Source organism: Neolamprologus brichardi, chromosome 20 (assembly GCF_056152115.1).
Source record: "Neolamprologus brichardi isolate AB-2024 chromosome 20, ASM5615211v1, whole genome shotgun sequence".
Taxonomy (NCBI): Eukaryota; Metazoa; Chordata; class Actinopteri; order Cichliformes; family Cichlidae; genus Neolamprologus; species Neolamprologus brichardi.
The window spans coordinates 15,789,637-15,851,238 of record NC_142123.1 but is presented as its reverse complement, the minus strand read 5'-3'; the positions used below and the strand labels follow the sequence as shown (position 1 = coordinate 15,851,238).

The following is a 61,602-nucleotide window of genomic DNA, read 5'->3' as shown; positions in this document are numbered from 1 at the left end:
AATATATAATTATATGTCTTCATAATATATATGAAACTCATTTGCTTGCAAGACAAGAACTAAATACTGAACTGCTAGGTTGGCGAACCAACATTTGTACATGCTAGTCTTTGTCAAGCTTTCTGGGTTTACACCCTTTTCACCTTTATCTTCTAAGAAATAGAAATTATTTTATTTAATAGACTTTAATTGAGAAGGATAAAAAGAAAACATTACCTGTTTGTTAAAGCATGCTGCATGCCTGGTGGTCTTTACTTCTGTCTGAACGTTTCTGTTTTTGCTGCTGTTATCTGCTTTCTTTGAAGTGGATCTAACATTGTTACACTCAGACAACATATACTTGCTCAGTGTGAGAATGTAATGAACTGTTTATCAGAGGGAAAGTGGGACTTTTAGGACACTCGAGCCTGACATCAGCTGGCATAATGTTAGCTTATAAGCGGCTGTTGTTGTTTAGTTGACTTAATGTCAACTGTCTGGAGATAACATGTTTTATCTGCTCACAACTGTGATAACTGTAACACACTGTAACACATAACCATGTTTATGCATGTTTCCTGACTTCATTTCAGGAAGAGAAGATGAGGAGCAGGTGGAAATGAGGGAGTAGACAGAGCAGTGGTAGAGATGATGGAAATGTACATGTAAAAATGTTAAATGGTCATATACAGTTTGAAAGAGCTATTTGTGATCTTTAAATTTAATGTAACTCAGTAAGTACCTATGTGGCCAGTCTCTAGCCAGACACAGAAAACGTCAATGTCTGTCTCAGCCACTGTATTCACAACTGTGGGCAACATGGATGTATCAGTTTGTCAAAGAAAGTCAGTCTACTCTAGATATATGTTTTCAAGTTGTTATGGTCTCGATTGCTAAATTTGAACAGTATCATAAATAGCATATGTTAGACATTTGCCACTTCTGTTTAAATGGTGACTTCCTCCTGTGTCTATGTATGAGTTACATTAGCAAAGCCTTCAGTGGATGCTATCTTGAAATCTACCCTCTTATATCAAGCACCTTACATTAGTGCAAATGTGAACAGCTACACTCAGTTGTTCATGTAAACTAATGACTGCTTTGGTAGCACGGGATGTTTCCAAAGTGTGAAAACTAACAACATTCAATTCAATTTATCTCAATTCAGTTTTATTTATATGGCGCTAAATCACAACAACATGAAGCCTGCCGTGACCAGTTAGGGGTGAGGGGTGTGAAAAAAACACACATTAATAATAACTAATGATCAAATGCAAAGTGGTGTATAAACACATAGTGAGTGAAGAAGAAACAATACACCATGGGAGCCCCCAGCAACCAACTGTCAGCAAACAATTCCCCTCTCAAGTAGCACTCTATTAAGAGTCTATTTTGACTTGAGACACACCAGTGTCAAAGCAACTTAATGTTGATCAATGTGAAATTTCAACCAAAGTTTACCAAATTTAAGAAAGGACATGATAAATTCACATGACTTTGCCCCTGTAGCCAATCCACTGCTGCCAGTAGTTTCACTAGACTGTATCTATTTTGTCATCAGATGATATAATACTGGTCATAAAGAATATGCAATCTCAAGACACAAATTTAATGTCAGCTTTGTACAGGATTTGATAATCAACTACTTATTTAAGTTTGACTAAATCATCTGATAATTCAAGTAAGTTTAAACAAAGAATTACTTAAGAATTATTTGCCATTCCTGTTTGACTCGGTTTCATCCAGGCACTCCTCAAACTGATAAACAGCTCCTTTTTCAGTGATCTCCACGAGGAGTTCCTCCCTTTGCTTCTGTTCTCTCACTCTTGCGGGCACAGTGAAAGAATGGAGATTCATAAACTGTTTGACGTCTCCATATTTCTGCCGTGGGACTTAAATGAACTGTTTACTCAAGTGGCTAATTTGTTACAAAAACGAAACGTCTCTCTGTATACCAAAATGCACTCCGTGGTTGCAGAGGGTCTGTATCATCAGTGTGACAGCCACTAAAAGCCAAGCAAAGTGTGATGATAATAAATGGACAGTTCATCATTCTGAGGCCTTGGAGCTCATACTTGCAGGCAGTGATGTCATCCTTTTGGTTTTCCAATTGTTTTCAAAGCAACTGTCCACAAAGCAGTAGTGTAAGTCATCAAATAAATAAATAAAAACATGACTTTAAGTCTCAAGTGAAACCCCTGTCTGGATCTCAAACTGGGACAAAGGTTCATCTTCCAACAGGACAATAACTCTGAACCCACAGCGAAGATATCAAAGGAGTGGCTTTGGGACAACTCTGTGAACGTCTTTGAGTGCCCCAGCCAGAGCCCAGTCTTGAACCACACTGAATATTGCAGGACAGATCTGAAAATGGCTGTGCACAGATGCTCCACATTCAACCTGATGTTCTGGAAAGAAGAATGGGACAAAGTGCCCTAAGATAGGTCGTACTCAAAAAGACTTGAGGTTGTAATTGTAGTCAAAGGTGCATCAACAAAGTACTGAGCAAAGTCTGTGAATACCTGTGTACATGTTACATTTTTGCTTTTACATTTATTACCATTTAATAAATTGGTAAAAATTTCAAGTAAGCTTTTTCACGTTGTCACTATAGGGTATTATGTAGAATATTGAGGTGAAAAAATTAATGGCAGCAATGTGGAGAGAAAACAAACATTTGATGGGTATCATCAGGTCATGATACACTTTATGAACCCATTTGGTATTACATTTTCTATACTGAAATTATGATAGGAAAAGTACATAATTAATGTTACAATGTGTGTTTATATTATTTTAATATGTTCTTCATTTAACACATTTACAAAATATGTATCACTTTTTTAGTCATTAAACAAGTGCTGCAGACATAGTTTATACACTGCTCAAAAAATTAAATCTACACTTTTATTCAAAGTATAGCATCATGTCAGTTAAACTTCTGGTATATTGATGTGCTGTTCTGTCTCTTCCAGCACAGTTTCAAGAGCATGGAGGAGGTTTCAGGAGACAGATAGGGAGTGAACTCAAACCATCAGTACTACCAATGTCTGCTCCTTTGTGGAAGGTTGAACAGGACCACCACTGCCACTGCACTATAAAATGATCTCCACGGATGTGAATATGTCTGATGAAACAAACAGAAACAGGCCCGTGCTCACTGCCCAGCAGCATGGAACCCAACTGGCATTTGTCATAGAATACTAGAATTGGCAGATCCACCACTGGTCCCCTGTACTTCACAGATGGGAGCAAGTTCATCCTGAGCACATGTGACACACGTGAAAGGGTCTAGAGAGGTTGTGAAGAATGTTATGCTGCCCGTAAGATTGTTCAGCATGATGGATTTGGTGGTGCGTCAGGGATGGTCCGGGGAGGTACATCCATAGAGGGAACAGGGAATAGCACCCTGACTGCCATTAGGTATTAGGATGAAATTCTTCGGCCCACTGTCAGCGCCTACACTTGTGCAGTGGGTCCTGGGTTCCTCATGGTGTACGACAATACATCAATAATACCATTGACTGAGCCCACGCTCGCCTGACCCAAATCCAGCAGACCACTTCTGGGACATTATGCTTCGGTATATCCTTTGTTGCCAAGTCTGAAGGACCACCTGTCCAGGAGTTCAGTGATGTCCTGATCCAGGTCTGGGAGGCGATCCCCCAGGACACCACCTGTTGTCTCATTTCGATCATTCCCTTATGTTGTCAAGAATGCATACAAGCTCACAAACTCCTGAGTATCATTTTGAATTGGTGCATTTCATTGCTGCAGTCCAGTTTTGGCAAAATGGACAAAGCTGCTGTATATTTTTTTTTTCACTTTGATTTTCAGGGTGTCTTGAATTGAGCCCTCTGTATGGTGATAATTTACTTGTCCATCAAATGATGTGGCACCCTTTTGTTCCAAACACGCCCAGTCTATATCAGTATAGATTTTCAGCATGATTTTTTTACCCAGTGAGATCTGATGTGTTTTCTAAGTGCTCCTCTAATGATTTTGAGCAGTGTTTACACATGAAACATTTTAATATAAATGTTTGTTTTAATATAAAGAATAAAGAGTTGAGGGATGGCTCAAGACTTTTGCACACATATCCTATAGTGTAGGACATTTTCCTCCAATATACTTACAACGCAGATTTAAGTCATCACTAAAAATCAGCTAAAGTCCTTCTTTAAATGTTCAGTGGGTAATTGTTAAGGAAAGGCCCTGAAAGTCAGAAGAGATTAGTCAAAGCTTTAATGTTTTGACTGGTACTGGATATTAGGACTCCTTATCCTGCCTCGGTATTAATGCTGCTTCAAAAAGATGCACAGGGAGTGCTTCTTCTTCTTGGGAGGAACCATTTTGCTGCAGCAGCGAAACACTCCAGGACTAAAAGATTCCCACCACACAATGTTTTGCTGCCATAAACATGAACATTTTATGAACCATTAGCAGAAAGGATGAACAGCTCAGTTATAAAGCTGAAAATTAAATTGTGTTGCTATAAGATGGCATGCTCAGGAATTCAAATGAATATTTTCAGACCCTGAGTTAAACAAAAGTCAGGGACTGTAGGGCAGTAAATCATCCTCCATACCACACTGACATGAAAAATGTTTCAGTGTTTTTAGAATAAAGGGAATGAAATGCCAGAAGAATAACCAGCTTTAAGCTCTATTTTCTTAAAAAAACAAAAAAGGGTGAATGGGTAGATGTCAATAAACTTTCTGTTTGAGGCGATCCTATACACAACAACTAACTGGTTCAACACATCAAAGTTCCAGAATTGATGATCTTCCTCTTCTCTGTAAGCCCATAGCAGCATTGCAGACATTATCAGATAGCTGTGACATAAGGCTGAGCTCTCTCTGCCAACGCTAAAACCCTCACAGTGGGACAAGTGAAGTAGGAATTAGCATTTTGTGTTTGCCAGACATGCAGCACTTTCACCAAGTTCAAAAGTGGAGGTGCTGGCTTATAAGTCGCTGCACGTCAAACGTCAAACACTCACTGCCTGATTTAGTGACTGAAAGGAAAATAGTAATTCCACAAGTCCAATATAAATGTGTGCATGTTAAAGACAGAAAACGAGGGATGGATAATTGTAACAGAATGTATGAAAGCGCATACAGAGAGCAAGTCTGTACGAATGTGTTTGTGTGATGTATTTGGGTCTGGATCCCTCTGGGCAGCGGGGCCTGCTGCCTGTCAGGGTGAGTGGCCTTATCTTCCCCAAACATTTACTTAACCCTTTGTCTTACAGGGCTCAGGACAATAAGCCAGGCATGAGGAATCCCAGCATGAACACACACACACGTCGAGTTGACTCCATGCTGTCGTGTTGTGGTTATATAATATTTTAATCAATTGTCAAACACTAAATCTTATAGTATATATTTATCTTTAACAAGGTTCATGGTTACAATTTCTTTTCACAGACAGTTGACAGAACAAATCACTGAATAATCTAGAGGAAGGTCATACTGAAGTGGAACTGAAGCGCACATCCTTAACTAAATTTGATTTGAACATGATTCTTTCAATGGAACTCCTTCCTCAAAGTTTTTCTCTGCTCCAAAATAAATTCATGCACTATAAACAATGTCTCTTTGTGTAGCAAAACACTGGCACTGAATTCATTTGCTTGTTCAGTGAAATACTCTTTGCTGTCTGTGTTCGCTCAAGAGAGATCAATAAACAGCTGGTTAGTATGCAACAAGTGATAAGTGAACATCCAAAAGCAGGAAATAAATAAATCTTGGAACCTAGTTACTTGTTTTGATAGCATCACAAGAAGATTTGTGGCTAACTGTGATGGGTTTGGTTTAAAGAGTGAGAGGGACACATTTGGTAGAAGGTCTTGGTGGTCCTCACCAGGAAATCTTGTGCATCACACTTCATCTGCTGCATCCTGTTCATTTTTAAAAAAAAAAAATATCATCCATGCTGAGTCAACATACACACACTTTCTTTTATGTTTCCCCAGCTCCAGGAGTCCAAGTACCAGCTGGCAGTTCTGTCTGATATCAGGCTACTTCAATGTCTTTTGTTTGGGAAGTAACTTGTCTAAATGTGCACTCACTCACTTCGATGATAAATGTAATTTAATTTACAAACTCCTGGACATTATTAGCTCAGCAACAAAATTTCTGTTATGTTCAAAAGTGTATGTACTTACATTGGTCCTCTAGAATACCCATTAAAAATCATGCACATTTAACTAATTTATTAGTTAGAAAAATAGCAAATCAGTCAAGAAACTCCCCCAAAAGACTGGCTCCCAACTTTTTTGAGAATTCCTGCTAGAAAAATATCTTTGCATTCCATTGCAGTTTATTGCTTCAAAGGAGAGGAATAGACAATCTGCTGCAGCTGACTGCGATAACTGCTGTGTGTAAATGTGTATGACAGGAATGCTTTCCACAAACCAGGGACTGGACTCTACCTCTGACTGCACAAAACACTACATTGCTGCAGGTCTTCATGTGGATGATGAACCAACTCTCATAGGCTAAGGACTGGCTAGTAGGTGCCTACCTTCAAACCTCTCACCCCGGCCATGCTGCAGAGTGAGGCCTTTGTAATGGGCTCTACATGGTTGCCTATTGGCAGTGCAGTGGCAGATTATAAAAACAATGTCCACTGCACTCACATGCTGTTTTTTTTCTTCTTAATCTCTGATGCCTTTTTCAGACTTCTCTCAGTAGTAGTTACTTCTGCTGCTGCTAACTTTCCAGTTCCAGCACAATCGTCATCCAGTCAGCATTCACCTATACATAGACAAGCTATGTGCTGTTGGGCTTTTGAGGGGCTGCATAAGACCACATTGAAAAGGTTGGAACCCCCACTCTGTAGAGCGGCAAATACTGTCCAGTGTCAAATACCAGTGCAAACAGATGCCACCATCATAGGATAAAAGAACCATAACTGTCTTACAGAAAAAAGTGTGATTTTTCTTCTTGATAGGGATCTTTAAATCACATTTATACACTTACTCATTGATAGTTTTAGGAGGAAATTCAGGAGAGGCTCTGATTAAACAGCAAAAGTCCTCTACATTAAAAAGAGCTGTCAGAGGGGGTTGAGGCATCTCGCTGCCTCTGTTACCCGTTGCCCAGTTGAGTGGCAGAAAATGGTACCTGTCAATAGCAGATTTATTATATGCATAATGGACTGACTTGCATTTGAATTTATCCTTATAGTTAGAAATGTGACACCACTGTTATTGTTTACTGTTGATTCATGTTTCTGCTTAAGTCTTAAGGATTAGAAGACACCATCTGACAGAACTGTTGCACAGGACTCTTGTTCTGGTCCATTTGACCAGAACTATTTATTTCTTCTTTGAGCCTCTTCTCCAGGCTGCTGTAAAGTCGGCCTGTTATCTGTATGTTTAGCTGATGAATGAAAAGAATGGTGCAATAAGCCTTTGTTTGTGTGTCAGCTGAGAGGAAGAGGAGGAGGTGGTGGTGATTATCTTTCTGAATGTGGTATAAAGAAGATGTATAAAAATGTTCTGTGTATATCTATTAATGGGTCACATTTCTTTGTTGGTGGATGTGTTTAGTAGATTCTGTCCAAGGTGTATTTGAAGCAGAAGAAGAACTGACTGCAAACTTCTGCTGGTTTCCTCTATTTTGTTTTATTCCCCTTCACCTCAGCAAGCTCACCGAGTGGATCATTATCATTGTTTCTTTTTCTGGCTGGCCTCAAGTACTGCAGCACAGCTGAGTAAAGAACCTGGAGTTTTGTGAGTGAAGTCCTAGCATTTTATTAGTGTGTTATGTTAGCATTCATTAGCAGGCACATGTGTTGTTGTACAGTCTAAGTATGTGTTTGCTAACCACATTCACTAGCCTTATGCGATAGCTTATCAAGCCACCTTCTCTAGCTCCCATAAACTGAAGTTTCATAATACAGAGTCCAGAAAGCAATTGGTGACATCATGTTGTGCCCAACCATTTTTTATAAATAGCCTGTGGCTTAAACACAAACAGAAGCTGGAAATCTTAAAAATAAGAAGGCACCAACAACTCAACTCTTTTGGGGTCAACCTGAAAGAAAGGCAGAAATGTAAAAGTGAGATCAGTGGTTAAATGTGAACCATAATGTGATAGGTAGAATCCCAATGTAGCTGTATTATTTCCTAAATATTACCAATACAAACAAAGGAAGCACATTGTAACCATAGTTTAAAAGATAAAAGACCTTTTTATGAAAGTTTGACCTTATTTGACCTGAAGAGGAGGTCAAAGGTCCAAACATGTATGACATTCCCCATATTCCTAAACAAACAATGCCAGTAAGAAACATAATTTTAATAAATACCTCTGTATAGCATTATTATCACTTTGGCCTTCAGTTCCATCTATCTACCTTAAAGGAGAGGTCAGAGACCAAATGTCATATAATATTTCAAATCTTTATATGTTGAAAACACACACCACTCTTATAAGAATTTTTTACCAATAAATCGCGAAGCTGACTTTTAAAACCTTGATGGATATAAGCCAAATTTTAATGGACGTTAACATGACCCTACTATACACCCCTGCAACGTTTTTTAGAACTCATCCAAAACTTTTCCATCTATCGTCTTTGCAGGCAGAAAGAGTGACACGCAAACACATAACCACTACCAAAAATATAACCTTCTCGGCAGAGGTAATAACTGTTACCCAGAGTTGCAAAAATCTGACCTGGGTCTGACAAGCCCTGAGATTTACTCATCATTACCAGAAACAACTCACCCCAAGGACTGATCACCCATTAAAACATTTCTGTGAACTTTTGATCCCAAATGAAGGATGAGCAAACCGAGAAAAGGAGTAGGATCAAAAAACAAAAGCAGGAACTACCACGTCATCTAATCAAACAAATCACGACAAAAACAAGTTAAAAAACACAGGATGTCACAAAAGAGAAGATTCTGGGTCAAATCTCTTGTTCATTTTCTTTCATATTAAACAGATATGACCCAAAACATTTAGAAATGATTGCATAACAAATCTGAAGAGCTAGTTTATAGCATCTCCCTCTCTCTCCCTCCCTGAGTAACCCATCGGCTACACTTGGCTAAACCCACTGCAGACAGTCAGTCGTTGGTCTGCGCATTCTTTCCCTCCTGAAAATCAATGAAATAAATAGCGTGCATCTCGGTGCAGGAAACGGAGGGGAGGCTGCTCTGCGGGTTATCCAGAGTGCACATTCAGAAGCTCAGACAGAAACAGATGAGCCAGAAAGACTGATGAAGGTAGAGACTGAGAAGTTAGAGAGAGAGAGAGAGAGGAGAGAGACGGAGGAAACAAGGCAGCTGTCAAAAGGCGGGGGAGAGAGAAACAGATGAAGGTAAAAGGAATGGAGAAAGAGTGTCCAGGGGATCAAGTTAAAATGACAACAGGGACTTACTTAGTCCAAAATGTGCAGTGAGGAATTGGGGAAAATGAAGATTAAAACAAAAGGAAATCAACAAACACTGGAACAAGACAGATGTGAATTGAATGAGATGCACAGCAAGCAAATCAGAAGATGAAAACATCAACATGAGTGATCTACAAGGAGTCTCATACTCTGAGGTGAACAGAATTTGATTCTGGCAGCTGGCAGAACACAGAGCTGAGGGGAAGGGAGAGATAATAGAGAAGGATGAGAGAGAACCCAACATGCAGCAGTTTACGACAGTCATAATGATCATTATTTAGTGCAGCGCTTAGGTGCAGGGGCAGTGGCAGAGGGGATGACTTCACCAAGTGGAGCTTCGTCAGAAGATCAAACACAGTGCATGTCGAAGCTGCTGGCAGCACACAGTGCTCAGCTTAACTCCACTGATGTATCTTCAAAGCACAAGAGGAGCAGAGAATACACATAAGGTAATACCTCAACCTTGTGTAGCCTGGAGCAGACAAAGGAAAGAGAAAAAAGTGATGAAGCAAGTCAAGAGTTTGCAGCCATGTTTGCAACTCTGACAATGTGTCCGACTTCCACTTCTTCTGTTTGCACACGTTCATGTAGATTTACACAGTGTACTTACTGGTGTACTAGGATACGTTCCCTTGAAGGTGCCTTTTTCCAAACAATAAATAGATGTTAACTGTTTGGTGGTTGGCTCACAACAGAAAACACGAGTGTGTAGGACACAGCAGGTTGAGATGAATGCTATCTGATTGTAACACCCCTTTCAACACTTGGGATACAGATTTAAATGGTTACCTGTGTGTTGGGCCAATAGCTGAGGTTCGACTACTGGAGCAGAGTGGATGACTAATGAAACGCTCTGAGAACTTGGTTTGATCAGTTTGTATTCACAATTAAAGAATCTCACATACATACATTGAAAACAATAACAGTACATGAAAGGAAAAATTGGGCCCAAGTCACGGAAAATAATAAACAAAACACACACACCCCGGGGGATTTGACTCAGTCTCTCTCGTGTCAGCCGACACCCTTAAGTGTGAGTCCAGCAATGAGGATTCTCCTTGCAGGATGTGCAAAGGAGGAATGAAGTGCAAATCTGTCCTACCACTTAAGTAGAGTTTGTACAGTTCACGGTTCGTCCAAAGAATTTAGTTCTGTTCTTAAAACAATCATCTCAAGGATCCTGGAGGGGTGGCTCGCCATCTTTGGACTGGATCATCACTGAACTGTACTCCCAAGTAAAAAAACCTGACCTGTATAACACAGTCAGAATAACATTCAAAAATCTATATTTAGTCATTTACACATACAGTGGGCAAACGTGGCGAAAGTATTCAGGAAAAAACGCCGCGTATATATTGTTTATCATGACTCTGGTTTTACATGAGCTCCAGGTGTTGTGCGAGACAGTGATTGCTGCCCGCGGGAGTGCGTGGAGCTGCTGAAAGCTGTAGCGCCCAGATTACTTACAGCTACTTCCGTGCAACTGATATAAGATGCGGTAAGTTGAAGACAGCTTCAACCATCTGCTTGTTGAAAAATAGTAACGCGACCGCATTTTCTTGTTCGTAACTGTAACGCCGTTGTAACGATAGAAATAGTATTTAGTTAGATTACTCGTTACTGAAAAAAGTAACGGCATTAGTAACCCCGTTACTTGTAACGCCGTTATTCCCATCACTGCTAACAACATTGTGACAACATTGTGACACACCATCGGCTTTAATCCGGACAAACAGCATGCTGACACAAAGCTAGTGAACCAAGACAACCGAGAATGATGTTAAATCTGAGTGTGTGATGACCCCAGCCCAGCAGCCAGACCCTGCAAGCCAGTATCACAGCAAAACACGTAATAGACACGCTGGTCCATCCTCCCTTAGTAATGCTGCAATAGGCATAGGCTGCTTGGGGAGTCCCATGATACATTGAGTATTTCTTCTTCAGTCACCTTTGTCACTCACTATGTGTTAATAGACCTCTCTGCACTGAATCATACTTGTTATTAATCTCTGGTTCTCTTCCACAGCATGTCTTTCATCCTGTCTTCCTTCTCTCTCCCCAGCTGGTTCTGACAGATGGCTGCCACTCCCTGATCCTGGTTTTGCTGGAGGTTCCTTCCTGTTAAAAGGGAGTTTTTTCCTTCTCACTGTTGCCAAAGTGCTTGCTCATGGGTCATATGATTGTTGGGTTTTTCTCTGTATGTATAATTGTAGGGTCTACCTTACAATATAAAGCGCCTTGAGGCGACGGTTGTTGTGATTTGGCACTGTATAAATAAAACTGAATTGAATTGAATTTAATGTCTGTTTCATGCTTTGCCTCTCCAAAGCATGAAATAGACATGCATGAGGAAGTTGCAGTAAATTGCAGTAAGATCATTGCAGTGATAATATATTTAAAGGCAACATGAAAATAATCACGAGAAGTGTTTAAACAGAGATCATTAACTCATTTACATGTAATTACATATTAGCTGCAAAGCTTAATTCTGGTGATTAACGACCCTGGAATGTATTTCATGCGTTTTTTTTGTTCACTACTGATTTCTTGACTTGAAATATATAATATATAATCACCTGGGCCAGGTAACAAGGCAACAAAGGTAACAGGCAGTAATGAGCAGTTATGCTTGCAGCATTGTAGCATTCATTTCCCCCTGTTCATGTTTCTGCAGTAGAGTCGCTGTGGTTTTAAAGTTTCTTTAGACTGTTTTTTTTCTTTGGTTTGTTGGCTTTGTGTTCATACACAAAAAACGTAAAGAAAGATCTATGTATGTCCTCATTAGGACAGGGAGTTGTGCAGGTGAGTGGAACTGTAGCCTCAGGTTTACACTGTTAACAGGTGATTATGTGTCATTCTTAAAAAAAACTATTGCACTGTCACATAATTACCATTAACATAAAGTTTTAAGAAAAGGCTTAAAGTAAGTAAGTAATGCAAAAGTATGCAACAAGTAGTGTAAAAAATTTTTCAAGACATCATTAAATAATGTGCTGCATTACTTTCATGAAAAGTAATGTAATGTGCAATACATTGCTTTTTTTTCTCCTCCCCATCTTGATCTTTCACATGTATGGTGAATAACTTAACCACTATTCATTTCGTGAATCACTTTTTCTCCTGTAAGTATTATATTTGTATAAGTCTCAAAGCCAGGCCCCTGGCATTCTACATACAGCTTTAGAATAACATTATCTTTTTTTTTAAGTTCCATTAGAATCTTTTTGTTTTCAATTTTTTCCTTTTTCAAAGGTGTGGAAAACTAAAGTAGTTATGTTAGCTTCCAAGGCCGAAAACAGCCACAGTGGAGCGTGCTATCAGTAGAAAACCCCCCACAAAACCAGTCCTGGAGATCAGGCAGTACTCCATCTCTGATGAGTCAGTGACCTGCAGGCCAAACAAGAGGTGATAGTATGTGTGTGAGACTGCATCCATGAGTGTCAGCATGTGTGTGTGTGTGAGAGACAGTATTTGTTAAAAATTCCAGCAGACCCTTGGAGCCTCTTTGCTGGCCATCTGTGATCGACTTCGAGGTGGTGCACTGAGAACGCTTGTTATGCCCACTCTACAGGTTTGTACCTGGCACCCATCACTCTGCACCTCTCTCTCTGTCTCCCACTCTCTCTCTCTTTACACTTTACCCTTTCTTTTAAGCTCATCATTGTTGTACCTGTATCTATTTTAAATACCCATTTTTCTATCTTTCACTCCTCTGGTTCAACCCCCAGATTTTACTGTCAATATCTAATATTAACAGTATAATTCTATAAATAAATAAATAAATGAAATAAGCTGAGATCAAAGATACATGAAGAAAAGGACATGAAAGAATTGAAGAAAGTCTAGCATAGCATTTTTATTTTTTTTTAATGTGATAAATAAAATAAAATAAATCTTTAAAGAGACATGACATAAATGTATGGTCTAAATTTTACTTTTTGGCATAGTGGTGGGTGTAATCCCATCATTAAATTGTCATCAATTTAAACTTGAATTGTCTAGATTCTAAAAAATTGTATTCATCTTATACAGTAAGTTTTTCACTTAAAAGGCAGTTAGCCACATCATAAACCACTTACCTAATATTATTCATTATTCTTTCATATGACCAAAAGATCTTTGACCTTTTTGCTCATGGACACAGGACCTCTGGGATCATTCTTTGGTATCTGGGGTGGGACGTTTGCAGTAAATACCATGTCCTGTTGCATACAGTAGACAATCAGTATAATTGGGATCTGGGGTGTTTGGAGGTTGGGCCAACACCTTAGGCTGTGTTGTATTCCTTGAGCCATTCCCGTGACTTTGTGAAGACACAGCTGTCATAGACAGCAATTGCCCAAAAGGTGGAATGCTCAGTCTGAAGCAATGTTTAGGTGGGTAATATAAATATAAATGTGTGTGTGTGTCTACTCAGTGGATAAAATGCGATTTTTATGTTGCCCTGAGAGCTCAAGACACTGCAACTTACAACAAAGTAAAGCTACATGATAGAAACACACTAAAAACTGATGGTCAGTTGTGAAACTCATCAGTGAACTTCACAGTAACTCTAACCTACATGGATTTTATTTACATACACAAATGCTATAGTTTATTTTGACTCACTTTTGGAAGCCAACAAATTCAAATCTCACCTTATCTTTTAGGAATGTTTGATTGAAAACAAAATAAATTGGTTTGTTTTTAGAAATTTAAATCTCCATTATTATGAGCAGTAAAATAACTAGATGAGTTTATCTTTACTATCTCAGATGAATTTGAGGTCAAAAGTAAGAATGGGTGATATAGTCTCAAAATTATAAGATGATATTCCAAGAATATTTGTGACAATGTTTTTTTTGACGACATAGAAGAAAAATACTGAGCAGAATTTTATCAGTGCTTGCAGCTGGGAGGCAGCAGCATTTGTAAGTATAAGTAAATTCCATCCGTCATTGATGACACATTACTTCATTAGAAGTGTGACTGTTATGAAACAAGGTGCCAGCAGAGGCAGCATTATAGAGCAGTGGCAGTGACACAGCATAATGAAGTAGAAGTAGGAAATAGCCTGCACTGTGTTTTCCCTGCCCAAGGCTATTAAAAGTTTAAAACATAACAATTTAGCTTAACAATAAGTAAAGGAGCTGCACAATAGCATCACAAACTAAAACTGAAATATATTTTCTACCTGGGATGTTCTATTTTTGCTCCACCTTATCAGACAGTTGTGTAAAGTGGTTATATGGTTCTTTACCACCAAGTAACCCCATCAGTAACTTCCATCCACTTTTAGCGTCATGTGGAGCACACCTAGCAAGTTCCCCAGTGACACTCAGAATCATTTAACTGCTCCAGCTGCTAGCATCTCCTCCTTTGTACTCTGTTGCATGGTCTGAATCTGAGCACTTGGTGTATCTATATGATGCAGCACCTCCCTAGGTGAAAGCATAGAAATGACCTCAGTATTTTCTCATTTCCTTTCTTCTTTTTCTTCCTTTAATAAATAAAAGATGTTTGTGGTCCTTTTTCATATTGCTTTCCCTTTCTGAATTTTCCTCATCAGTTCTCCAGTCTCCACATCTATTTCCCCACTTCTCTGACTCCATACATCTGTTCCTTTCACCAAGAGTAATCTTCAAACCTATTTCTCAAGACTCCCCTCTCGCTCCTTTTTTATTGCTCCCTCTGTTCATAGATCTCCTCCTGCTTTCAGCTCTTCTCTTCCATTCCATCCCACCTCCCTTCACTCCCCTGTTAACTCAGCCCCCCACCCCCACGTGTTTGTCCCTCATCTGAGAGGTGATGGAGAGAGGAGAGAGGAAAGTGGGAGGAGGGCAGCAGGGATTGTGTAAGCCTGGACTTGACCTCTGCTTTCTGGGCTCGGAGTAGTCTCCTCTCCACCATGGGCTTATAACAGATGGAGAGCCAGCTAGGCACACACACAGATACACAAACAGGGAAAGTGATTTCTCTTTACCCTACTGCACTCCCAAGGGTAAAATACCGATACCAACCATCCTCATCAAGTTTTAAAAACATATAACTTCAGTCTTGCAGGGGTAAAAAAACCCATAATCATGCGCTTACATGTCTGTAAATGCAGATATGTAAGCGCATGCATATTTTCTGTACAACTTCTATACAACTATATATCTTGAATTTTGTGTATATGGGATATTTATAAATACAGTTACTTGTATTTATTAGAACTATTTTGTTATATTTTGCAACTTTGTAATATAGTGTATTATTTAGTTTAGTTTAGTTAGTTACTGTTCTTACTGTCTTGGAGCAGCTGTGACTATGTAATTTCCCCTGGGATTAATAAAGTATTATGATTGTGTATGTATTATTGTAGGGCCTACCTTACAATATAAAGCCCCTTGAGGCGACTGTTGTTGTTATTTGGTGCTGTATAAATAAAATTGAATTGATTCTGATTTATTATTCCTCCTCAGCACATGTCTAAACCATTTCAACCTTGTCTTTCTATCTTTGAAGATCTTAACATCTTCAGCACTTCCATCTCCAATTTGGCCTCCTGCCTTTTTCTTACTGACACCATCTCCAAACAATCATATCAGATCACATGACTTTGTAAATATTCCCTTTCACTATAGCCACAAATTACCCTGGCATTTGGCTCCACCCATTTCACCCTGCCTCCACCCTTACCATCTCATCACTGTTACATCTGTATCCCTCTCATACTCACATATTCTGTATTCCTTTACTGACTCTCTTAGCTTTTTTCTCCAGAACATACTTCCACCTCTCCAGGCTCTCTTTCATCTACCCCTTACTCTCACTAGAGATCACAATGCCATTAGCAAATATCATAATCCATGAAGACTCCTGCCTGACCCCATCTGTCAACACGTCCATTACCATTGCAAATAAGAGGAGGCTCAGAGCTGATCCCTAAAGCATTCTCAGTCTCACCTTAAACCCATCTGTACTCCTATCACACACCTAATCACTGTGCTGTTGTCTCCATACATGTCCTGAACTACCCTCAAATACTTCTCTGCCACTCCTGACTTCCTTGTGCAGTGCCAAAGTTCCTTTCTTGGCACCCTATTAGACGCTTTCTCTAGATCCACAAAGATATTCCTTTCACCTTCTCAGCAAACTTTTTTCATTCATTTCCATTTCCATACTTACTCTATACACTATACTGTCAGAGGCAGAAAGGCAGATACGTGGCAGTGAACCCAAAAGCAGGCAGGCAGGTGAGTCGGATGGGCCAAAGCATGTAGCCTGAGTGGATAAGTGATGATTATGCAGCCTAAACAGGTGGCATTGTAGCACTCTGTGAACATGCATCCAGTGTTCATGTAGGGATTTTTGACACAAAGACAAAAATGTTCAAGAAGTATCTCAACACATTGTTCACAAGTGCTTGGAGGACCTCCCGGGCATTGGTAAGTCCAAAAGGAATCACGGATATTCAAAATGACCCAACGGGATATTAAACACCATCTTCCATTCATCCTCCCCCCTGATGTGTTGCGGAGGTCAAGCTTGGTGAAAATGTTTGCCCTATGGAGAGATTTTAATAGTTGAATTGATGAGAAGTAGGGGGTATTTTAACTGTGATGTCATTTAATCCTCTGCATGCTTGGTCATCTATGCATGGCCATAGTGTCTTATCTTTCTTTATCACAAAAAAGAAACCTGCACCTACACAGAAGCAAATAATGCCAGCTGCCAGTGGCTCTTGAATGTACATCTTCATTGCCTCCCTCTCAGGCCATGACAAGTTGTAGTGGTGGCTCTAGGGTAGTAGGGCTCTGGGAAGGAGGTCAATGGCACAATGGGCCTGTGGGGAAGAAGTAACATAGCTTTATCTTTTCTGAAAGCTTCTATTAGGTTATGTTCCTCTGAAAAGGAGGATAGGTCTGAGGGTTGGTTGACCAGTGGCAATGAGTCAGAGGAGGTAGCAGTGATTGTAAGCAATTTGCCAAACAGAAGAAACTCCAACTTGATTTTTTATTGCAAGTTTATTAATCAATATGTGGATTGTGCTTTTCCAACCATGAATAGCAGAGGATCAGAGGAGTGTCAGGTGAAGCAAATGTGAAAAATGAAATGGATTCCCAGTGAGACTAGATGAACAGACTCAGTTTGGTGCGTAATGTGAGCAAAAACTTAGTGCAGCGTATGGGAGGATCTAGCAGAACGACTGGGAGGCCTAAATGCATGGCTAACAGATCAGTGAGGGGAGACTTCATTGCTGCAGAGGGTGACTGGTAGTAAGAGATGGAGCTGCCCACTGGTATCCCGGAGTCTTTTGGCCGATTTGGGCACGCAAGAAGAATATGGTTCTGATTCCCACAACAGAAACCTTCACTGGCCTGAAAGCGCCTCTCTCTTTTGTCCACAGTGAGCTGAGATTGCTCAATCAGCATGGGTTTAGGAGGAGGATCAGGAAGAGACAGAGAGGAGGTCGTGGCGGATGTTTTTACCGGAGATGGCAAGACAGGAGTGGAAACAGGGAAGGATTTGAACAGTTTTTTAGAAGGTTTATGCTCTTGTTCAGCCTTTCTCTCCCTCTACTACCTCTACCACAAACAAAGCGGACACTACGCTTACCTCGGCACAGATTTAATAATTTCTTAGCTGCACTGCCCTCAGAAACTGGGTGAGCAAAAGCTTTTTATAAAGAAAACTTTAGTCAGGACCAATGCTTTCCTCTTAACAGAACTACTAAGTAGGCAAGTTTTGTACCATCATTGGGAAAAGAGCAAAGCAATCGGCTGAATGCTAAAAAAAACTGTAGCAAAACCCCCTCACGTTGACTCAACTCACCAGAAAGAGGCTTGGGTGCTGGCAATATTGCATTACGAAACACTGGTATCAGCGGCATGTGTAGATATGCTGAGGAATCAAGAGGAATCAGAGTTAAGTGTGTTGGAGGCAAGTGGGCAGTGGTGGTGATCTCAGAACAGAGTTTCTGAACTGCAGGAAGAATCTCCTCCTGCTTGTCACAGATAGTTTTACATTGTTTCTCTAAAAACAGCAGGGCCTGCTCATGCCCACCGATAATGGCTCCTTGTTTGGAGATCACATTCTGCATTGGGTCTGCTGGGTCCCATTCTTTTAGGCCAGTCTGTACTGTTAGAGGCCTAAAGGCCAACACATAGAAGTAGACCTAAAAGCAGAATCAAGGGACAACTGACTAGCAGTTAACAATGCTTTATTGAACACAGGAAAATAAAACTGGAAATGTGGAAAATGTAGTCTCTGATGTGGGAATCACTGAAACAGAGGGAGAGGGAGATTAACTTCTGAATGAAAGGCAGTTTGGCTCAAAATTTGAGCAGTGAGTTAATATAATGGCTTACTTTCCAACCTAGGGGAAATGAGCCCCAGGAAAGGTGACCAAGTCAGTGTCCAGCTGAAAAGCAGGATGAGAGAGATAGTTGAACAAATTCTTTATTTCCAGAGATCCAGAGTGAAGGGGCGGGCAGGCAGGTGAGGCGAATGCGGCCGAAGCGTGTAGCCAGAGTGAATGTGTGGTGGCAGATACTGTATGATGCTGCCTGAGTAGATTTTTCCCTGACACCACCTTGGGGTGTCGTGTTTCTTTCAGACTGCATCTTTTGTACAAGTTATTGATTTTTGTAGAATATAAAATATAGATATAGGTAAATATATAGGTCCCTTGCCTGATAAAGGATTGTGTAAAGGGTTTAGTTCACACCCTTGCAAAACAGCCATGCTCTATTATATTTATTTTTGATTAAATATTGTAATTTTTCTGGGCCTTAATATTCTCACAAAGGCACAAACAAATCTTACACCAGCAGATGAAACTTTAAACATCTACTAGGCCAAGGGAAGAAGCAAAGTTTATGTTCAGAACATGTCCACCCATTTTATTCATCTGCTTGAACACCTTCGAAAAAGGTGTTGAAAAGCACAATGCTAAAATGTTTGAGACTTTAACGGAGAGCAATATCTTGCAGTTTCTGAGGTTTTATTTTAGCCTTTTCTCTTGTTTTATGTTGCAGTGTATGTATGAAAACAGCCAAGCATTCTTAGCTGTGCAGCTATTTACTTGAGATCTTTCTAATGCCTGATACATCACAGAGCAGGCAGCTCCAAACCTTTCAACAACCTTAAAGAGACAGCAAGAATGAAAAGGTCAGCACCGAGGCACACTAGTCTTGTCATCTTCATACATAAAATCCCATTCACCTCTGAAATCTACACAAGGAATCAAAGTTTGCAAAATGACTCCAGCTCATAGACAGTTTTACTCAGAGCTGCTGGTGCCAAATAACAATAAATATCACAGCAGTGTATATAGTTTAGACATAGTTTTCAGCTAGGGATAGATGTCTGTGCCAGGTGCTTTAGTTATGGATGTTAGGAGCTGGTTTGTGCAATGAAGTGATATGGAATGATATGGGGTGCTACAGAGCAATGGTGCTAGGTGTCAGGCAGTTGTTTGGGACCAACTTTAGAGTATTTGCATGAGTGGAAAGCATTAATGTATTATATGTAAGTGCACAAATAGAGGAAGTCTTCTCTACAGATTTCCCCTTCAAGGCTAGATTTTTGTGACCCCTCCTCCCCTCTTCCTGTAACCTTTTTTTTTTCCTCAAGGAAACAATCAAGCCCACAGTCACGGAAGTCATCGTTCTCAGGTGTCTCCGTGTAATCCATCACCCTGTTGTTTTCCTGTCTTATTTTAGGCCCTTCTCGTTCTTGGCTGTTGTCATGTTTTGTGTTTTTCTGCCTAAAAATGGAAGATAATGTCTGTGAATAGGCCCTGTCTGAGTTAAGAGCTAATAATATCAGTAGATTGTGTGATTTATGGTTTTTGCACAGAGAAAATAAATCCATGTGCATGTGTGCCTGCTCAGTAAGGCTTTCTTTCTCACTCAGCTATCCAAGGAACAAGGTCATCAGACACATGATAAAACATTTACCAGTATGTAAGCTCTCTGCTTACAGGTCTGTGCTGTATTCCTGTTGTGCAAGTTGAATGGTGTTGGCTCTAGATAAAAGTGTGAATAAAGCATGTATCGCTGAAGTGGGCTCAATTTGACCCTTGAAATAACTGAACAATTTAGTATTAGCTTGTTAGGGTTGGGCTATTGAGTTATACGTAGGTAGGGCAGGACTACTATGTGGTTAGTGTTTGCTTTCAGTGCTTTCATCACGTGGGCCTTTTGTAGATGTTAATCCAGTTTAAAAGAGCTCTTTTTAATTCTAGTCAAAGCTCATATTTATTTTTTTCTTTTGAGGAATTTGCTCTTATATCCAGGAAATCCACGACATTGCATCTAGGTTGGTACATAATTCCCAAAATGAGGATTGTTCTAATGTCCACAATGTTATATGAGCAAGGTTCTTCACTTACCGTACACTAAATGTTCTTTCTGGGTTATTATTTAAAATGTTATTAATCCCCCGGGATTAATAAAGTATTCTGATTCTGAATCCTATGACCTCATTGCTTTATCTTACCATACCAACCTAACCAACATACAAATGTACAACAATTACTCAACAGTGCTGTGCAGCTGGAATTGGAAGGACTCTAACGTGCAGCATATGCTTGCCACTGCCATCTCTGCAAATGCTGGTGTGCACCAGCACTTATAATATAAACTTTTGGGGCATGCCACCATTTGCTTTGGCATGTTTGTTGTCATTTTGGCAATTTTTGTAACCTCACACATGCATCCGGTGCAGTTTCTTGCCTTGCTATTTTGATTTTGGCTGTTCCTATTCCAGTGTCAGTAATGGGTTAAAGCGTGAGTATATAAATGGTTATGTGTTGACCATAACTGCGGAATAACAATGCAGAGCTAGAGCTTTGTGATATGGTTTTCAGTATTTCAATAGTAATTCAATAGTATTTGCTCATGGGTTAGTAACTGTTGGTGCAAGTGACTACAGTGTGGAAATTCTGTCATTAGTCCCCATGGTTGTGAGTACCTGATTCTGACCTGATTCCTAATGAGGGGGAGGGAGCCACAGAGAGGTGAGGAATGAGGAGCCTTCTGAAAAACAATGCTTCTTTCACCTCCCTCTATAGCAGAGTGGAACAATGGTGACAAATCAGACACATCCATGCTCTCAAAGCACAAGTCATACAGAGCTGAAGTAAATGGTAGTCTCTGCTAAACACCAATTCTTTAAAGGAAGTTTAAATCATAATTTACTAAATTACTTCACTTTGTCTGCCAGCAAATGAAATATAAATCAAGGAGGTGGGATGATTTATTTTTGCACAAGTACATTTGAAGTATGAGTAGAGATTACAATGTTACTTTCAATTGTAAGGAGAAAAAAACAGTGTGTTTTTCTCCTGTGCACCTCTCCCTAGATAACATGTACTTTGGTTTATGGGGCCCTTGTTGTATTATAACCTTTACCCTGCTCATTGTGTGACCTTTAACCACTTGAGGACGTGTTCCTCTGTGAACAATAGTAGTCTTTATTCAGCCTTACACATGCACAATAATTGATATTATGTCAGATAAATACATTTCAATGACTTTGGTTGTAATTAGTTAATATTCATGAATGCTGATCATTGGTTAGTAGAAACAGATGTGACTCTGCTGGGAGCTCATCAGTGAACAGAACAATAAATCACAAAAGAATGGGGGTTTCTGGGGTGAAACAAATCATGCGATGACATGCAGCTAGCCCCCCTCAAACGTTTTCTACCACACCAGCATGACAGTGTAACCTGCCACTTCAGAGACAGAGCCAGAAAACAGGAGGATTTCTTTCTACAACAGCAATTAACAAATCAGCTGTAGAACCTGATAAATACTGTATTCTTACTATAGTCATAGTTTTGTCGTACAGATACACTATCATTTTATCTCTATTTTATCTGGTTTCCTCTGGCTTTTGACTATACAATTATGTTTGTCTATTTAAATGCTCCCTGGGTCAAATTAACTCACAGATTCTCTGCAGAACTTGGCCAAGACACAAACAATACCTATAGCTGGCTTTCCTTCAGGGAGAAAGTACTATTAAGTACAAAAAGGATCTCCACTCCATGTGTTGATCCTTGAACTTGATCAAAGCAGTTTTGATTTGCACATGTTTCAGTAATCTTTATTTACACCATGGACAAAAGTACAGGGCCACCTATACATTTGCTGAGAATAACCTTAACCGTATATTAAATGTCATGTGGCAAGTTTCAAAGTTACCACAAAATATCACCCTATTTATCTTTGTTTTTAATGTAAGCTAAATATAAATGATTTAATATGAACTATACCATGTTGTGTTAAAATTTTCATTAGATGTAAATAATTTAAGTTTGATTTAGCAACTATCAGTCGACCAACATTTAAAAAAAAAATAAAAAGAGAAAGAAGAGGTCCACCAAAACATTATCTATAGCCAGTGTATCCAAAAAGTATTTGTGGCAAGTATTAAGCAACACTGTATTAAAACTTTGTGAAACTGAGTTTGTGGTTTGCTTGTTGTAGATCTGAGACCATTGTGTTTGAGTGACAGGCCTCTTGGCATTACGCTGTCTCTCTTTTGTACTGAGGAAACAGTGGAAAGGGCTCCACAGCCAGTAATTACAGTTATGTGAAAAAACACATCCCACAAGGAGAACGTCAGGCTTTGGCAAGGGGAAAGTTGTAGATTACATGAGATATCCAAGTGAAACACAAATACACATACACGTACAGCTTTTTGGTCCTGTCACAGTGAAGAAAAAATAGGACCTCTGGGCAAACCACTGACAAGACAGCTGGCAGAAATTTTGATTTAAAGGCCGGAAATTAGTTCAATAAATGTGTGTGCTATTCTCAGATTCACTGTCTCGTACACACCCACATACACACACACACACACACACACAAGTAACAAATGGACCTTAAAGTAGTGCAGAAGAGAATATCTCGTTAGTTAAAGACAGCAACTGAACGGTCTGTGGCCATTTCCCCCATGTCTGTCCAGGAACTGAGCTGCAACACACACACACACACACAGACACACTCTTACCTGTCACAGAGCCGACCAGGAAGACAGAACGGTGCCAAGGTGATGAAGGAAGAGGAAACGTAGAACTCTTAAAAGCATCCAAAGAGTTAAAAAAGAAACCGCTGTTTTGAATGATGAGTCAGGTTACGGGGAGCTCTGACACACGAAACCTAAAAATTGTTACAGAAACTGAGCAGTCATCATTGCCTTGACATCACTATGACCCCAGCCTTGATGCTTGCAGTTTCAAATCAAACCCAAGGTTTCTTTGTCAGCACTGGCTGTCAGGTGAAATGAACACATTAGATTATTTAACCTAAAAGCAGTAAATTAGACTACATCTGAGGAAAAAATAAAAAGCAGAAGGAAACACTATTAGAGGCTTTACAAAAATGAATAGTGTGTGGAAGATAGGAAGAATTAGAAGCAAGCTTCTAGCTTTACTAGAATTCTTTTGATATCATAAAAGAAGCCTCTGCATTTTTATTTAAGACTAAAAACTGGATTGCAAAAAAACAACACAAAATTCAAAATTTTCTGGATCAAACTTGCCGTTGCATTTTTGGGGAAAATTCATCCATTTAGGCAGCAGCAGGGAGAATTTCATGGTTTGAATGTAATTCTTGTACAATTAGTTTTAGAAGCATTTGTTCAGAAATATAAGATTCCCACATGACCTCATGATTGTGCAAAAATAAACTTCAGGTAGTACCACAAGACGTACCACAACCACGAAGATTCTTCATGGCAGTCTGAAAAGTATTTGAGAGATGTAAGTATTTTTAGAAGCGTTTTAAAAAATTATTTTGATGTATTCGGATGGAAACACCTGATATTTCCCTGGAACATTGTTGTTCATTGTGTGAGATATTCTGAAAAACACATTTCCTTCTACAGGCATTTATAATTTACAACTCCTCTTTACAGGGAATAAAACAAAAACTTACTAAAACCAAGAGGCATTGCAGTGGCAGGTCAATGTCACAGATGAGGGGTTCCTCAAACATCTTTACCCATCATCCTCCAGTCACACTCCTGTGGTTTTACTCTGATACTGCTGTAATTAAGCCCCTCAATTCACAGACAATTGAGTGTAAACGGGGCTCTAAGGATTGTTTGTAAGTGGTGAAGCTGTCTCTTTAGTACTTAGGTGTCAGTGGAAGAAAGGAGGTGGTGCTGGTAGCACTGTGTGTGTGTTTGTTTTTGGGATTATGTGGGTATGAGGGGAGTCCAAGTATTGACTTTGAGATTATATCTATTTCATTCACACTGCAGTTCGGGAAAAATGAGGTCTTTCAATATAAACCCTCAAATATCCATCCTAAAGATGGAATACCAAGTGTACTGTGTTGTACTAGACAACTTTTAAAAAAGGTTACGTCTTTAGTGTATAATTTCTGATATTATCCTAATATTAATTTAAGATGACCCTATAGTGCTCCAAAAATTATTTTACCATCTTGAACAGAACAGAAGGCTTGCGTATCTTATGGCTGAGTAAATATACTTGAATTTACAAAATGCTGATGACTACATTCCAGTAGTACTATAAGAAAGCCTTTGTTTTACTCCCTAGCAGAGTAGAGGCATTCATTACTTGCAATAAAGTGTAATGCCTGTTGTGCTTCAAAAGCACCATATTATTTAGAGAGTTGTAAATAGACAGCAGTGGTAGTACAGGGTACGAGTTTACAGTTTTACTGCCATGTCATGACAGTCTTGACTTTCCCAGGTTCCAGTTGAAAATTATAATGAATTCCAACTTCAAGAGGAACTCGGCATAATAATGGCAAGTAACTCTCTGTCGTTCACACGATATCTGAAGCTTTAAACGTGAGGCTTGAGGTAATATTCCTGTGCTGGTACTTTCATCAAACAACAGACCATTTGCATACTCTAATGCATTAAATTATACACCAACTTTGACTGAGATGCAAAAAGACTCAGTTTAACAAATTAGTCATCTTGCACAACTCATATTTATTTGCTATCCAGTTCTGTTCATCTGATGTTAAAAGAGCACCTAGATTTTTTAAAAAAAATCTATAAAAATTCTTAAACCTATTAAAATCCTCTTTTAGTACAGAAGCTCGACTGTGCTAAACTAACTCTAGAAATCAATTAGTTTACAGTTTCAGAATGTATTTGGACAACATGAAGTTAAAATGTTATTCAACACTTCTTTAAGGTGAAATTACACAATAATAAATTACATTTTACATATAAGAGAATAAAGTAACAACACTTCAAAACAAGCAAAATTGCCACTTTCTGTGGGTAGAATGCCCTCCTGTTCTCAAAATCTCCTGAAATTCATTTTAAGCACCCAATTTATTCTTCTTCCTCCCACGCTTAGAATTCATGTGTCTGCATCTTCGCATCACACTCTAACAGGCCTCTCCCGGCAACAGATAAGACAGCAAAATCTTGGCCAACAGTCATAAAGCTGGGCATTGCTGGTGGTGCCTGGATGTCGCCACGACAGCAGTAAAGCAGCAGCCTTGTTGCTGACATGTCTGTAATTTCCGAGACTGTGCAGCTAATTCTGACCCAGCTATCATAAAGTGGAGTTGGAATGCAACCTTTGGTCGACAGTGCTGGCTTAAGCAACTAACAGGGGAACACACCCTGCTTATATACACAAAATTAAGTATTAATGCAAGCATATACATGAAAGTATACAGTAAAGCCTAATTACCAAGGCAAGCAGTATTATTAGAAATGCACAATGACAGTGGACCAGGGATCTGAATCAAGAGAAAGTTACCTGATAATTTTAAATTCCATGTATTTAGAAGTTAGCATGGGGCATGAAATGTCAAAAAAATTGAATTGAAAAAGTTAAATAAAAAAATAAATAAAAAGTAATCATAAAACATATGATATGGTTAACAATTATCACCTTTGCCCTTTGGAAGAAAGACTGTTGTGATCCTAGTATGGGAAAAATTTAAAATAAACATTAACCTGACTTTCTGTTGCAAGTCCGTATGAATGAAGTTCACACGAGCTGGCAGAAATAAATAAAGTTATGGATTATTAAAACTAGAGCAATCCACATTTGTGTGTGCATTTATAAAGATCATAAGAAATAATCAAAGCAATATAGCTGTAAACCAACTCTCAGTTTTCTGACACCTTTTATAATGAGCACTGCACTGGTGATCCAGCTTATGTGTTGAATATGGTTCTCTGTTGGCACTGCGTTGGCAGACAGTAGGGAGCTATGGACAGGCTCTTTTACCTGCAGAGAACGTCTCTTGCCAGATGGAGGCAGTGTCTAAAGTATGTGGTACAATTAGTCTTTGGGATGCTGTTCCTCAGGTTGCCGTTGGCCCTTCAGGCAGGCCTGGAGAAGAGCTGAGGGAAAACAGTGTTAAAAACAATGAAGTGTCCACTGAAGCCACTGTCTGTGCTTTTCATGCTGTATTTTTGTGTTTGTTTTTCTTTTTTGTTCTTTCTTCCATTGTTGGTTGGTTCCATCTCTGTTCCAGTCTACTTTCAGCCAATCAGCTTACACACAGTTTCATGATGTTGGGTTTTTAGAGGACTGCACAGGAGCATGTTTGTGTCTGCATAAGCCCACTGTAGACTAATACCTGCACAAATACACACAACTGCCTACAACAAGTATTGCAAGGCAGTAAAACAATTGACATGCATACCTAAAGTGTGGAGTGCTCTTTGCTAAAAGTAAATCTTGCAATGTGGTATAAAATCCCTGGCCATAAAATGCCTCTTGGCAGTTCAGTGGATGGTTAATTGGCAAAATGTTTCAAAATAACTTTTCTTTTGATGGTCATTGTAACAATAAAAGGGAAAAAAATAAAGTCAAATCAGATTAAAGCAGCTTAAACTTCCCAATTTATGCTTCAACTAACACTTACTTTACAAACATTACTTTATTAATATGGACCACAGCCTGAAATACTGACCCAAAAATTTATGTTTATAAAAAAGTAAAAATATCTACAAGTACTGAGATTGACTGTTGAAATAGCTGGAAATAATAATGGTAAGAAATAAAAGTAATGGCTAACAGGCTGAACTGCGACTAAAAATAAAAATAGAGTAGGTTCAATTATTTTAATTAAATGTTTTAGTTGGTGAACAGTTTCGCCAATATGATTGATAGTTAAAAGTGTTGAAAACATTTTCAGAATATTCACCTACATGAATAAAACTGGAGTGATGCTGAGCAGGCAGTTCGCTTGTACAATAAAGATTCATTCAAAAATCATTCCATTCATCAGATTTTTAAAATTTGAATCAGTTTTATTAAATTTAACAGATTCAAAGAGCACTGAAGAAAAAAGACCCAAAACAACTCCTAACAAAATAACAGTTCCTTACATATTAACAAAACACAGATAATAAATTTAGATAATAACGTTTACAACAATTTCACACTTTGTTTTGTCTTCGATTTTTGAAGAAAAAAAATAATTGCACTTTCATTAAGATCAAATTTTAGAGCAGTAAAATGGTAAAAATTCTGATATGTCATCATGTCAGAATTAAAATGACTGCTCCTGGTTTTCAAATAACTCTTGCAGGATGCATTTTATCTCTTCTGTTTCTTGTAAAAATAAATCTACCATAATCTAAGCATCACCACTTAGACACATAGAGCACAAAAGCCATTCTACATGGAGAACAGTGGGTCATAACTGGCTGGTTTTAGTGTCTACAATGACTTTTAACAGTCCTTATCTCAACACAAATAATGTGCCTATAAAAGTTAATTATCTACAAGGGAATGAGACATGTTCAACAGCCATAAAGGCATTTTCTGGATTTCTTTCTTGCAGTGACAACAACATGAAAACATGTTCTTGAAAACCTCATAGAAAACCATGACATTTTATCACATTAGTGACAGTAAGGAACATGAATGAAACTGTTATGAGGAGTCTTTGCAAGTTGCTATGACCCTTAGGTTTTAAACTTTAGTAGCATTAATAGCTATATGAATAACTGCATATTCAATGTGCCACGTGTTTCTTACCTATAGAAGAGGTGGAACTTGGCACCCGAGAAACAAAGTCTGGAGCCTTTTTTAAGCAATAAAAAATATGATCTTGTCCAAAACTAACCAAGTTGTTTTGTGCATAACCATTAACAACAAACTTTGCTTTCCCCTCTGACGATTTCAGACTGAAGCAACGAATGACCCACACGAAGTTAGATGGAAGTCATAAAAAAGGGGGCTAAAGGAGTTAAAGCTCATAAAATCAAACTCAATCATCCTTGCATTGGTTTGCTGTGTAGATTATTGCCAAAAACAGCAATATCTTTTAGCAATAGGTAGTAGTTGTTGTCCCTCTGAGGAAATGAAGTTGCTAGATATGAGTTTAGAAAAGCCAGGGCCAGTCCAGAGTCTTTGGAAAGCTCACATGCATCCTTCAAAAATGCAGTCCAGGAGAGCCGTTTATGCTTCCATTACATAGCCAGTGTGTTACAGTATATAATATAGAAAATACATTAGATGTCCTTAGAATGAAATTGTACAGTCCCTTTTGATAATAGTGGGTCATAACTGTCTGGTTATGACCCACTATGTTGGCCCTCTACAGCTTCAGAGTTGTTAAGGAGAAGTTTCAGGATGGTGGGATAACCTTACTGATCAATCAAGTCGGGTCAGTATTGCCCTTACGGCAGAGCTTGTTCATGCTTGAGACAGCGCACACCAGGAATTCTGTGGAGCCAAGGAGGTCGGAGTAAATGGAAAATCCTCATATTTAATGTCCACGTGTCCTGAGGCTGTGCTGTCCAACTGAGAAGCAGTCTACGGGAATAAAAGACATTCAAAAAATTACTAAACCTTTTTTTTGTTTTTTACAAAATGAGCATCATATTTTGCTCAAAATTACCGGAAACTAGCCATTTCACCCACAAACCTATCAACAAAGTTGTGAGGTCTAATAAGGGCAGTCAGTTTTCCCATAGATTTCTATACAACCAGATGTGTATTTGCATCCAGAGAAGTCGCTCTCTGCTGACCATTGGAATGATTGAAGGTTGAAGGCATTGTGTTCACTTTTCATACCCAGAAATTTCACCTATCTTTATATGCTACTGCATGTCAAAAAATGTCAACATTGTCAAAGTTTCTGTATTTAGAACTTCATTAAAAAAAGGCAAAGTTTCATATATTTATATATTTCAGCCTTTTGTTTTGAATTTTGATGATTAAAGCTATTCAAAAATCAGAAACACAGTATCTCAAATTACCAGAATATTTCAGAAGATCAATCAAAAAAGTATTTACACCAAAAATTACAGAAATATTCAACCTCTGTAACATATGTTCATTTCTGTACCAGTGGTTGGTTGAGGCTCCTTTCCTATGCTTCCTATCAGAGCATTGTGGAAAAGAGGCAATCAACTTGTGGAATTGCTTGGATATTAATTAAGCCCAGACTGCCTTGGGAGCAGCCATCTTTACTTTTGAATTTTACTTTTGGTATTCATCTTCCTCATGACAATACCAGTGATTTGTGGTTAAGGTCAGGGGAGTTGGTTGGCCAATCGAGCACAAGCAAACAAACCATTGGGAAATAGTTTTGGCACTGTGGGCAGGTGCTGATTACTTGTGGAAAAGGAAATTGGAATCTCTATAAAGCTTCTACAGTGTCTGCAGATGGGACATGTTCTAAAGCAAGTGTCTAAAATCGTGTGGCTGTGTCCAATTTCAACTAACAACCACCAACATCAACCAAGAAATCAAGAAAGACTGAAAACTTCACACTGCACTTTAAACACCATCAGTTCTTCGGCATGTCACTCTTTTTATGAGCTGTAAGCGATATTCATCAAAACAAAAAGGATTCATTTATTATACTTCATATAAAATGAATGTGGAATATATAATAAACCTTATATGTTTAAATTACTACTAAACAAACCACCATAATCAACATAATATTATTTTATTAAAGAAAAATACTAATAAATTCTATGGACGTAACTGGCTAGCTGACCGATTGGACTGGGTAGTGCTAGTATCCCCGGAAGTAACGATGTTAGTCAATTGCAGACATGCTCTTTCCACCCCTTTAAATTTATTGATTGAAATCTAATGTATTAATTTAATGTTTCTTTAAGTGGTTCCCAAACTTTTTTTGTTAAGCCCCCCTTTGTTTTACAAAAAAAATCTTCGCGACCCCACAACACCTAATCCCACCCACCTGCCCCCCCAGCACAAACACATCCTCCAGCCACACACACCCATATTTTGTTTTCAAACTCCATTGCGGGTTATTTCACACCTCAAACATTTAGTAAACAATTACATGAATAAAAGTAAACTGCAATAAATTACAGGTAGCAATGAAATAAATTAGCCTACTAACTCTTTTAGACTACGTCCACGGTATTTTTGAAAATGCAGTTTTTTCTATGGGTTTTCGAATCACCAAAAAATGCGATTTTTTTTTTTTAGACTCCCTATTTGCGTTTATGTGTGGACGAGGAATACAGAGTTCGTCACGTAACGTCAAAGGTATGTGCCTTTTTTCACGTCACGCTGTGCGCCACGTTATTGTTTACATGAGATAAATTTCTACAATGGCAGATAGAGACAAAATACTGTTAATCTATCTGCAGTTTTTACAGGCTTACATATACACACGCAGTTACTGTCCCTCCATTTAGAAAGACAGAGGCGTCATGGTGTGATTATTTTACGTGTAGTTTTTTTTCCTGTGTAATAATATTCAACATTGCTATCAATACATTTTTTAAAAAATGCCTCTCTGTCCAAAATGGGTTTAAAAACATAAACAGCTGTGGGATACTGTTTGTCTGTGATTTGGACAGGGGGAACAAACTGTGGCAGGATCAGCCTGATATTATTTGTATCCTGTTGTAACTTTACTGTATAAAGAGCTAACATCTCCAAAATGTCAGGAGTAGTTAGTCATTACAACAAGTGTTTGTGAACTAAAAATCAAGAATGTGGGATACTGTTTGTCCGTGATTTGGACAGCCCAGCGCGTGCTCCCCGCGCAGGCGGAAGTAATTCTGTCGCAGAGACCTACCTTGGCACTTGTGCAGGTGAAGCCAACGGGAAGATATGCTTCACCATATTTTCTAGTTTTTGGCTTGGAAGGAAGTTGGTTTGGAAACATTTTAGGCGATGCTTCATCTCCTGCTTTGCGTTTGTGTGGAAGCCCATCAAAAACCTGTCCATTATGCTAGCAGTGTCCAAGCGTTCTTTTTTTTTCTTTTCATACGCGCCCCTCCTGCAATGGAGGGCCCCACACTTTGGGAACCTCTGCTTTAAGCAATCTAGGCATAACATTTCCTTAAAGTAACTGAATGAATGGAGTCATGTCGATGAATGCATGTGATTATAGCACATTAGGCTCTATATCCCCTTCATTGACAAGTTAATTCGGATCCAGTGGATTAAACTGCAAAAAGAAACCTGTGAAGGTTTGGGAGTAGAAGAGCAAGCAAAATCCTTCAGACTTAAAACATTTATAGGTTCACGACCTGGAATTTTTAGTCACCTCTTCTTTCACATCTCTTTTTGTGAGTATGACAGAGCTCAACGTCTTAAAGATGGTACTTCCTACAATCACTTTTGTACCATTGCTCTTATTGAAATGGTTTTAGCATGTTTGAATCAAGCTGAAAAGAGCATTTTCATAAAGGTCAGACATTTCTGAAGGACCCTTAACAGCTTGAGAAATTCCAAATATTGACAAGCCATTGGCAGAGGGATATGGGAGAGACATCTAGACAGATATTTTTCACAGATGCTTCAGCAAATTTCATGTGCCGCTTACTAGCCATATGCAAGGACAGTTTAAAAAGAAAAAATAGATGCATTAAAAAAACACAAAAGAATAGCCAAAACTAAAATCTGTTGAGCAGTTGTTTAAATAATTGCTGCTCAATTTAGTCTCTACACAGTCAAATATAGAATTTGCATGGAAAACCTTTTACCTGAGTGGCAGATGTGACAGTCTGTCCAGCATAGGGTGATGGGGCCATGTTGGGTTCACTCTTAATAGTGGAAGCGTGCTCTGAGACTGACAGGGAGGTTGGGGAGCCGGTGTCAGAGGTGATAGATCCTGGAGAATCAGCAGGATGATAATATGAGCTATTATTATGTTAATACACTGAGGTGCTTTTCAGAATGGTTTGCAGATTCTGAAAAACTTTTAACCCAGAAAGGGTTAGAGAAAGCAGATTCTCAAACAATTCTGGCATAATCTTTTTGTTTTTCTTGTTTATTTCATTTCTTGTTAGTAGCTACTCACATGACTGACACTGCTTTCATTAACCAGCTTTTTCTTCTACACAGCATCCTTCATATTTTAGTGTCTGTTTGACCTACCTGTGGATGTTTTATTCTTGGGCATCTTGGGTTTCCGCTTCCTTGTCTGAATGCTCTCTTTCTTCATTGCAAGAGGTCTGGGCACCTGGAAGGAATACAGCAACACAAATAAGTTGAGTCTACCTCCCAGGCCCTAATACAACAGAGGCTACAGTGTCATGACAACCCACACAACCTCTCCTCCCACACTCTGATAACAGTGACCACAGTGCCCTTGGAGAGGTTTTACGCTGTGCAAATAATGAGCTGCTCCCTGCTGGAGCAAGAAGCTTGCTGAAAGAGCCTTTTAGCATGGCCTACCCCATGTAGCTTCATGTAGAGGCCACAGGCATTGCAGACAGGTTCTCCCTCAGCGTTGCGTCTCCACAGTGTGGTGGTGCTGGTATGGCAGTTAGTGCAGCACAAGCCAGCCCGGCGTGATGTGGTCTGCTGCAGGAGGACATATTTGAATGGTAAATTATCAACTGTCTGAAATCACAGATCACATCTTGAAGTAAGGTTTGAGAAATTGGCGTTAAGCTGTTCCCTCAACTTTTCCAATGAATTGCAGGATGCTGGTATGTTTGGTATAACAATGATGAATGCCCCCAGGCCCATGCAAAAGAGAAAATAATAACTCATTAGCTGGGCAACATGTAAAGGCAACATAAATAATTCTTTCAAGTGTGAATATCTGTTTGGTTTGGGGTGAAACAAAAGCAGCAGCAGAAAATCCCGTTGCTAAGCAGAAACTTGTCTAAAAACAGCTCAAATCAAGGGCAAGGTCAGCACAGGACAAATAAAAAAGCAGTAAAAAAAAGCCCTGTTGTGGAAATAGTTTGTTGAGTAGCTGACAGTCACAGTTGCTCTGGAGCTGGAAGTTCCTGGGAAATACAGAGCCCTTGAAGCCTCCATGCACTAACAATGCCGTTCACATTTTCTGAATTATTACTAATCAATATCTCCTTTAACCTCCTAGGACCTGGCGTCCACATATGTGGACATCACATTTTGGGTTATTTAGACCAAAATACTCAGTTTTGGTCTACATGGGCCTGATATCCACTTACGAGAACATTATACTGTTACTGTTCTATCAAAATTTTAAACAAATATCCTCATATGTGGCTCTCATTTTTCTTAAAAACAAAAATAGGGTTAAAAAAAATCTGGTAATTCTTTGTTTTTACTTTCATCAGGCCCCAATGTGACCAAATATCAAAGAGAAATTAAAAATGCATGCCGTGGAAGAGTTCGGGTCTTAGGAGGTTAAAACGAGAAACAAGATATAATAGATCTACCAAAGAATCTGGGCATAAAGACCTAAGTCACATGATAAAAATAAAGTGTTTAATAAGTGTCTTATTGAAGATTTAATACTTTGACAGTGATGCATTTTTGCTTATCTTGCTGATTACCAGTAATTCATTTCAACATTTAACTTTATACACTAATAACAAAATAACTTGGCCATTTAAGGAAAGCATGGGTGTTATCTGAATCCCTGCTTAGCTGCTTCAGTCGTCCCCTGTTTTCTCCTCATTGTTATCAAGTCTTTGCTTATTTTGGATTTCTTTTCATAATTGTGCATTAAGATACTTTCATTTTTATAAATGAAATGTCACTGGAATAACTGTTTTAAAAAAAAATAATATCAGATTACAAAAACAAACTGAAAAATTTTATATTATATTTTTATGATAAAAATTTTCTTTTTCTTTATCCCAGCTTCCCCCAGATTGATGATTTGCTGTATTTATATCAGTATAAATAGAACATGTTTGGTTTTAAACTGTAGACTGAAGAAAAACAGTCTTAACATAACTGCAGGTTCAGTTTGTAACCAGCTTGTCAAAAGCTATAAAAGCAATAACGTGCAATGTAATTTCCATTTGATGAGTAAGCCATGAGAGAAAGTTTCACAACAGAGTGTTTATTCTCATTATATTACAGTCAAATATGGTTCCAGGCACTTAAATGATAATTGTTGCATGGAGTTACCCCAGTTTGATGGAGGAGATGTTATGCCTGTTCGAAGATTTTAAGGACAAAATAATTTCAAAAAGATGTCTAGAAAGGAGCCTCTGGAGAAAAAAAATGGAACACAACAGCTTACAGTCTAGAAAAAATGTATAGTTGTTTACCTTTGAGGTAAAAATATAAGTGTGTCAGAGATGAAATATGAATTTGCATCTTTATGCTTTTTGATTATCTGCTGGTAAATTAAGGTTGTTGAAAAAAATATTTTTTTTTTATTTCTTGTTAGAATGAATAATAATCTTTTATTTTCAAGACCGTTTTCTTTTTTGATCGCTTTGATTGTTTTGCTGACTCTGCTCTCCTCTTGCAACACACAATCCGTGTGTGTACCATCCATTGGAAAAAAAATCGGAAAGGTCCCCGCATAGTAATAGTATATGTATTTTTTTAAATTATTGAATATTTGAATATTAATGAGGATTACATTTACTGATGATTTCCAATGCTATATCTGGTTGAAATACCGGAAATGATTTTATAGTTTAAATTACACCAGACGATCAGCTAAAAGAAATCGATAAATAAACAATTTGGAGTCTGTTGAATGGCAGAGTGGTTTGAAAAATGCAAATCATGAGGTAGGCTGACTCGGTATCGCCCAAGTGTAATATAGGCTACATAGTTATACTTTTTTTTAAGTTCTATGTTTTTTCGATCTATCGGCGAGTCTTACCAGTCGTTTCTGCGGCTTGATGAGGGGCCTGTTGATGCCGTTCATCTTGTGATAGAGGCCGCAGGCGTTACACAAGTAGTGCCCGGTCCCGTCTCTGCGCCACAGCGGGGTCGACACGGAGCCACAGTTGACGCACTCCCTGCCCTCCGTGGGCATGTCGTCTATCAGGTCTGAACACAGACAGGGAAAACGCACATTAGACTGAATCCATGTACACATATACCATAACTCTGCACATTACATGATTATTTCATGGCTGTTGGCCAGTTTATTTCATTTGAGTTTAGGAGATTATTTAGGCCTAAACGTTTACATGGTACCCGTGTTCACTTCCAGTTTGTCCAACGTGACCAATCTCTGACAATCTCTAACACTTCTTATCTCCGTGGTTTCACGACGTTTTGGTCTCTCTGGTACCCTTAGATGAATACATTCAAAAGACTACATGCCTTATTACAACACCTTCTTCTGAACTTTTACAGCGTACGCGGGCGTGCGTGGCGCTGTCGTGGCTACGGTCCAGTGCCTGATGAATAGCCAGGGAGGAATGTAACCCGCCACCACGCAACCCCCACCCCCCATCCCAGTCCGTATGATGAAGGGCGCTCAAACGCATGCGAATGAATCAAATAGAGGAATTTGTTTGGGGGGTAGCTTTTTCAGCGACCCCCCCCCCCCCCCCCCCCCACACACCCCACACACACACACACCCTCCGCCATCACCTCAACCTCCACATTCATCACTCTCTGACACACTGCGGACTCCTGGCATTAATTGCTCAAATACCTAATCCCTCCACCGATAAACCAGAGAAAGCGAGACAGAAAGAGCGAGCCAGACCTGTGGTAGACCACGACCGTCGGGACAAAGCTGTCCCGGACTCACCCTTTGAACTTGTGATTGTATTTCTTATCATTTCGGAAGAAAAGAATTCATCACAAAATAAAGGGCGAGTAAAACTGAAAAGGAGCGCATGCGCAACGGATTTGGGCTATCTGGGTCATTGCGTTTTAATTACCAAACACTTTACATGAATAATATTAACCGAAAGATTTTCTACTAGTTATTCATATTTAAGATGACTGAGAAGAATTAATGGGTTTATGTTTCCGTAAACGGTCCAAATTAATCTTCACAGTCAGCCTAAAGATAATCATCATCTCCAATGCTTAGGGTTGGAAATAATGACATGGGAATTTGGATTTGAGATCAAAACACTAGATTGCTTTAGAACATGACAACCCTTAAACTAAACACATATGTTACATAAAAAATACATGCGCTTAGAAAGTGAGTTAGCGTTTATAGTCATCTATGAGTAGTAAAATGATAAAACTAGCCATGATGAGATAAATGAACTCTGTAAAACAAGTTAACGTCCCATAAGTTGAATAGCCTCATGGTTAGACTCATCCCCTTGCCTGAAAATGTTTCTTTTTTGTTCAAATTAAAATAATTTATGCGTTCAAGCAGGGCCGTGCAGAGAGGTTTAAAGGGGCGGGTGCTCAAAGTTAAAAAGGGGCACATTGAACCAGGCTGAATAACAACAACACACATTCATCAAGAATCTAATATGGGAAGGGCAGGGCTGTGTTGATCTGAGACTGTAGACAGTAAAAAGTCCATAGGAGAGATGGTAGCTGATTAAACAAGTGTCATGAAATAATAACAAAATGCAAAGATTGGTGACAGCGCTTGGAACCATAAGGCAACAAAAAAACTGTGAGAAATAATTTAGGCTCTGCCTGTGAATCACTCTTTGCTTCTCTTCTTCCTTCCATCCCATCATTTCATATATCACTCTCCACTTGCTGTCTATCTGAGAACAAGGCACAACTTGCTATTGCATTAAACTATAATCTAATTATCCACACCTAACAACTCTTGCACTTAATCTATAATAAAATGACGACAGAAAAATGTTATAGCACTGCCTTTAGTAGCCTCACACAGCTCCTACTGTTCCCTCCTCATGTCCTTACCAGGCATGTCTGGACAATGTTATATCATGAGTAATATATATATTTTTAATCCATCTAAATAAAACACACACATGCACGCACACACAGTGACATTTTAGACCTTCTTTAGAATACTGTATATACTACGGGCATCACTGTGCTGATCCAGAATCCTTACATTATTATTTATTACTAGAGCTACAATAATAAAGCAATGAGGAGGGGGAAGTAATAAATATGAAATAATGTATTTATGATTCCATTTGTTTCACTATCCACTCTGTGCAGGAGCAAAGCTTATTACATTTTTAAACTGTAGAGATACAATCATTTTACTGCTGTAAAATCCTAATTTTGTCTTATTTAAAATATAAATCTAATATAATCTGCTTCTTAATGTATGTTCTTTAAAATACAGCGTGTGTTTTTTAAAATATTATAATTATAATAAGGCATAATTATGTGGACATGCATATTAGATCGTTTTTTAGTGAAATATAATCCCTCCAGAAAGGCAGGAAAAGCCCGGAAACTTCGTTTAAAACTAAATATGTTCCCTAAAACGGTGACAGAGCTACAGACCCATGACAGCCATACACAGGTAGCCAGCAGCTATGACCAGCACTACTTGTGCAGTTAATAAAAGGACAGGTAATGTTTGTTACGCTGTTGCACACACAGCACGCTCGTTTGTTTCAGTTCGTCAGTTGCAACAAGACAGCTTACCAACGTGTCCGTAATAAGCTAATACTCCTGTGTGCTATACACTACAGTGTACGCTGTACACCTACTTACTGGTTTTGTCGCATCAGTCTTTGTCTCTGAGTTAATTTGTGTTTCTCCTACAGCTCCGGACCGCTAAAAATGCGCGTGCTCTTTGTGAGCTCGTTCCCGGCTCGTAACCAGCGCGTTCTGCCGTCAAGGGCGATCATTGGTTAAATGTGATCATGTGACTGATGCAAGCCAGATCCTTTTATTTAGCAAAACTGTGATTAATAGTTAAATATTATTGCTGAGGGGCACAGACAGGACTCCGCACACACACACACATTAAAAAAAAATAAATATTTTTTTTTTAAAAAGTTGCCTCAACAAAAGGGCACTTTGGGCACCCATCAGGAAAGGGGCGGGTGCTCAAGCCCCTCTAGCCCCCCCCTCTGCACGTGCCTGCGTTCAAGTCCCCAAATGTTGATTTGGTTAATGCACTTATAATAAGTAATCGGCTGTGCGCTTTATTGCTATGTCATTAAACTTTAGCTCTACCCAGTGATTATTTAATCGTTTTTGAAATATTTAACTGCAGTATCACAAAACATCAAAGCTTGTTTCGTCCCCGTCAATCAAATTAAAAGAAAACAGGAAAGAAGCAAAACTGCACCAATAAATGTTTTTTTTTTCTTTATAGGGGCGATGGAAACTTTATTGTTAACACATTTTAACTATCAAGACTGTTCTGACAATAAACTCTGCCCAAGTATTTAAGGCCATAAAGACCGACTAGTTTTGTTTTCCTTTGTGCACAAATTTAAATGCCTGATATGTAAAACATCCATGTCAATCCTGGGACCTACAAAAAAGGGCCCACTAACAAATGTGGGCCAGAGATCCCCCATTAGTTTATGAGGATATTAATACGTTACCACTAAGAATACTGCAAGAGATTCTTCTATGAACATATATGTTCAATTATCATGTTTACCTAATGAAAAGATAAACCCATTTGAACTCACTGTTGAGCCTTTCTATAATAATGGATTCTTTAATTAAACCAACAATACACTAAAGAGTTAAATTGGGTTTCATTTATCTGTTAACATTTTTAAGTGGTGTCAAACCATCAAACTCTTCTAAATCATGAACTTCAAACACTCCTGTCTCCCCGATCCAACACGTGGCCTCCAAATAAATGCTGACGGCTACACTTAGAGACGTTTCGACTGTCTGATCAAGGTGATAACCGCTCTTATTGTCACGGCAGTGGCCCTTTTCACTGGGCTTTTCTCTCCCCGTGTGTATTGAATGTCGTGATTAAAGCAGGGAATTAAATTAACATTTTAATCGATCCTCTTTTAACGTCACTCTCTTCTTGATGGATGTGTATTGTTTAAATCTAATGTGGGATTGTTAGGGGACTTTGATTCAATCACCGACCGCATGACACAAGCATTATGTTTACAGGCCTCTCTGTCAGCCGCTGTAATAAATAACTGCCTGGCCTTTACAACCGATAAATGAGGTTTAAAAAGAACCTCTGCCATGTTAAAAACAATAACAATGATTGTGGAGCAACAACAACACCGTTTCCACGAACAAAATGTTCAGAATATTCAATTCGTCTTATTGATGCTGACATTTGGACATTAAGCAGCCAATAATTAGAAGACATAAAGCAAGCATAGACTGACGTGATTGTTATTATGTTCTTAATATTTGGAAGGAAAATGCAACAATTTAGCTTACGAGTGTTTTCAAGCGGTAATATGATCTTGTGGCTATAAAAAAACAAAACAGCAAACCCCCATTAAAACAGATTAAAAATGATCAAATTATGACAAATTATTTTATGAATAAAAAATATTTACTGTCAGTCTTTCATACTTCGTTAAAAAAATAATTTTAAAAATTCCAGTAAATCAGAGGGAACTGGGATTTCGCAATAGTTTTAGAAACTTGATTTATGTGCTTACCCAGACTGGATCTTCTCCCCGACAGACCACCTTGTCGGCCCTGCAGGCTGATCACCCCGCTTTCGAAATGTCCCGGCGTCCAGGAGGATGTCGCCATCTCGGGGCTCATGTAGGCGTACGGGTTGGAGTAGGAACCTCCGACTGAGCGCACCAGAGCGCCTCCGTACTGGTCAGCGCGAGCTCCGTTTCCGAGAACCAGCGGGCTCTGGTAGGTTGCATCTCGCCCGGTGTTGGTGCTCACGGGCGGGCTGTGCGAGTAGGAGAATCCATGTGAGGGATGGGGGCTGCTGGGCGTGAAGGAAGAGCCGTCTGTGCCGGCCTGTGGCCAGCCGTGATGACCACTGAGGCCGTGAGACTGATGGGGCGAGTCGCAGGTTTGCAGGTAGGGCAGGGTTGGCAGCATGGCAGGAACCCTGGTGGAAGGGACGTAGACGGGAGAGCTGGCCGAGGGATGGATGTAATTTCCGGTGTCATGCGTGTAATGGGACTGATTGGAAGAAAAGGCCAGGCTTTGATACATTTTTCTCTCTTTAAAATCTGCTTCCTGGCGGAAAACTGGAAAAACACGGGGAGGGCTTCCTCAGCCAGTCGCAGTACTGCGGAGATGTCCACAAATCTCATCCACACTCTCCTGAGGAACTTTTGTGCCTTGATGTGAATCCTGCATTGTTACAAATGTACAGAGAAAGAAGATAGCTGAAAAAACACTGGAAAAGTTTCATGGGCAACTGATCCACCCACCCAGCCTGTAAGCTTTATTGCGCAAAAATAAAACCTATTTTTCCCCAATCAATGAGCCATGCCAAAAGGAAAGTTCGACAGTCCGCGTCAGACATATTTCACCTATATCACCTTGAGACATGAAATGGATTAGAATGACATTAATGATCAAGGATATCTGCGCACTCGGAGGCGACTATCAGCAACCCCACACACCCTGCGCCTCCGCAGTTGGCTCATTAAATCAGAAACGGAAACCCAATCAAACACCACAAAAGATAGCGAGCTCCCCTTCCATATCTGCGATGCACATACTTTCTATCAATAGTAAACCAAAACACATAAAACGTTGATAATGGTTCTGCGCCGTGTACAAGAGGAACGCAGTTTCTTTCCAAGGGCTCTCAGTGCATTATCTCACCAGATAAGGACGGTCGGGTGATAAAGCAGTCTGGTCTTTTACCAGTCAAAATTTTCAGCATACAAGCGCAGTAGGCAAACTTTCTCCCTCCGTACCCACGCAGACAGACGATGGAGCTCAGCCGAGCCTCTCCAAATATCTCGGTTTTAGTGCGTTAAAGTTGCTCACAAGTGGTGGAAGATAAATGTAAGCAAAAGTAAAATGATTTTTTTCCAGGGGGAGGGGGAAGGGGAGTCCGGATCACTGGAGCGCTCTTCTTCCTCTGCGTATATCTGGAGATAGGTACTGTCGCTGATAATTGCTGTTATGAGTGTGCGCCTATTCGCTCTCCTACTGGAAAATTTGTACGGGAGTAAAACACGTGACACGGATCGGCGCTCTGATGTAGACCTGGGTGGGAACGGCGGAGGGGAGGGAAGGAAGGCGCTAAGGAGGGAGGACCCCTGGGTAGGACAGGGCAGGAGAGCTCAAACCTGAGAATTGAGGACTTCTAAAGTGTAAACTAATAGAACCCTGTTCTGTTTGATAGGACGAAGGATATGGAGGCTCCATTGGCACTTTATGCACAGCAGTATTCACGATCATTGCCTTTACGCTTCATTCTACGGGGGAATTTAATGCACGACTTTTTTTAAAAAAAAAAAATTCACCTGGAAAATCATGTTTTAAGGTTTTCCACATTTGAAACAAATAAAAAAATACCCGTCTTACTGCTCCCAAGGTTTCCATTTTCATTCAACAATTAAATCAGCTCCTCAAGGTATAAAAGTGCAGAATGAAACTGAAAGATACTTTTTTTAGATTAAAACTATTACGTCTACCTGTCCATTGGAAGAAGAGAAAGAAAAAGAACTAGAACAATAACCTACTGTATATAAAACAATCACTTTAGGCGGAGCTGGTAGCTCACAGAAACCAATGGGAATTATTGGTGATTCAAGCGTCAATTAACCTTTGACTAAAGAAATAAAATAGCAGGTTAAAAATACAAAATATATACAGAGAAATATAAGGAAGTTAATTCCGTTATTATTTGTATAATTTACATTTCACTGCAATAATAATAATAATAATAATAATAATAATAATAATAATAATAATAATAATAAAAAGATGCATGAACGTTTCATTTTTAGAACATGTAGGCGGGGTAAACTGGTAAATAATATATATCAAATTAAAACAAAACCATGCAAAATCAACAACAGGTTTGGAATAACACGGGGCTAATTAAGTTAAACTCGTAATGAAAATGTAACATACAGCAAATAAAGACAAAAATATATTGTATTTGACAGCTTGTAATGAACAACTATGTTTTCGATTTAGAAACCAAAGCTTGTAAAATTAATTAGATTTAGATTACATCAAAATCAAAAGTAAATATTTTCAAAGGGCGTCTTTTCTCCGTCTTCTGTATGGAAATGCTTTAATTTGATCAGCATCTTTTCGGCCGTCTAAAAACATTAAGGGCTGACACCGTAACAGACTTCTGTCTGGTGTCCATTAATTAATCCTTCCTCTGGTCTTCTACATACGTCCATCTGCGCAGAGCAGCAGTGGAGTCTGTCGGTCTCCTTCCTTTCGTCTTCTAATGACAGAGCATTTGATGTCGATTTTTAAAACATCCTCAAACTCAATGTCTGTCGCCTGCTGTGAGCATATTTTCTCATTCAAAATATTTAACGAAATAAAGGATAATGGGACCATTTTAGAAGCGCAGGACAAAGAAATATCATTAATTCAGTGTTTTATATTGAATGAATAATGCAGGACTAAGATAATGTTTTCACTTTATTGGTAGTTTCAAAAGCTAATTTCCTTTAAGAAGAAAACAGAAGAAAAAGAAAAGAATGGGCTCCTTGAGCAGCAGCCAAACAGCGCTCTCTTTAAATAGAGTGAGTTCTGCACAAGTAGTCTAAGCTCGGCCTCAGATCACATTTATAAGCTGGTCAGTCTTATCAAATATAACCCATCACCATTACATCATTATTCGGTTCATGTTTGCTGTTTAAGAAGAGGGTGATATAGACACTGTGATCAACACTGTGGGAGAGTCCTCTTCAGCTGTGGTAGGATAGAGTTGATGCTGCTTTTTTTTCGCTAAACGACTTCTTATATCACAGCATACATTCACTTTAATGATTGTAAAATAACATAAACAACCCAAGTGAAGTGAAATTTATCAAGTACCGTGAGATTATCAAATAAATGCGCTAAAAGCTAAGGAACTCACACTTTCAGTCAAGCAGCATTCAGGTAATTGCAGGTAATACCTCAATCCAGCAAAATATGTCTGATCAAGACAGGGGCCTCCTCTCTCCTGCTTCTTCTTAGAACAGCTCCTCCTCCAAATGTATTCTCCACTACAACCACTTTTAGGTAAATTTGTTGTATATGTAATTTTCATTTACCTCATCTAAGATAAAAGATAAGATAAAAGATAAAATTTATCTGTTATTATCTTTATCCAATTTAGTAATTATTTCACAACTTTCAAAAACGTCTTGGCAAATAAATTGCATTCATGTAAAGAGTCAGCAATATAATGATGAGTCTTCTTCCTCATAACAGCACCTCTCTAGCATGCAGGTTATCAGCATCTGGTCCCTCTCCTTTTCCTTATCGGTGTTCAAAACCCACATTCTGTGGGCCTCAGCTTATCTGGCTGCTTCTTGATCATACAGATGTTTCCTCAAAGACTAACATCTTCCAGTCATCTAGGGACAATTATGTGAAATTCTCTTCATTTTCCAGCATGATGGTGACTGCATCACAAGGTGAAAAGTGAAAAGTGGCTTAAAGATAGTCAGTTTAACATTTTAGGCTGCTTATTCTGATCGAGAATCTATGGTCATGACATTTCAGCAAATTTCCTCCAAAAATGACATATTTGTGTTGAAATGGCAGTGTAGCCTAGAGGCTGTAGTTATTACGAAAGGAGCAAAGTTGGAATCAGATATAAAGCTCCATAAAGTTAAGCTGGGAGGAGTTTGGGGTGGGTGGATGGGTCAATAATTCATTCACTTCAGGTTAAAAGAGGAAAACTTTTAACCAGCAGATGGAAGTATTATACAGAAAACGTCCATAGTTGATTACTTTCACTCAGACATGATTTGTTTATGTTATGTTGCTTTCAGGATTACCCCAACTGCATTTCGCTCACCAATAAGTATTGTAAAATACTATTCTAGTATTTAGTGGTAAACAATTTAACACAGGTTTTGTCAATCAGGTTTTGTCACAACAAAACCTGAACACCTTAAATTAAGAATATTTTTCAATATATTTCAGTATATATAGTTAAAATGCAAATGTGGCATTATCACAGTAATGTCAACCAACTTTCATGAATAGAAAAAGTAAATGTCACTACCAAAGAGAAAAAAAACTAATCAATGTCTTAAATATATCAAGCATGTATGCTGTAAAGAAATGAATGCTGCAGAGATGTAGGCTTTAGGATTTGTAGCATTGTGTAATATAAGTATGTTAATAGAACAAAAATGTGTCGTCCTTCCACATGCAGCACATGCTTTCTTTGAAAGACATCCTTTTTCAAAAGGTCTGCTGGGGCCCTAGGAAAAAACTCACAGGGAACAACTTCAACTGCTATTTGTTAACATTATGTTATAAATAATTTGACATAAATAAAAAAATAATATATATATATATATATATATATATAGACACTATGCACTAAAGCACATTGTTTCCACATTTCTCTTATTTCATGAACAAAGTCTTGTTTAGCATTTACACACACACACACACACAAACACAAACACACACACACACACACACACACACACATGTATATGTATAAAATTAAAATGAGTATTTTCCAAGATTAAAAAAACATAAAAAAAACCCTTTATTTTAAAAACAAACACGAAGAACAATAAAACCAGCCTATAGGCTACAATAAAATACACAATAGCACAATAATTAATAATTTACACCAGTACCCCTTAGTACTTGACTAAATTTCTTTTAGTTTAAATTTCATAACTTAGCATTCATAACTTGACAGTCATTTTGTCAGACACAGCTTTACTGGTGTAGGCCTACTCTAAAATTCCTCTATATTTATTTTTCAACAAAACCCAAGACCACGTTGACTGATCATGAAGTGTTATTATTGTAACTACTAGCTTTTGCACACAGTAACAAGTAAACTGCCGATGTCCCAGCTCTGACTTTTGGCTGCACACACTCGAATTAGTCACCTCACTGGCAGCAGACGTAGACCAACCAGGCTGCTTTGTTAGCTAAGCTGCTAGTGGAGGTGACAGGTTCATTTCCCCCACAGCTAAGATAAAAATAGCCTGATTTAGTTATTGAGGCATTATATGCATTTAAACCTATAATATTTATTATTTGATATTTAAATATTTGCTAAATTTACACTGTCTTGCTTTTTTTTTCACTCCTAGAAGGATAAATCTTCATTTTTGTTCCTTAGTTATTTGTTTTAATTCATCATGAACACTTCTTTCCACTAACTCAGTGGTAGATAGTGGAGTCAGGTGGCTCCCTGTTGGGTGGGTTAAGTGTCTTCTATTGTCATTACAACTTTGCAGGATACCACTGCTGCTCCTCCTGCACCTCCCCTGCAGTAGTATAAATTATATAGGCATTATAAATATGTGGGGCTGTGCTGCATGGATTTCACCACCAGGTAGTGCATATGAGTAGAAATAATTTTAAAGCAGGATTTGTAGAAGAAAAATGTTATATTTAACAATAAGAGAGAAACAAGCAGCAAGACTGGTGTCATAGAGAAGAGACTTGTATTGGTTTGCTCTATTATAATAACCAGTGTTGGTCAAGTTACTTGAAAAAAGTAATCAGTAGCTAATTACGGATTACTTCCCCGAAAAAGTAATCCCGTTACTTTACTGATTACTTATTTTCAAAAGTAATTAATTACTTAGTTACTTAGTTACTTTTTAAAAACACAATTTATGCGATTTACAACCTGAATAGGTAATAAAGCGATAGATCTTTCAGCCCAATTCTACTTTTTCTGCATAATCCATCATACAAAATGTAATCAAATGGAAAGGTCCCTTTTTAAAACTTGTTTTGTTAGTTTTAATCTTTTAACTTTATGCATCAAGCAAAAATTTAATTATATACAACATTCTCTGACTTGAATAAATTAGTTTAACATTTAAACCCATTTTCTGCACATTCCAGCACATAAAATATTTTTTTGTGTGTGTTTACACTCACTCTTTCAAATAGATGCAAGTAAAACACAGCAGAAAATAAATAAAGTCACAGACTAGCGGTCCTGTTGCTCTATTTTCACCTGTATAGCAGGAGTGTGGTAGGCGGAGGTTTACCCTGGTGCAGGTGTGCGCAGCGGTCAGTGGAAGAATCCGCGAGTTTCTCTGTGAATTTCCCATTACATCATAGCGCACTCCGTGCTTGCTTGGAAGTTTAGGGGTTTTTTTCGATGTAAAAAGAAGTTTTCTTCCCATGCACAATGGATAATGTTTTTGTCACTTTTTATGGAATCAAACTCAAAATAAGGTCAGTACTTCCACGCTTTAAACGCTCCATGCTCATACTCTCTCAGCACTCCATATATTATCCATTGTTGATCTACACACAGCTGTTGTCACGAACGTGGCACTTGCTTATGTCACTGTCATGAGACATTCTTGCAAAAAAATCACGGTTTTAGTAACACAGTAACGCAGCGTTCCTACGGGAAAGTAACGGTAATCTAATTACCGTTTTTGCAATAGTAATCCCTTACTTTACTCGTTACTTGAAAAAAGTAATCGGATTACAGTAACGCGTTACAAGTAACGCATTACTGCCCATCTCTGATAATAACAGCAGCATTTATGTTAACACAACTATAAGTTTAACATGATCGTACTTCAGAAGTTATGTTAGAAAATATATGAGAGGTTTAAATAGTTGCAGTAGCTGAGAATTTCTCTAGATAAGTATTAATGCCAGTTTAACACTGTCATACTAAACGCTTTAATGGTAATGTTAATAGATTAACAAGCTAGCTGGCATTTATTACATAATGTCAAATATAAAATAAAATAAAATAAAATATATGGCCATTTCATGGTACTGATAACAACTAATTGTCACTGTGATTTTTTTTTGAATAAGCAAAGGTTTAACCATTAATCTCCAGTTAATTTGTTTTAAAATATTATTTCAGTTGAAATTCTGCAATGTCGCAAAAGGCTAGGAAAGTAAATGTGGCAAACGCATTAAAAAAACAAGACTGGAAACAAAATGATAAAATTAAAACATTAATTTCAATGTATTGCTCTAATTGTTTTTGGGCTCCGACATTCAGCTTTCTTTAATTTTGAGGCCAGTGATTGGAATGACTATCAATGGCAGTAAAAGATATGGTTGATTGACAAATGACAGGGTGGTAAATCCATTACAGTGTTACCCCATCAACTGGAGCCTTGAATATCCACTAGCTACCAACTGCCAGAGAGTGATGCATGACAAGTGAATCGCTTCCTGTGTGGACAACCCGTTGATTAAATTAGAAGGCTATACCTCAAGAGAGGGGCATGTTTGTCAGCTTTCATTCATTCTACCTGGTATCTCTCACTTACTCACTTACTAAGGCTCCTTCCCCACCAGGGAGGTGGCATTCAGTGTCCCTGCAGCTAGCCTTAGTAGCTGGGGATCAGACTGCTAGGACCTCCACCATATGGAGTGATCACATTTATCATTAAGTAAATCAGAGCTAAATAGATCATGCGAAATCACTGGAAAATTTGAACTTGAAATTTTTGTAATTAATAAAAGAATCTCCCAGCCTCTGTGGGAGCTTTAAAAACATGATTGATTTTCCTGGAAATTTTTCCTCTGGCTTTCCACTAATAGAAAAGATTTTATTTTATTTTATTTTATTTTATTTTATTTTATTGTGTGGAAATGATTATGATTATTATTATTACCACTACAACTAGTAATAGCAATGATAAAATCATTAATGAATAAATTATTAATTATTCAAATAGGTACACTGGGGTGTGACCACAGAAAGCTAAAAGCTTTCTTATCATCATTTCTAATTTTGAACAGTTTTAAACTCACAATAAAAGCTACAAGGTGTTGGGAACCGGATGAACTAGTGCTATAAAATGAAACTGAATTAAATACCAAATTTAATCTTATAAATTTATGACTTTTACATTTTTGTTTTGTTTGTTGACAGGTCGAATTTTAAAATGTGTAGTTTTTTAAATTGATCTATTTTTCCACATAAATAATTCAAAATAGAATCATCTTGAACAAAACTATAGAATTAAAAGAAGAAAAGAAGGCAATGAGACGGTTTAACACATGGAGTAATTCTCGTCTCTCAGTATGGGAGTGAGATAGTGGCCTTATGAATGAGGTGATTGGTGAGGGGCCTGCTCTATCACAGCTTCTTTCTGCTCCCCCCAGTCAGTCTGTGGTTATGTCCACAAAAAACAGAATTCACAAATATGCCACATTCCCACCACAGGCTGCATATCTGCTGTTTATGTCAGTTTTTGGTCATGTTTCTAAAGGGTGGCTGATAGGGTGATCCACCGGGGAGGCTTTGTGTGTACATAGAAATGCCTTTTAACTTTGATCACCCTATAATGTGACGCCACTGTCCTTTTCGGCTGCATTCCATGGACTGGAATGGAGTTTTAGCCTCTGTCTTCATTTTGCATACACATGGCTGTAAGATAAGTGAAGAATTTTACCAGTGGTATTTATTGTCTATGTAGCAAGCAGGCTACAGTGTGTTTGTGTGAGCTGTCTGTCTTTTTTTAGACAGTAATTTCTTGTCAGTGGTGCAAATTGATGGCATGATCACTTCAGATAAATTCTTCATTCATCATAGACTAAGCATTACCGACTCAGACCTACCCCAAAACTATAATGAGCAATTGACAGAGGCATGCTGAAACAGCTCTGATATTGCTGGTAATGGTGTAAAGAAGGCTGACAGAGGAGCCGGTGCTCAGACAGGATTGAGGCTCAGATAGGTGCTATCGCCACAGCTGACTCCAGCTCAGCAGGAGGGAGGTCAGAGATGCATTTCTCCTCTTGATGGCAGATGAATAGTCCCAAGGTTCACATCTTGTTTGTCTTCTGTAGCTGGAATTGAGATATTTAGCTCTGGTCTGAAGATAGGCTACAGCAGATTGTGATGTATAGTTATAATCATTCTGCTCTGTGTGCTTGTGTTGTGGATTTGGAGAATAAATGTACACTCTAGTCAACCACACTCATTCACACTTATGGCCAGTTTAGAATCACTAATGAGGCTGTAGGAGGAAGACCAGTGCCCAGTATAGATAGACAGATAGATAGATAGATAGATAAACCCAAAGCTCCCTGGGTTTTCCAAAGATAGCAGCAGAGAGAGTCTGTGGGCACAGGTCTATACTCAAAGCATTAGTAAGATGGTGTAATTATTCTGTCTGTGGGTCCAAGGATCCAGACCTCATGGTTTTCATTGGCTTTGCTTTCTACTGACTCCATATACATATATTTCATATACATATATTTCATTATTGGTACCTTTGACTCTACATACCTTATATTTATTTGTTCTCCTCTTATGTATAAATTAATAATCGGCCTCTTCACATGTCTCATCCTCCCTCTTTGACATCTGTGAACCACGTAAACCTGAATAAATAGGTAGAGAACCCCATCTGTATTATGTATAAAAATTCCAGGCAGGCTCTGTTGATTTTATATGAAGATGGCAAGATGAAAAGAGATCTGAGTGGCTTTGAAAAAGAGTTCATTGATGGGGCAAAAAAGTTAGGAGCTTCTGTCACAACTACCACTTAACTAGCTGCTGTTTCCATATCACTGGTTAAAGTCTCATCTTCAAGGTAAGGGGCAAACTTTAGAAAATAAGGTCAGAAATTATGGGTGACAGCACACCTTTGATGAGTGGAATACTCATGCAATAGTGTGCAACAAAGGACATCCAGGTAACTTTCCCTTGTGTGAAGGAGAATGCCAAAACATGATGTGATCAAACTATCAGCAAGAATAATTAAATTAAATTTAGTGCTGTCAGCGTTAATCTTGCTAAAATGACATTAATGCCATACAGCACTAACACGTTAACGAGCTAACCGTGCTAATGCGTTGACGCTGTGCAGCCCCATGCACGGGGGAATCCGCGCTAACTCGCTAACAGAGATTTGCTGTGTTAATGTGGTTATGGCGTTAACGTTATTTTAACGAGATTAATGCTGACAGCACTAATTAAATTTGATTCATCTAGTGCCATTTCACAATAACAGTTGCTGCAAGGCATTTCTAGTAGTCAGCAATCAAATCTGTATATGCAAGCACTTGGGACCAGTGGGAAGATGAAACCTCCATGAGGTTCTGGGTGGGACAAACAACTGTTGTGACCGGCTGGGGGTGAGGGGACCGAAAAGAGAGCAGAGGTAGAGAGGACAAAAGGCACACTATGGGAGACAGCCAGATTTGAATTATTACTAACGCTTGTTTAAACCTCTGAAAGTGTTGTATGAGGAAAGGAAGTACATAACATAAAAAGCATTGGTCAAAGGCCTGTGAAACTCAGGTCTACCAGCTTCATATGATTCAAACCATCAGAGTTCCTTTAATATCTACTGTATGTTCCGATTTCTGTAGTATAATATTGTGTAATATTGTAATATTCTGTATAATAATATTGTATTGAATGATGCACTGAGGTCTAATAGGTGTGAGAAGGTCATTTGTCTTTACTAAGGCTATTACTAATGCTGAAGCTCTTCAAATAAGCCATTGCTCTGCAGATGGTCACTCCGGTGTTTTATAACTACTGGTTAGAAACTGGCTTATAACTCGCTAAGACGACTGGATCAAGTATTAAGTTAGAATTTTAAAGTAGCGGTTTAATTACCACTATCTTAAAAACCTGTGGTGTTTAATCCACAGGCAATAATAAAGATAGATCGATCATACTTAAAAATGAATCATTATTTATTGGTAAGACTTTTTTGAACAGTGTTGTAGAAATAGCCTCTAATTGATCATTTGGAGGAATTAAACATAAACATTAATACAGAAAAAGTCATTACGAGTTAATGGAATACTTGTTTCAACTGAGATCTGATTCTCTGTCAGCCTGGTTAGAGAGCTGACATGAGACCTGGGGTTGTTTCTGTTTTCCTCTATCAGTGATACATATTAAGTTATCTTTACATAGTTTTTTTTATTTGTAAATAGAATAACTGGCCAAATAAAGGTCTTCTAAATTAGTGAAATGTCAGTTCCTCTCCAGTTCACAAGGTGTGCATTTGTGAATTATACCTGCTAGTCAAGTATCTCTGAATTGCAGTGAAAGAGATAAATGTAGAAGAATTATTTCCTTAAACGTATAGTTTAAAGAAGTACTTCTTGTAGGAATAGAGTCCATCTATCAAGAAGAAATAGTTCTTTGTCAATTTCATATTGATGCATTTTATATTATAGTAGCAACTGCACCACATAAACCACTCATTACAAATGTGAATGCACATTTGAGAGTTAATGATGCAGCATTGATCATCATGAAGTGATATGTCAGATGAGTCATCACTGACCACATTCTCAGTAAGTGGACAGTTGCGTATGTGTCGTACATCTAGGAGAATTTGAACAGATACAGTACCTTAGACTGTACTCTCCACCACAATCATGAAGACACCAAATGAGGAAATATCCTTTAGTAAATCCTTTAATAGATGTAGGTACTCTTCCTCTTTGGTAGAGTTGTAGAGACTTTGATGCTGATGCATGAATGCATGCCGATGTGTATTGAAGTTGCCCTGTTCTGATACTGCATCTACTGTCTATTTATATAAAAACACATATATACTGAATGAAAATCTAAGGTCAGTGAATGCAAATGATCTGCTAAAATCCAATGATTAATTCATATTTAATGATTGAATGTCTAATGTATGCAATAGTAGCAACCACATGGGTAATAAAAGGCTGAAACCTCCTAATTACCCCTTAACCATTTCATTAATTAACCATAGCATTAGTTCAGGCAGCCCACACAGAAATAAATTGATCTTAATCCCAGCAACTGATAGCTTTGCTGATACCCTTCTACATAATTGACTAGCTGCAAGCCACTTTGCAACCTACATCTTGGGATTGTTTCTTCTAATGACAGTAAAAATAATTAAACCAGGCTTAAGGTAACTTTGTTAATATAGTTCTTCCAGTGTTACATCTCTTGACGATGTTGCTCGATAATGAGATTCCTACTCCAAAATGCATAATTTTGAAGTCTTGGCAGAAACGAATGTTGCTGAAAATTCTCATTCAGTCAGCTTTAAATCAGACACTATGATCACAAGCAAGACTTTTCCTGGTGTTATAATGTGATATGTGCGTAATGTATGCTCACTGTCAAGAAATTAATTCTCTGATCACCAGGGTGTCATGTCAGATAAGTCACACAGAAGCTGAATTTGTATGTAATCGTGTATTCCCACCGTAATTGTTTTCTTTTCAAATTAATCATTGTTTCGAGGCACGACAATTTGCCAGACCTTCTGCATGACTGCTGGCAGCAGGCCACTTCCTCTCTTTCCATCTGTTCTATGCAGTGGTCAGATCATCACAAATATGTGAGCTCTCTTCTCTTACCAATTCAGATTCAGAAAATTTCTACCAGAGCACAGACAGAGTGGGAAGAAAGGTGGGCTGGATGGCCCATGTTCCTGGTGCTCTGCTCACTGGGGAATGTAAAGCAGGAGTCAGCCTAATCTCCAGCGCTTATGAGAGACTGGCTTCTATCTGCCTGTCTGCCACTTCTTTATCTGTGTGTTTCATTACAGCCTGTCAGGCCCTATCTGGCTAACCCTAACTCTGCTACTTCTGGGTTCAGGCCCAGGGACAGTGGGGTAGAATAAACATAAGCTCACAAGTAAGACTGGACAGTACTTGTAATGGTATATTATAATCTGTCATTGCAATGCTATTTAATTAAATCATGTGAATGATTTTAGTTTTACAGTAAATGTTAGCTTGGGAATTGTAATGAACAACAAAGAAAAATCACTTATATACAAAGCACCTGCTGATTTTTCTAAATAAATATTAAGTTCCCTGACGTTTAATGACATGTAAAATGGTTAAGATAAATCTTTGTCACTTTGTTTATCATCTGTGATTAGAATGCTTAGTTTTCTTTCTTTTTATCTTTTAAATATTGATTTTTATTATCATCCTTGGTTCTTGTGTTACCCTTTTTCAAATGTCTCCTATGTTCTTCGTCTTCCCCTGCTCGTTGTCATGTTGGACCCTCAAAATTGCCTGTGTCTTCTGTTTCAAGTTCTGTTCCTAGTCTTACCAGTTAAAGTTGTCTGTTTTGAGTTGCCAGCAATAAAGCGGAGTTCTTTAAGTTTGCTTTTGCCTCCACGAGTCCTGCACTTGGGTCCTTCATCCTGCCTGCCTGCACACAGACATGACAGAATTTTTGTGCTGTTCTGAATCTTCGCTTGTATAGTTTTCCCTTGCTGGATTATTCCCTTTTAAATGGTTTCTGTTTTCTTTTGGATGCTATTATTTCCTTGGGTATTCCTTTCTTAGCTTTTGTTTATAGCATAATTCTAATGTTTTCTACCTACCTGGTAGTCCCTCTTCTCTTCATCATGAAGACCTTGTTATTGCTAAGATTTTTTTTTCCTCCTATGAGAAATTTATATATGAGTGTGACCTGTATTGCATGTGTCTGTCATATTGTATTCCTCTTTTTTTTCTTCCAACATTGTGGACTTTGACTTTCCCCTTATCTGACATCCAACAATAGAGTGTTCACTATGTTAAGTGGACTAAAAAGCCTTCTCAGGTAAATGTGCAGTTTTAAGGTTTTCAATAAACTGGAAGAAGAAGATTTATTTATGTTAAGGAAGTTAAATTCCCTTGTACTATTACAAGGCTTACTCAACTTCACGTAACTCCAGAGCTGCTTGCCTGCTCTGTGCTGAGTACTGTGGTACCTTGTAATGCTGAACAAATTGCTGTTACTTGCCATTACTCTACTTAATCTCCTGCAGATTGAATCTTTTTTGTCCAAACAATGATGAAGAGTTAAATAGGGTGTGAAACATCTTCCTCTACAGTCCCATAAAAGGCCAATTTACACAGACCATTTACTTGTGGTTCAATCGCACAACACGGAGTCTCCCAGCCAGCTGTCACCCAGGCTGCAGGCAAACATATATCCAATGAAAACATGCTTTTCAGGGCTTGTGTGTGGATATGTGTTGGTGTTTTGCTGCTAATGTAGTTCTGCTCGTTTATTTGTGAGGATTTCTATGCCCACAATTAGTTCTTGTAGTCTCCAGAATGGAGGAATTGATCCACATGGGTTGTCTTTCCCATCTCAAAGGTCAAACAGCACAAACACAGGCCACATGAGATGAGCTAAACAAGCATTGAATGGTGATTATGTGTGCTAGTGCGTATGTTGGAGAACACAGTTATTGATTTATGTCTATGTACAGATGAGCCTGTGAGTACTCAGCAGACAGTGCTCTCATAAAATTTGATTACTCATAAATAGTGGAGTGAATAAAACTTGCTTTAAAGAAACAACAAAAGTTAAAATGCTGAGTTAGTTAATTAACAGTTAATTAAGACTATGGAAGATGACAATGAAATAAACCCTTTTTTTCTGGCTGCTTACATTCCCAGGTAAAAAATTAGTATAAGAATTACATCTAGAAATTCTAATGATAGGATGTTTTTTTAATTATGCATTTTGAGACAAACGTGGGAATGTTGAGAATTAAGTGAAATTTTCAAATTATTTCCTCCTGTACTGGAATTTAACCTAATAATCCAGTGATGGTAATGCATCATACAAAGCAAAAGTAACGGATGAATCAAGTGCCTGGGGGCATTGTTAAGATGGCTTCTGAGTGGCATGGCATGATTCTTTAAGAGAATATGCAAAAGAGCTCCACAACTTCAGGATCAAACAGTTTGCGTCTTGTTATAAAACATACCTTCTAGGACACATTCTTGCATCTGTCCATTAACAGCTACTGCAGTTTGCACAAATGCGAACACCCCTTTCAAGGTTATGAGGATTTTAGTTCTCAGGTTTATCAAATTTCTAAATCTATTTAAAGACTAAATATTTATTACCATTCTGAGTGTATGTGCTAAAAGAGAATTTCTGTATCATGTACTAATGGAAGTTTAATCTTTAGCTCTTATACAGTCAGTGTGGGAAGAATCTAAAGGTCACTAATGAATATTTCTTTGATGTTGTGGTTAACAGGACAGCAACTTACAGGATACTGAATATGAAAACTTTAGTTGTCTATAGAACGAGTCAGTCACTTTGTAGTAATGTTTGAAATCTCAATTCTAAATCATCCACTATAAACTGGGCTACAAATCTGTAGCACATGAAAAAATTGTACATACGGTAAAAATATATATACAAGTTTTAAGAACAACATATGCTTCATTCAGATGTCTTTTTCTGGCAGTGATGCATTTCCATATTTCATATTTCAGCAAGAAAATACTATATCACATACTGCATCTATTACAACAACATCATAGTAAAAGAGTCCAGCCCACCAGCAATTCCTTCCTTTCACCAATTAAAAACACAGAGTCCATCATAAAATAAAAAACACATCAGTTAAAGTCCTATATCAGACAAGAATGGGACAACATTCCTCTCCAAAAAGTCCAGCAGCTGTTCTCCTTAGTTCCCAGTTGTTTATGAATGGGTGTTAAAAGAGATAACTAAAAAGGGCTTGTCCTAACTTTTACCAGTTTAAAATTTGGATCTGTTTTATACTTTATTGTGAATTCTATTTTTATCTACAATTGGCAACAAATGGGATGCCAGTTGCATAGAATTGGGTTTGTATTAATGTAATAAATTCATATACCAAAAATCAGTCACAGATTTGTTGTGGCCTGAGACTTGCACAGGTGGGACAATTTACCCAAGTGGGACCGAGATACGATGCCCATTTTCTGTATCCGTCTGCTACCCCTCTAAGCTCCAGTGTGCTTACATAAACATGGCAGTAGGGATATTGTACTGTAATACTGTAGAAAGAGATCATAATAAAAGTGTCAAGAATGTGTTTTGCTATCTTTTACAGCTTACACTGATGTACTTAACAACATGTAATCACTGAGGGTGTGAACCAATAGTGATGACTTGCCACCTATAGGAAACAGGAAAGTCCTGTTTGATGGACCTTACATAAAAGTTAAGTGGTACACACTTCAATGTTTAGTTTCTTCCAGCAACAGCAAGACTTGGTAGCTGACTACAGTAGTTATATAAACCATAAACACTCTGTACGTTGCACATTTCCTAAAGACAACCGCTGTGGACATAGATATATTATACTAACATTCACACTCTGACAGATGCATCAGAGAGCAACTTGGGGTTAGTATCCTGCCGAAGGATATTTAGCATGCAGACTGGGGGAGCCAGGGATCAAACCAACAATCTTCCGATCAGCAGTACTACCTCCTAAGCTACCGCCATATAGACATGCACAACTAAACAAGCACAATATACTCTCAGACACATAACACAGTGTCATTATTTATTTAATAAACACTACTGTGAATCAAACCACTCACTTCAGAACCTGTGTGTGAAAAACTAATTACACCTCTTGATTCAACAGCTTGTAGAACCACCCACAGCAGCACTAACTTCAAGTAATCATTTTCTGTATGACTTTGACAACCTCTGACATCTTTGTATAGAAATTTTGGCACACTTTTCTTTACAATATTGCTTCAGTTCATTGAGGTTTTCAGGTATTTGTTTATGCACAGCTCTCTTAAGGTCCCACCAAAGCATATTAGTCAGGTTTTCTGGACTTTGGGCGATTGCAACACTTTTAATCTTTTCTTTTTCAGCCATTCACTTAAAGATTTGGTGTGCTTGTGATCATTGTCCTGTTGCATAATGCAATTTCAGCCAAGATTTACTGCTTTCCTTATGGAAGCAGTAAAGGTTTAGTTAGTGTTTTTATACCTGTGGCAACTCCATCTGGGCTCAGACACTAGACTTCTGTTTTCATTGCTGTCACTTGGTGTTCGCTTGCTCTGTGGTATAGTATCGCTTCCTGTTCCTGCTCAAACACAGTGGTGTTTCTGAGTAGCTTATTTGCTTAGCAGTTTAATTAACAACTTTTAAATACATTCTTTTTTCACAGTATAATCTTCACGTGCTTCATCCGAAGCACACTTTCTGTGTACTCACTACCTAATTTATAGCCAAAGTATTCACTCACTGTCTCTGTACTGTTTCGCTAGCTTAGCTCGTAGCCGACCCGTTAGCACCATGGCTACTTCACCTGTCCCTTCTGCACTTTCTTGCTCATTGTGTCAGATGTTTAGTTACTCCTCGGCCTCCTTTAGCAGTAATGATATCTGTAACAAATGTAGCATATTTGCAGCTCTGGAGGCCAGGATTACTGAACTGGAGACTCGGCTTTGCACCCTGCTATCACCCTTAGCTAGCCAGGCCCCTGTAGCTGGTGCAGCCGAAGATAGCGTAGGCCCCGCTAGCTGTTCCCCGGCAGGTCCCAAGCAGCTGGGGAAAGACGGCTGGGTAACGGTGAGGAGGAAGCGTAGTCCTAAACAGAAGCCCCAGGTACACCACCAACCCGTTCATGTGTCTAACCGTTTTTCCCCACTCTGCGACACACCCGCTGGGGGTCAAACTCTGGTAATTGGTGATTCTGTTCTCAGACATGTGAAGCTAGAGACACCGGCAACCATAGTCAATTGTCTTCCAGGGGCCAGAGCAGGCGACATTGAAGGAAATTTAAAACTGCTGGCTAAGGGTAAACGTAAATTCAATAAAATCATAATTCACGTCGGCAGTAATGACACCCGGTTACGCCAATCGGGGGTCACTAAAATCAATATTGAATCGGTGTGCAACTTTGCCAAAACAATGTCGGACTCTGTAGTTTTCTCTGGTCCCCTCCCCAATCAGACCAGGAGTGACATGTTTAGCCGCATGTTCTCCTTAAATTGCTGGCTGTCTGAGTGGTGTCCCAGAAACGATGTGGGCTTCATAGATAATTGGCAAACCTTCTGGAGGAAACCTGGTCTTGTTAGGAGAGATGGCATCCATCCCACTTTGGATGGAGCAGCTCTCATTTCTAGAAATATCGACAAATTTATTAAACCCCTCAAAACATGACTATCCAGAGTTGGGACCAGGAAGCAGAGTTGCAGTCTTACACGCCTCTCTGCAGCTTCTCTCCTCCTGCTACCCCCCCAAAAACCCATCTCCATAGAGACTGTGTCTGCTTCCAAAAAGACAAAAAACAAACTAAAAACCAGCAACAAACAACTTAAACATTTACAAAGAAAGAACAATACAGTATCCACATCTGAACCAAAGAGTAAAACAGTGAATTGTGGATTATTAAATATTAGGTCTCTCTCCTCCAAGTCTCTGTTAGTACATGACTTAATAATTGATCAACAAATTGATTTACTCTGCCTTACAGAAACCTGGTTGCAGCAGGATGATTATGTTAGTTTAAATGAATCAACACCCCCGAGTCATTCTAACTACCAGAAATCTCGAAGCACAGGTCGAGGGGGCGGTGTGGCAGCAATTTTTCACACCAGTCTATTAATTAATGAAAGACCAAGACAGACTGTTAATTCATTTGAAAGCCTGATGCTTAGCATTGTCCACCCCAGCTGTGAAACTCAGAAACCAGTCTTACTTGTTATCATCTATCGTCCACCTGGGCCTTACACAGAGTTTCTGTCTGATTTCTCAGACTTTATATCTAATTTAGTTCTGAGCTCAGATAAAATAATTATTGTGGGTGATTTTAACATCCATGTTGATGCTAAAAATGACAGCCTCAACATGGCATTTAATCTGTTGTTAGACTCAATTGGTTTCTCTCAAAATGTAACAGAACCCACCCACCACTTTAATCACACTCTAGATCTTGTTTTAACATATGGCATAGAAACTGAACATTTAACAGTGTTTCCTGAAAACCCTCTCCTGTCTGATCATTTCTTGATAACATTTACATTTACAATAATTGATTACGCAGCAGTGGAGAGTGGACTTTATCAAAGTAGATGTCTTTCTGAAAGCACTGTAACTAAGTTTAAGAATATAATCCAGCCACTGTTATCATCGTCAATGCCCTGTACCAACACAGAGCAGAGCAGCTATCTGAACGCTACCCCAACAGAGGTCGATTATCTTGTTAATAATTTCACCTCCTCACTACGTACGACTCTGGATACTGTAGCTCCAGTGAAAACTAAGGTCTCTAATCAGAAGTACCTGACCCCGTGGTATAATTCTCAAACACGTACCCTAAAGCAGATGACTCGTAATCTGGAGAGGAAATGGCGTGTCACAAATTTAGAGGATCATCATTTAGCCTGGAGAAATAGTTTGTTGCTTTATAAGAAAGCCCTCCGCAAAGCCAGAACAGCTTACTACTCATCACTGATTGAAGAAAATAAGAACAACCCCAGGTTTCTCTTCAGCACTGTAGCCAGGCTGACAAAAAGTCAGAGCTCTTTTGAGCCAACCATCCCTTTAACGTTAACTAGTGATGACTTCATGAACTTCTTCACAAATAAAATTTTTATCATTAGAGAAAAAATTACCAATAATCATCCCACAGATGTAATATTATCTACAGCTACTCTTAGTACCATTGATGTTAAGTTAGACTCTTTTTCTCCAATTAATCTTTCTGAGTTAACTTCAATAATTACTTCCTCCAAACCATCAACGTGTCTTTTAGACCCCATTCCTACAAAACTGCTCAAAGAAGTCCTGCCATTGATTAATTCTTCGATCTTATATATGATCAACCTATCTCTAATAATCGGCTATGTACCACAGGCCTTAGAGGTGGCTGCAGTTAAACCTTTACTCAAAAAGCCATCTCTGGACCCAGCAGTCTTAGCTAATTATAGGCCAATCTCCAACCTTCCTTTCATATCAAAAATCCTTGAAAGAGTAGTTGTCAAACAGCTAACAGATCATCTGCAGAGGAATGGTTTATTTGAAGAGTTTCAGTCAGGTTTCAGAGTTCATCACAGCACAGAAACAGCTTTAGTGAAGGTTACAAATGATCTTCTTATGGCCTCTGACAGTGGACTCATCTCTGTGCTTGTCCTTCTTGACCTTAGTGCAGCATTTGATACTGTTGACCATAATATCCTATTAGAGCGATTAGAACATGCTGTAGGTATTACAGGTATTGCACTGCAGTGGTTTGTATCATATCTATCTAATAGACTCCAATTTGTGCATGTAAATGGAGAGTCCTCTTCACACACTGAGGTTAATTATGGAGTTCCACAGGGTTCAGTGCTAGGACCAATTCTGTTTACATTATACATGCTTCCCCTAGGCAGCATCATTAGAAGACATAGCATACATTTTCACTGCTATGCAGATGACACCCAGCTCTATCTGTCCATGAAGCCAGATAACACACACCAATTAGTTAAACTGCAGGAATGTCTTAAAGACATAAAGACTTGGATGGCCACTAACTTTCTGCTTCTTAACTCAGATAAAACTGAGGTCATTGTACTCGGCGCTGAAAAGCTTAGAAATATGGTATCTAACCAGATTCTTACTCTGGATGGCATTACCTTGGCCTCCAGTAACACTGTGAGGAACCTTGGAGTCAATTTTGACCAGGATATGTCCTTCAACGCACATATTAAACAAATATGTAAGACTGCGTTCTTCCATTTGCGCAACATCTCTAAAATTAGAAATATCCTGTCTCAGAGTGACGCTGAAAAACTAGTTCATGCATTTATTACTTCCAGGCTGGACTACTGCAATTCATTATTATCAGGATGTCCAAAAAACTCACTGAAAAGCCTTCAGTTAATCCAAAATGCTGCAGCAAGAGTACTGACAGGGACTAGAAAGAGAGAGCATATTTCTCCTGTTTTGGCTTCCCTTCATTGGCTTCCTGTTAAATCCAGAATTGAATTCAAAATCCTGCTCCTCACATACAAGGTCTTAAATAATCAGGCCCCATCTTATCTTAATGACCTTGTAGTACCATATCACCCTATTAGAGCACTTCGCTCCCGCTCTGCAGGCCTACTTGTTGTTCCTAAAGTATTTAAAAGTAGAATGGGAGGGAGAGCCTTCAGTTTTCAGGCCCCTCTTCTGTGGAACCAGCTTCCAGTTTGGATTTGGGAGACAGACACTATCTCTACTTTTAAGATTAGGCTTAAAACTTTCCTTTTTGCTAAAGCATATAGTTAGGGCTGGACCAGGTGACCCTGAATCCTCCCTTAGTTATGCTGCAATAGATGTAGGCTGCCGGGGGACTCCAATGATGCATTGAGTTTTTCC

The 61,602-nt window shown here is 38.6% G+C and overlaps 1 protein-coding gene across 1 annotated transcript; it reads right to left on the bottom strand.

Moving 5' to 3' along the window:
- Nucleotides 1-27,612: 27,612 nt before the first annotated feature.
- On the bottom strand, nt 27,613-41,487 carry gata5 (GATA binding protein 5). The gene is made up of 7 exons (XM_006804031.2): nt 41,190-41,487; nt 40,049-40,709; nt 35,400-35,569; nt 33,008-33,136; nt 32,708-32,792; nt 32,314-32,441; nt 27,613-29,146 (listed from the first exon to the last, which is right to left on the bottom strand). Exons 2-7 carry the CDS (start codon nt 40,566-40,568, stop codon nt 29,027-29,029), a joined length of 1,152 nt encoding a protein of 383 aa, XP_006804094.1. The 5' UTR covers nt 40,569-40,709; nt 41,190-41,487; the 3' UTR covers nt 27,613-29,026.
- Nucleotides 41,488-61,602: the final 20,115 nt, after the last annotated feature.

What these genes read in the sequence shown, in the direction of transcription:
- gata5 (XM_006804031.2), bottom strand. Translation starts at nt 40,568, where the DNA reads ATGTATCAAAGCCTGGCCTTTTCTTCCAATCAGTCCCATTACACGCAT. An exon ending in TCAAGCCGCAGAAACGACTG is followed by an intron (nt 33,137 to 35,399) that starts GTAAGACTCGCC and finishes GTCCTCCTGCAG; the next exon opens with CAGACCACATCACGCCGGGC. An exon ending in CTGTCACATCTGCCACTCAG is followed by an intron (nt 29,147 to 32,313) that starts GTAAAAGGTTTT and finishes TTATTCCCGTAG; the next exon opens with ACTGCTTCTCAGTTGGACAG.